General features: G+C 39.1%; 2 protein-coding genes across 4 annotated transcripts; one reads left to right on the forward strand and one right to left on the reverse strand.

The window, feature by feature from the left end:
- The first annotated feature begins 20937 nt into the window (after positions 1 to 20937).
- LOC145778538 (uncharacterized protein C1orf198 homolog) lies at positions 20938 to 29288 on the forward strand. 3 transcript variants are annotated; one of them, XM_082590039.1, is made up of 12 exons: positions 20938 to 21579; positions 22733 to 22811; positions 23407 to 23524; positions 23717 to 23807; positions 24121 to 24274; positions 24628 to 24691; positions 25084 to 25213; positions 25480 to 25509; positions 26332 to 26429; positions 26834 to 26926; positions 27007 to 27127; positions 28475 to 29288. In XM_082590039.1, exons 1-11 carry the CDS (start codon positions 21456 to 21458, stop codon positions 27064 to 27066), a joined length of 1041 nt encoding a protein of 346 aa, XP_082446165.1. In that variant the 5' UTR covers positions 20938 to 21455; the 3' UTR covers positions 27067 to 27127; positions 28475 to 29288. The 3 variants fall into 3 exon arrangements, with proteins under 3 accessions (XP_082446165.1, XP_082446164.1, XP_082446166.1); XM_082590038.1 differs by having other exon boundaries at positions 20941 to 21579; positions 25477 to 25509; XM_082590040.1 differs by lacking the exon at positions 25480 to 25509 and having other exon boundaries at positions 21016 to 21579.
- Positions 29289 to 30140: 852 nt separating this feature from the next.
- On the reverse strand, positions 30141 to 54441 carry LOC145778090 (low-density lipoprotein receptor-like). Its single transcript, XM_082589500.1, has 18 exons — positions 54357 to 54441; positions 53469 to 53601; positions 53222 to 53336; positions 51554 to 51675; positions 50102 to 50236; positions 48862 to 48987; positions 48476 to 48598; positions 47356 to 47557; positions 47043 to 47168; positions 44837 to 45067; positions 41925 to 42046; positions 41371 to 41517; positions 40888 to 41022; positions 40439 to 40579; positions 38339 to 38440; positions 38087 to 38194; positions 36923 to 37206; positions 30141 to 36492 (listed from the first exon to the last, which is right to left on the reverse strand). The coding sequence occupies exons 1-18, from the start codon at positions 54384 to 54386 to the stop codon at positions 36421 to 36423; spliced, it is 2454 nt and encodes an 817-aa protein (XP_082445626.1). The 5' UTR covers positions 54387 to 54441; the 3' UTR covers positions 30141 to 36420.
- Between the last annotated feature and the right edge of the window lie 17648 nt (positions 54442 to 72089).

The raw sequence follows: 72089 nt of genomic DNA on the forward strand, positions 1-72089 counted from the left end.
ATAGGTTGTTAACACAACGTTGAACCAACGAAGAACCAACGTCACGTACGTCACCGTGGGCATTCGGTTGTCAGCCAACCTTTTGAGAATAAATCTCAATTTTGGTGTTTCTGGCAAACGAATTAAGAGATATGGCAAGTATGTATTATAATTCTGTGAAATGAAGAATTTTTAAAGTTCATTTCAACAAAAATTTGATATGACTAATATAGTTGTTGACGCGACGTTGTGCCAATGGTGGACCCCACAGCGCGTTCGTCGCCGTGGGCATTCGGTTGTGAACCAACCTTTCTACAACAAATATCATTTTTCGTATTCACAACAAAATAATTCGAAGCATTGGCCAGTATATGTTACAATTTGACGAAATTAAAGTGAACAAAGGTTTATTCTAACAAAAACGCTATATAAAAAATATTTTGTTGACGCGACGTTGAGCCAATGGTGGGCCCCACAGCGCGTTCGTCGCCGTGGGCATTCGGTTGTGAACCAACCTTTCTACAACAAATATCATTTTTCGTATTCACAACAAAATAATTCGAAGTATTGGCCAGTATATGCTACAATTTGACAAAATTAAAGTGAACAAAGGTTTATTCTAACAAAAACGCTATGTAAAAAATAGTTTGTTGACGCGACGTTGAGCCAATGGTGGGCCCCACAGCGCGTTCGTCGCCGTGGGCATTCGGTTGTGAATCAACCTTTCTACAACAAATATCATTTTTCGTATTCACAACAAAATAATTTGAAGTATTGGCCAGTATATGCTACAATTTGACAAAATTAAAGTGAACAAAGGTTTATTCTAACAAAAACGCTATATAAAAAATAGTTTGTTGACGCGGCGTTGAGCCAATGGTGGGCCCCACAGCGCGTTCGTCGCCGTGGGCATTCGGTTGTGAATCAACCTTTCTACAACAAATATCATTTTTCGTATTCACAACAAAATAATTCGAAGCATTGGCCAGTATATGCTACAATTTGACAAAATTAAAGTGAACAAAGGTTTATTCTAACAAAAACGCTATGTAAAAAATAGTTTGTTGACGCGACGTTGAGCCAATGGTGGGCCCCACAGCGCGTTCGTCGCCGTGGGCATTCGGTTGTGAATCAACCTTTCTACAACAAATATCATTTTTCGTATTCACAACAAAATAATTCGAAGTATTGGCCAGTATATGCTACAATTTGACAAAATTAAAGTGAACAAAGGTTTATTCTAACAAAAACGCTATGTAAAAAATAGTTTGTTGACGCGACGTTGAGCCAATGGTGGGCCCCACAGCGCGTTCGTCGCCGTGGGCATTCGGTTGTGAATCAACCTTTCTACAACAAATATCATTTTTCGTATTCACAACAAAATAATTCGAAGTATTGGCCCAGTATATGTTACAATTTGACGAAATTAAAGTGAACAAAGGTTTATTCTAACAAAAACGCTATGTAAAAAATAGTTTGTTGACGCGACGTTGAGCCAATGGTGGCCCCACGGCGCGTTCGTCGCCGTGGGCATTCGGTTGTGAACCAACCTTTCTACAACAAATATCATTTTTCGTATTCATAACAAAATAATTCGAAATATTGGCCAGTATATGTTACAATTTGACGAAGTTAAAGTGAACAAAGGTTTATTCTAACAAAAACGCTATATAAAAAATATTTTGTTGAAGTGACGTTGAGCCAATGGTGGGCCCCACAGCGCGTTCGTCGCCGTGGGCATTCGGTTGTGAATCAACCTTTCTACGACAAATATCATTTTTCGTATTCACAACAAAATAGTTCGAAGCATTGGCCCAGTATATGCTACAATTTGACGAAATTAAAATGAACAAAGGTTTATTCTAACAAAAACGCTATATAAAAATAGTTTGTTGACGCGGCGTTGAGCCAATGGTGGGCCCCACAGCGCGTTCGTCGCCGTGGGCATTCGGTTGTGAGCAAACCTTTTGCCAAAAAGTCTTAATTTTATTTTATTTATTTATTTGCAATCAGACTCAAAGTCCATAGAATTCAAAATGCTTAGCCTACGCAATTGAATCAAATAGTTTTCAATTAGAGAAAACACAAGTCTCACGAAACAAAGTGTTACAATCACTTATACAAATAGCCTATATTAAAATGTTGCATGACCAAATGCTGCATAAATTTGATTAAAGAAATTCATCTTTTGATAAACGTTTTTACAGCTTTTCAATAGTTTATAAGTCAGTAAATCGGTTGGATATCGGAAATTTTTGAAAATGAAATATAAGCCGTCGCCAAAAATTCATATAAAAATAATATTTTGTTGAAAATGCAACCAAGAAAACTCAAAATGCAAAAATTTTGTCTTGTTTGAGGATAAGGATTTTCGTTAGCCTACATCTGCCGTATTTAACGTTTGACTAGAATTAACTACATCAAAATAAAATAATTTAATTTGGACCAAAAAAATGATTTCATCATGTTTTTACAGTAACCGCAAATATCCCCCATAAAGTAGCCTACAAATGATCATATGAATGTTTGTGGTGGGCAAAACTATTTCTCAACCATTCAGACTTTCGAGTGTTCAATACAAATTACTTCCTTTAGCCACAAAACTTGTTGTTCTCATCTCGTTTGCTTCGAATTTTCGAAGTATTTCGTTTCGACCTAAAAGTTTCTATTGAAAAGCAAAGTCCAATTTTTTCACATTCATCCAATGTTTGAAGATGTTGAATCAATGTAAAATGCCTGATTTTGTTCGCCAGTGATTTAACCCAAATAGAATTGTGGTTTAATTAAATCCAAAGTTTGATTGAATTGAATTAAGTTTAACTACTAGATTCACCCGGATAACAGAGCAGAAATTGATTTTCATTGATTCAACGTTCACAGATGTTGATACAAAAGCATGCTTTGCTGGCTGGCAATAAACAGCTCTTTGTTAATTAGGTCATGCATTGGTGTTAATTAGGTCATCCTCTTCTTTTTTCATTTTTTTCCCATGCTGCCCTGCTTTCAAATTTATTCACAGTAAGTTGTGACGGCTTGAGGGCTTGTACGAATTACAAAGATAATATTGCGGTGCTTTGGTATGTCAGCAAGGTCCAACCAATGAAATTGCGAAAGATTTTAAGCCTACAAGCTCCAGCCTCGAATACTATCATTATTCGCCTGGAAAAGCATTGGTGAGTGTATACTAGGTACTGCATATCGCTGTTTTTATTGTTGTTAGCATTTTTGATAAAGCATGAGATGGTTCAATTAGTTCAATGTAGTAGCCTACTATAATTAATTATAATGCAATACCGATACATAATTATTCATAAATTTAGATTTTAGGACACACCTGGGTGTGTGTGTACTGTGCAGTGCATTGATTTTTGTGTTAGTTTTGATAATACTAAATAGCTTATCTCCTGTTTTTTCGATGAAGTCAACTTTTTGTAGCAAGCTTGCGCGGTGCGTTTTTTGTAAGGATTCTGAAAGTAACGAAAAGGTTCCAGATGCTTGTTTAATAGATCAATGAAAAGTCAATTCAATACCATTACTTATTTTAAGTCAGTTTGTTTTAAATGGACACTGGTAAGCAAAATGTTTCCTCCTACATTGATAAAAAAAAGCTCACCCTCAATAATTTGTTTATTTTTATGTCGCCGGTTTTGTGGCTCCGACTACTGTCTTGTATCGCAATTGTGCAATTTTGGTACGATCTAATTGATTAAAGGCAATTAGTTTTAACATAAAATCTAAAAAAACACTAAATTATTGGGTCAAGTTTTTGTTAGGTCATTAAGGTCATTTTCACATTTTAAAGTAAATTGTTTTGAATATTCAGGTCGATGAAAACTTGCTCTATTTGTGAGGAATAGGCTGATGATGATGGATGATGGTGATGACGGATGATGATGAGGCTACATCAGATTTCGATAATCCTTTTTCACTACAAGCACAAGCATGGTCAGCTTAAGCATTTACCCCTTTACCTTATGTTTCTTTTTCAACAAACTCTCAGTTTTTAATGAATAATAACTACAGACAAAGCTTCTGTAGTTAATTTAATGCAAGGTTGCATGAAAAAGGTGTTTATTACAGTGACGAAAAATCATAATTTTGTATTTGTAATAGAAGTAATTCGCAAAATCTTTGAAGAAATGATTTCAAAGTTTATTTGTAGCAGGATAATTCTCATTTTCTTTTCCAGACTGTTGTAATCAATGTAATTCTGAGTTTATCCATGGGAGATACTTTCAGAACTTTTTCAGTGTGATTAGTTCATTGCTTTATGGGAAAAAGTTGCTTGTTAGAGTTAGTTACGTGGCTTCAGCAACCAACCTTTTCCACTAGACATATTGGTTTGGACCAGCTATTGGCAATTTATCCCAATGACATTATTATTTTTAGATGGAGTACGAAGAACCCATAACTTGTCCACAGCAACAAATTCAAATATCCATGCCGCTATTTCAGACTGGCTGAAATACGTAAGAGATGAGGACTGAGAAGTTTGAGAAGAGGAAGACAGGAAATTTGATTTAATTTGCCTCATGCCCTTTTCTAGACCGCTGTTATATTTAGCATGTTCTTTGTTTTTGCTGTGATGGTTAGAAATAAAAACAACCTTAACTGCCATCTGTCCTACTCTTTGCTTGTATGAGTGCCTTTTCTAGCAATGTTGTACCGAGTGGAATGCTAGTATGGTAAGTGATAAGGTTTACTGCGAATTGAGGCCTCAATCCCACGTCTTCGTGGTCATCATTTTCAGCACAGATTAACTCGAAAAAAGTGAGTTAACAACACGCCACCATGTGGTCAAAGTTAAAAAACGTTTTCGGTTTGGTGAGGTCGTAATGTCTAACCCTTGTCAGAGCAAAACGTGAGCGTTTGGTCGTAGATTAGCAAATGATGGCCAATGCTAGGCCCACGAGTAACCAAATCGTTTTCGCCAGAGGGGATGATAGTAAATTGCGTCTTCCATGTCGACCCAACGAAAGCGTTTGGTCGTAGGTTGGCCAACAGTGCACTAACGTTGGTTCTACGATTAAACAACTCTTTTTTGCCACAGTGAGGATAGTTGTAGGCTAAATTGCGTCGTGGATCCCACGTCGAACCAACAAAAGCGTTTGGTCGTCAGGTTGGCCAACAGTGCACCAAAGTTGGGTCTACGATTAGCCAAGCATTTTTTTTGCCACAGTGAGGATAGTTGTAAATTGCGTCATGGATTCCACGTCGAACCGACGAAAGCGTTTGATCGTAGGTGGCAAATGGTCGGGAAAGGGTTGGCCAACAGTGCATCAACGTTGGGTCTACGATTAGCCAAGCCTTTTTTCGCCACAGTGAGGACAGTTGTAAATTGCGTCGTGGATCCCACGTCGAACCAACGAAAGCGTTTGGTCGCAGGTTGGTCGCAGGTGGCAAATGGTAGGGAAAGGGTTGGCCAACAGTGTGCCACCGGGGGATCGACGTTTAACCAACCGATTTTTGTGACTGACGATTCGCCCAAGGTGGCCCGCTGGCCAAATTTGTTACGCGCCAACGTCGGAAACCAACGGAGGGCCCACGGGACGTTTCCGATGGTCTAACGTTGGACCAACGACACGTTGTTGTGCGGGGCGATACACCACTAAGCAAAACAGTTAAATATGCGACCAACCTTTAAGCAACCATTTTAAAAATGACGAGAATAATTTGCAATATCTCAAACGCACGTAAGCAGTTACTGTGACGTAATAATGATAGGCAACGATAAGTTATTCAAGCACCTGTTCAAGCCTGGCCCACACCTGCTCAAGTCTAGCTCACACCTGCTCAAGTTTGGCTTACACTTGTTCAAGTAATTAAAGATTTAACGATGATGTAATGTTATGCTGCAGCCGCAAATGTTTTACAGGTCTTGCAAACGATTCTGCAATCTGCTCATTTTTAGCAATAGTCCATTACGTCAGACGCCAAGATTCAGTAGACCTGAACGGTTTTATATGACGTTTGATATGAAAATTGTCCGTAACATAGCGGCCCCTAGTTATGACAGTCTAACATGGCATAACTAAAAAAGAATTTAAGGACAATTTTGAGCCAATGAATAAAAACACACGATACACAAATTGTTTGAATCACTCACGTTTAAGTTAAGACGCAAATACAAAGGGCATGCAAAGAATGAACAGCGATAAGAATAATACGTGACGATACATGAAATTGGTACCATAGGTACACACTAAAATGACGCTATATACAATTGTTGCGATAATAACCGACTGTTCTGGGCTCAGACGAGGGTCGGCCACCGCAGACAAAACCAGGCTCAAACCCTAACACTTAAGTGTTCTTTACCAGGGCGAGGCACGAAATATCCCTCAACACGTAGTCTACTTTCACTTTCCCCGTACTCTCATCATAGTTGCAAACGGCAACTTAGCTCTACAAACCACAGGCTTCCCTTTCCTAATTTGTGGAACTACCTCATGCACCCTCCCAAGCTGATACTTCCCACGTTTACCAATGTCTTGGAGAGAACCCACCACTACAAGTTGACCAGGCTCCAAATTCTCGGCCGTTTTTAACCATTTTTTCCGGCCCTGAAGCCCTGGCAAGCAAAAATCGATCCATTTAGCCTACTCCAAAACTGCTGAGAAAGTGACAAATTGAACCGATAATCCCTCCTTAATTGGTCACGATCATGTGATTGCCCAACAGCACAGTATGGGTCTAAGTATGGGGTCAAAAGTGAGGCAGGGGTGATGACAGTGAAATCCCTAGGGTCGTCACTCAAAGGTACCAAAGGGCGTTCGTTCACGATCCGAACGGCACTGCCTGTGTAGTGTGTACGTAAGCAGTTCAATAAAATTTGGCTTGCGTATTGAAGTGTCCAAAATGTGAAAAAAGTACTTGGTCATATCGGCCACGAAACCAAATCTACTCAGCTGAAATCTAGCCAAGAGATCTGCCAGAGGGTTTAACAAGTCAGGACCGGAAAACATTACATCATTAACACAAGTTCCTCGAAATTCAGACTTGCCATCGTAAACAATACGCTTTTTTAATTGTGACGTCACAAAGTATGGTAAATACCACTCAAATTTATTTACATTTTTTGCTTCACCAGCACGCTCAATATAGCCATTAGATTTAAGATCCTTCATGGTGTCAGTAAGGAAATCACAAAGTTCAGGTTGTTTTAAAGCCTTCTTCCTTAAAGCAGCAGATCTATCTGACGCCAACACAAAATTGTTAGGTAAATCAATATCTTCCTTCAACGGTACAGGTATCTCAAATCGACCATCTTTCAACTCAATATTCGGTTCAACAAGTTCTCTAGCCAAAATGTCATTGCGAGACAATCCACAGGTTTCATTTTGCAAGGTCAAATCCTGAATGACTTTGTTCAGGTCTGCTATATCCATATCACGAGACTCAATTTTACGTTGAAAGCCAGAGATGACATCCGATTCTGAAGACGTCTGCACTCTGCACACGTTAGCAACGCTTTCATCTAAGGGTGACTTACCACCACAAGCCAACCAACCGAGAGGAGTGAGTAAAGCATGTGGTTCACTACGATTTTCACCAACACGCTCTTCTTTAGCACACATCAAATAAGCGTTGTCGTTGCCAATCAGTACATCTACAGCACTACAATCATTCAAATGAAACATATTCATGTCATGAAAATGACGAAAACCACTTAAATCCTGCTTATGCGGTAAAGTTTTAACATCGTCAGCCCAAGCTGGGTTAACCACCGAAGTTATGTCACAAAACAGTTCATTCGTCTCTAACGACTGGATGTTGAGCTTAACAAGGTTAGCACAAGTAGGTTTCTGACCAGCCAGAGTATCCATTTTAAACGACGCTTTGTCATACTGTTTAACGCCAAGTTCGCACACCAAATCACTCGAGACAAAAGTCAACTGCGAACCAGGATCATGCTGACAATACACCAACTTCGATTTGCCAGTCATTGGATTCAAAACACGAGCAGCAGTAATGCGGTTAAAAGCTGCTTTAACATTTCCAATCTTAACATTACGCACAGGAACTCTGGCACCAGCATCATCTTTGCCGACCGAATCCAGAGAATCACGTGACGTCACATAAAAATCATGCAGAAGAAAATAGTGTTTCCTATCGTTGTTAGGCCCACATTGACGACAGTTATTTTCATGATTACAGTCCCTAACCATATGCTGGCGCAAACAATTCAAGCATTTGCCACCTTTCACAATAACATCTCTCCGATCCTTAGGTGTCAAGCGCAGAAAAGCTTTAAAGTTAGACAAAAAATGATATTCAACTTGACCACGTGACGAACAATAAATACATGCCGGTATGTCTCTACATCTGGCCACACCACCGCGCGGTGCGCCAACAGCAGTCGATACTGCAAACTCTCTGAAATCACATTATCATGAGGTTTTACCGACGTCTGCCTAACCGGACATGAAGCCAATTTTCCTCTGCCAAACTTTTTAAAATGCTGCGACTCACCAGAATCGCCCATTAGCATAATGCTAAAATCAGTCGACTTGCGCGTTTTCCTCTCGTACAACAAAATCGAAAAAAATCTGAAAAGTAGGCTCATTAGTGCCACCATACTGATCACCCAAAAGGTCAAGATAACGCTGCTTAGCGTCAAACGGGAGTCGCTTAGCCAAATCCAAAACAAAACGTCCTTCCAATTTATCACGCTGACCATAATCTTGCGCGTAAAGCAGACATTGCGACATTTCATCTTTAAACTCTTTCAAATCACTAGAAGAGATCGAAGTCAATTTGCTACCTATAGCGATACTTTCTAATTTCTGGTTCGGCTAACCTCCACGAACTCCAAAACGTTGGGACAGCGAGCTAACGAGATTTCTATCCTGTCTTCCTCTGACAAGCCAGGAGTGTCAGAAACCAAATTAGCAATCGTTTGCCCAGCTGTTCTAACACAAGCTGCTTGTAACAAAGTCAAACGAGTTCCTTTAAAGGGCGAAGCTGCCATCAAGGCCGTAATACGATTTTTAAAGAAGATAAATGGCATATTATTACCATCGTAACCAATCAAGGCCGCCTTATCGAAAAACGTCCTACTATTTTGGTATTCAAAAAAGCAATCCTGTTGTTGAGAACTCGATTTAGCGGGAGAAGACAAGCTATATATCCCTTAAGGGGCTGAGGGAGCTCAGTCACATGCACAGCCCGATCACGGTCCTCACAAACGTTAAAATCAGTAGACGCGACACGCCTCTCACAACCACTCAAATTACGTGTAGGCTAGCTGGGCGATCAAAACCTAGCGGCGCAGAATACTGTAAAGGGGGCAAAACATTACTTCTGATGGCGGCCCCGTGACCTGTACGCTTTGGGGCAGGAGTTCGGCTAAAATTCGCTTGCCTTGGCTTTGGATCCTTCGGAAGATCCTTATCTGCGGCTCCGAGACCTCCTGAAACAGCTGGAAAACATGTGGATTGTAGACTACAGGTCCACTTACGGATTGAACAGGTGTCTGGAAAAGGTTATCTAAATTTAACCGAGATTGATGTACACTTCTGGAATGGCTTGAAGAGCCCTTCTTAGAACTACGCCGCGAGCCCAAGTCTGATCGATATTCAGCCAAAACTACCTCTTTACGTTGTTCAGCCCTCAACTGAGCGTCTTTGAGTGCAAACTCAGCAGCTCTCGCTTCGGCTCTCGCGGCGGCCTCAGCAGCTCTCGCTTCGGCCTCAGCTCTCGCGGCGGCCTCTGCTCGTACGGCCTCAGCAGCTTTCGCTTCGGCCTCAGCTCTTGCGGCGGCCTCTGCTCGTACAGCCTCAGCTCGTATGGCCTCAGCTCTCGCGATGGCCTCAGCAGCTCTTGCTTCGGCCTCAGCTTCAGCTTGTATCTGGAGCTTCTCTCGTCTTAGCTGCAGGTTAATTTGTGCAACTATCCGTGACGAGCTTACAGACATCCTAGTGCTTACATTTGAGGCGCTATCCTCAGGATGTATGTCAGCATCCAACCTATCTGAGTAGCCTACTCACTTTCTTTTTGTTCAAAGTTATTTTTTAACGAGTTAAATTCGGGATCTACCCTATCACGAAGTTCTGCCAAAATTGCAGAGTTAAAAATTTTACTCAAAAGAGCATGGAAATGCCGTAATTCCTCTTCTAAAGTAGATAAGTTAGATCGAAAAATTAACAGTTCCTGCTTATCACTCAAAGAACCTATAGGGCTACAGAAAGTTCCCCAATTTGAGTCAAAATATCCCTTCTAAAATGCCGGGCCTCTCGAACTGACTTAGCCTCATCGTTACTGGATCCCTCCCCAGAATGGCCTGCCCGACCGAAAAGAACATCATCAGGCTTAAACTCAGTTGAATTGATGGCGGCCGAGTCCCTGTCGCCACCTAGTGTATACATATTAAATGTTGGGGCTAAATTTAACAATTAAAAAATTAAGTTACACAATCACACAAAATATTAAGTTATAAAAAACTTAACTGCAAAGACCGTAAAAATACAAAAAGAATTTAAATGCACAATACCGTAGTTCTAGGGGTATATATATGAAGTCCCAAAGTTCCACAAACTTGCTTGGATTCGTCCACTTGAATCTTCAAGCACAGATCGATTGTCTTTAATCTTTTATCTTGCCAATGAATGCCAATGTTGTTTTTTCTTCAGAACCAACCAACAAAGAAACGCCTTTAATTTTTAGCTTGAAGTTCTTCAGTACCAACTGAGAAGAAAAGTCTTTATTTTTTTGCTTCTGTAGACTACCAACCAACAACTTCGTCTTTTATTATTTTGCTTCTGTACCAAACACTAGACAGAGTAACGTCTTTTATTATTTCTGTGCTTTAAGTGCTTCTTGGCCTACCAACTAACAAGCCACGTCTTTTGTTATTTATGGTCACAGCGGTAAACCATAATCTCTTCGTGGGAAAATTGTAACATAAGATTCTCGGATCCGTTCGTCTGTATGCAATGACCGAAAGAAACACTCTTCTGAAACGTCTGTTCAAGAATTGTATTTCTGTAAAAATAGCCTCAAAGCTGTCGAAAATGGGGTGCAACGCGATACACCACTAAAAACTTGTCACTACAATACAAACTACTTAGATAAAAGACGGAAATTTCGTCCAGCTGCCAGCACTAAGCAAAACAGTTAAATATGCGACCAACCTTTAAGCAACCATTTTAAAAATGACGAGAATAATTTGCAATATCTCAAACGCACGTAAGCAGTTACTGTGACGTAATAATGATAGGCAATGATAAGTTATTCAAGCACCTGTTCAAGCCTGGCCCACACCTGCTCAAGTCTAGCTCACACCTGCTCAAGTTTGGCTTACACTTGTTCAAGTAATTAAAAATTTAACGATAATGTAATGTTATGCTGCAGCCGCAAATGTTTTAGGCTACAGGTCTTGCAAACGATTCTGCAATCTGCTCATTTTTAGCAATAGTCCATTACGTCAGACGCCAAGATTCAGTAGACCTGAACGGTTTTATATGACGTTTGATATGAAAATTGTCCATAACAGTGTCTGATCAGTAATATTTCCACGAATGGTTGTCTGCATGGCCCAGTGAGTGGTAAAAACGTCTGCGCGACGTTCGAAAGAAGGTGGATTGGACACCGCTTCAGAACACGCGGCTTAATGGCATAGCTTTTCATTCAGTCAGTGGCACTAAATGGATGTAATAATTCCCCGCCAATAATCGAAAAACTTCACTCTGTCAACTTCAGCAACAGGCCCTGCGCCAAAAGCTTTCACAAGTATGCAAAATAACCAAGGCTTTGTCAGTCCGACATAGGGTTGCCAGATTGGGCGCTTTTACGCCCAATTGGGCTACTTTTCATTTCTCCAGGCGCCAAAAATTCGCGTTGGGAGCGCTTTTTTGACTGGCGCCCAATTGGGCTACTTTTTTTTTAAAATATAATATAACTTTTTATGTAAAAATTGTATCATGTTTAAGATTTTTACTTAATTCGTAATTATTTCATTAAGGAGCAGCGTTTTTGGAGGCCTCGGTCAGGCAGGGTTACCAATTTGGTATAAAGAATAGATGCCAATTTTCAAAAATGTACATGTTTAGGCTTTAATATCTGGCAATTCTGGCAACTTAAGTGATCCAGATTTTTATGAAAATGCAGTCGACATCAGTTCAGTTTGTTTTTATTTCGGCAGTGGCTATTTGACCGGCTCCGGTCTTTGAATCTGAAACACTATTTGACCGGTCATGACGTCACTTCATAAGCACTTTTTCTTTTTCTCTTTCAAAGCAAAAGACGATAAGCGCCTTAAGTTTTAAATTCAACACGTGTTTTTCAACTGAATCCGTGGCGCATACGTAACGTCTCGGGGTGCCATTCTAGAGGGAATGAGTTCGATTCTATTCGGAAGCGTTTTTTTTTTTTTTTAACTAAATTTTTAAAAGTGTGTCGCCTTTCCGCTTATGGATGGGTTGGGGTCACCAGCTTAGCCCTTTGCTAAGCGCCACACGGTCTACGAAGCAACTGTGATGGAAGTCGCTTCGGCGACGCGACCGTGTAACTGTATAACAATAACTGTGTAGCCTACTTATTACCGTATTCACTGTTCACTGCGTCCAGTAGTTTATTCCACGTTACTGTACATCCAAAGGTTGAGGGTTGTATCTCCAATATATAATCATTACTTTGATACCAGATCCGAAATAAATCGATTATGCATTTAAACATATATCCAGTGCTTGACTGTAATAAGCGACCGTTAAGCAGACGTCCAAAACGAACTAACTTTCTTTTTCAAGTTTCAGAAATAAAAATGGCTTCTTACAAGAGAGGAGCGCATCTCTCATAACGAAGAAACAAACACTGCGCTCTCACTAAATCTAACGTCACATTCCAGAACTGTGGAAGAGAGGACCAATCACGTGCTACTACGAGTTTGTCTCCCCAGTGATGCACAAAACACATTATTATTTGGGTTCCATGGAGGGGAGTACCGCGACATAGCTCCCCCTCTAAGTGGGTACGAAGTTATGCGAACACACGACAAGAATACAAAACGAAATGACAAAATTATTGGTAGTTCTGGGTGAATCGGCTGATGGTTGTTGTTACGGCATGAAGCAGGCGGAGAAGAATGATCGTTGTTCTGCTAGCATGACGGTCATTCCGAGTAGCAATCCGGATGTGATAAAAATCCCGCGGAACGGCCGCAGTATCGCGTGAGCGATCGACATGCAGAGTATCCCTGCTCGCGATGACATAATGTCCGTAATTGTCCAATCAGTCCTTAGATTTCTTCTGATCTTTCAAAGTTGTGTCACCCAGTCTACAGCAGTGTTGGAGGTGAATATCTACAAAGTATATACAAGGCAGTAAGAGTCCTTCATAAGGAAGGTGTCTAAAGTAAGTCAAAAATTTTGAATCACACTCATACTCAAAGATGTTCAAGACTCACCAGAGAAACGAAGGGACACGAACACAGAATCCCTAGACTCAAGGTAAGGTAAAAAAAAAGGAACTGTGTACAGCAGAAAGGTACGGTAAAGGCAAGGGTTCATCACTTCCGGAAACGAGTAGGTAACCTGACTTCTCTGCCGGTACGTGTCACGTAGTGCGAAGCGGTCGATGAGACTGGGAGCTCATCGGAAACCCTAGGATCATCCTGGGAACGAACGTACTGCATAGAAGAAGTCGAAGAAGTTAAGAACGTATCGTCTCGAAACGGCAGTGACGTTTCGGCATGACTTGAAAAATCCTCATCAGGGGAAGTGTCCATATAAGCAGGTTTTAATCTGTCAATGGTAACTGTATCAGTGCGACCAGCGATGTCAACGGTAAAGTACTTCTCACAACGATCGATTACACGGTAAGGCCCGTCGTAAGGTGGACGTAACGGTCCCTTCACTGCATCATGTCGTATAAAAACGTGTGAGCATGTGTCAAGGTCAGCGTCCATATAAACAGAGCGTTTGCCATGACGCGGCGTATGTAAGGAAAATTGTTGACAAAATCACGTAACTGACGCACGTAGTGAGAATTGACAGGACCTACAACGGGGTCTGCAAAAAAATCACCTGGTAAACGAAGGGTGGTGCCAAGTGTGGCTTCAGCAGAAGAAAAACCAAGATCTTTCTTTATCACTGCACGAGTGCCCAGGAGTGCCAATCCGAGGTGGGAGAACCAGTTGTTTGGGTTGGATTGAGCTCTGATGGCAGTTTTGAGTGTGCGATGCACCCTTTCAACTAATCCGTTGCAAGCAGGGTGGTAAGCAGTAGTTGTACGATGATCACACCCAAGGTATTGGCATAGCTCTTTCCACAGGAGAGAGGTGAATTGTCGACCACGGTCAGTGACCATGGTGACAGGGGCGCCAAAGCGTGATACCCAACCCCAGAGAAAGGCATCAGCACATGCACGTGCAGTAATGCTGGTCAACGGTAGGGCTTCGACCCAACGCGTGTGGCGGTCAATAACGGTGAGGAGATACGAATATCCGCTGGACTCAGGTAGTTCTCCAACGATATCAACATGGACATTCGCAAAACGTTTGTCAGGAGTAGGAAAATGAGTTAGAGGCGCCGAGACGTGCCGTTGAATTTTGGCGCGTTGACAAGAGACACATGTCTTAACCCAAGCTTTAATGTCAGCCTTCATGTCAGGCCAAACGTAGCGTTGAGCAATAAGGCGTTGTGTTGATTTGATTCCTCCGTGGTTGAGGTTGTGCAGTTTGTCAAAAACTGTTTGGCGATACGTCGTCGGCAACAGGACTCTAAAGCGTCCAGTTGAGGTATCCCCCTCGATGGAGATGCCGTGTTCAGGTAGGAGTCGTTTTTCCAACGTAAGAGAGGTAGGACTCATACGAAAGTCAGCTAAGGAGGTGTCATCGTGTTGAGCAATGGCCAGGTCACAAAAGTCGAAGTTGATACCATCTTCATAAATGGCATTGACTGCAGCGCGACTGAGACAGTCTGCGACCAAGTTTTCACTACCCTTTAAGTAGCGAACATCAGTGGAGAACTCACTGACGTAGGCCAAGTAACGTAACTGTCGTGCTGTGGCTTTCGCCATCGTTGCGCTGAAAGCTGCAGCTAGCGGACGGTGATCTGTAAAGATTGTGAAATCACGTGACTCAAGGAAGTAGGAGAAATGTCGGACGGCGAGGTACATGGCTGTAAGCTCCCTGTCAAAGACACTATACTTCTGTTGAGCTGTATTAAAGAAACGAGAAAAAACCATGAGCGGCTTGGCTTCGCCATCGATGAGTTGTTGAACAACAGCGCCAGCGGCAGTATCTGACGCGTCTGTGACTAGTTGGATGGGAGCACCATGAACGGGGTGAGAGAGTAACGTGACTTTCGCGAGGCTCTGTTTCGCAGTCTCAAAAGCATGCTTGATGATGTCAGTCCAGATCAGAGGTTTCTTTGACGACTTACCAGGCGGTAAGGAAGTGTACAGAGGTTGAAGGATTTCCGCACAGTGTGGTATGAACATGCGGTAGAAGTTGAGCATACCCAGGAAACATCGTAATTGTCTTACGGTGGTGGGTAGAGGAAAATTCAGGATAGCTGAGACTTTGCCAGGAAGCGGCCGTATGCCGCTCGAGTCGAGCTGGTGTCCTAGGAACTTCAGTTCGGGTACCGCAAAGGAACATTTTTCCTTGTTGAGGATGAGACCGTAGTGGTCAAGACGTTTGAACACCTGAGATAGGTGGCGTTTGTGCTCCTCTAAGTCTCGAGAATGGACGAGGACGTCGTCAATGTAACAATAGACATAGGGAAGACCCCGCAGCACTTCATCCATGAAGCGCTGAAACGTCTGTGCGGCACCCGAGAGACCCATAGCTGTACGTTTGAAGTTGTAACTCCCCATTGGAGTCACAAGGGTCGTCTTGTGACGATCCTGTTTTGCTATGGGTATCTGGTGGTAGCTCTTCACGAGATCCAGGCTGGAGAAGATAGTGGATCCAGAGAGGTGGTCTACAAAGTCGTGAAGATAGGGTATGCGGTAGGAGTCTTTCGTGGTTTGTTTGTTGAGCAAGCGAAAATCACCCGTGATTCTGTACCGCCCATTTGGCTTGGGTACAAGGTGTACTGGTGTACCGTATGGAGAGTTCGCCGGTTCTATAATGTCCAAGTCAAGGAGCGTCTGCAGTTCCTTGCGGAGACCCTCCAGCTTTTCTGGAGATAGTCGTCGTGCCCGTTGGCACACAGGTGGACCATTGGTAGGAATATAGTGTTCCGTTGTGTGGCGAACTGGACGGTTGAAGTTCTCCAGCTCAAAAACAGAAGGAAACTCTTCCTCTAGGAAAGCTAGTTCAGCAGGAATCTGTGCCGTGCTCGCAGAAGGTGAACAGGCATCAGAATAGAGTTGAACTTCAGAAGCATCAGTAGGTGAAGTAGACAAATCCGTATCAGGAGCAAAGTCAGTACTCGATACACAGGGATCGGCTGGGGTCGTCTGTAGGAGACGGCCGTTAACAACGTCAGGTGTTAAACAAAAATGGCGTAAGAAATCCAGTCCAAGAATGGGAAAATCTACGTCTGCAACGCGGAACGTCCACTCAAATGTGCGGTCAAAACCAAGCGACAAAGTCAATGGTCTTTCGCCAAAAATGTTAACCGCAGTGTGATTAGCTGCGCGTAGACTGGATTGCGGTTCGGAAACGTCGGTATAACGACGCGGCAACAACGAAAAGGTCGATCCTGTATCAACACAAAAGTTAATGTCAGTAAGAGTGTCAAGAATCATGAAAAGAGCGGAATGTGTCGTAGGTCCTGCGGAGCCGAGGCTGCCCACTCGTCCATCCCTCGGCGTTATTCGTTTTTTGGCTTGCCTCTTGGGACCCAAGAGCAAGGTTTTTCACAGCGATGTGCCTTATTACCATATGTGAGGTGGTAATAGCATAAAACACGCCTTGAGTCATTGGACCTCGGTTTGGGTTTGAAGTCGGTGAAGTCCGTAATTTTCGGAGTAGAGGTACTCGGCTCCGAGCGCCTAAAATTCGCAGGCGAGCTCAGTGTAGACATCGAGGTTGTACATGAACGAGAGTCAGAAGAAGCAGTAATGGAGGTTTGGAGCTCCTCCAGGCGGTCCGCGAGTGAAGAAATGCGGTTCTCCAAGTGGAAGTTAATTTCTGGCTGTTTATTGGTATCTTGCGTGGGAGCAGAATTAGATGGCTCTCCCGCAGCAATGATGTCATCTGCTCGTTCGGCGAGCGTTTGAAGATCGTCACCCTTACAGATGGTTAAAAGTTGTCGCACTCCAGGAGGAAGACGGTCAAGAAAAACTATGCGAAGGAGAGGAAAAAAATTCTCAGGAACACGACCGTTTATAGCAACTAACTGACGTAAACGCTTTAAGAGCTCGGTCGGCTTAAGGCCTCGATCTTTGTTACCATGTAAGAACTCGTGAAGTCTCTCCGTAAAAGACTTCATATTCTCGGCAGTGATCAAAGTTTTAAAATTTTCATACGGTAAATCACAATGTACACAATTATCCAAAATTTCTGTCATATCAGCTAATTGCTTAGGATCAAATTTTTGTACGATGCAATCGAACTTATCACGTGAGCTCATGTCAGGGTGCTGCATGAACGCAGATTCACACAATGATAACCATAATTGCACATTGCTATGAGTAAACACAGGTAATTTAAGTTTTTTTGATACTGGTACGTTTGCCGACAAGTTCATAATATTTTGTGCAGCAGTGTGAAAAGCCTCTGTGGCGTTATTATTTGCCTTAGTATTAATGCTACGCACTACGAAATACAGTAAGGTAGTTAAAAATGACGTCACAATAGCCAAAAGTGACACTACAATAACAATAAACTCCATGTTGGTTGAATTAGGCCAAGTTTAGTTACATAAAAAATTGTTGCAACGTTCCAAATCCAATCACGTCGGGGTCACCAATGTCGCCTTTCCGCTTATGGATGGGTTGGGGTCACCAGCTTAGCCCTTTGCTAAGCGCCACACGGTCTACGAAGCAACTGTGATGGAAGTCGCTTCGGCGACGCGACCGTGTAACTGTATAACAATAACTGTGTAGCCTACTTATTACCGTATTCACTGTTCACTGCGTCCAGTAGTTTATTCCACGTTACTGTACATCCAAAGGTTGAGGGTTGTATCTCCAATATATAATCATTACTTTGATACCAGATCCGAAATAAATCGATTATGCATTTAAACATATATCCAGTGCTTGACTGTAATAAGCGACCGTTAAGCAGACGTCCAAAACGAACTAACTTTCTTTTTCAAGTTTCAGAAATAAAAATGGCTTCTTACAAGAGAGGAGCGCATCTCTCATAACGAAGAAACAAACACTGCGCTCTCACTAAATCTAACGTCACATTCCAGAACTGTGGAAGAGAGGACCAATCACGTGCTACTACGAGTTTGTCTCCCCAGTGATGCACAAAACACATTATTATTTGGGTTCCATGGAGGGGAGTACCGCGACAAGTGGAAAGTTGTCTTGAAGGGTTGGTTGAGATGATGATTTGAAACTTGACTGATTGTTGTGCGACAATGAGACTGGATTTAATTTTTAACTTCGGACTTCAGCGAAACGTAATCTTACAGCCTATTAGAAGGTGTGATTTTTTCAGAGAATTTGTGCTAAGAAATGAAAGGAATTTGTTAAAAATAAAAACTAGAAAAAACTTTTTTAATTCGTTTTGAAGCTTTTTTATTCACTTGTTGATTCATTCATATCAGTTTGTATCCTTTTGTAGTTAAAAAAAAAGAAAAAAAAAGAACGCTTCCGGGTAGTATCGAACTCATTCCCTCTAAAATGGCAGCCCGAGACGTCACGTGTGCGCCACGGATTCAGTTGAAGAAAGCGTGTTGAATTTAAAACTTAAAGCTCTTATCGTCTTTTGCTTTGAAAGAAAAAAAGTGCTTATGTAGTGACGTCATGACCGGTCAAATAGTGTTTCAGATTCAAAGACCGGAGCCGGTCAAATAACCACTGCCTTTTATTTCTGACCATCACAACGAAAAACAATATGTCAAACATAGCGGGGGTATAGAAAAAGGTAGAAACGACAAAACACGGACGCTATGCTATAACGTGCATGATGCCAAAGCAGGACAATCAGTTATGGCATGGTCGCAACACCTTACTAAAGTTTTTACAAATGTAGAAAGATGAGGAAAAATAAGCTACGGTAGTGAATTTTTTTTTGAACGATTTGGAGCTGGTATACAAGTCCCCCCCCCCTTGGCAACTCATGACAAAGAGGAATTGACCAATACATGTGGATTGAAGTGTGTGAACAGTAAAGCAAGGGTAAAGTAGTTTCACCCTATAAGCAAAGGTACTGTAAAGTAGTTTCACCCTATATGTTTGGTTGAGTCCTGTCTTTGTCATGAGTTACCAAGGGGGGGGGGGGGGGGGGGGACTTGTATACCAGCTCCAACAATTTATATGAGTAAAAAAAACAAGACATAAAGATAGTTTCTACGTTGATCGACCTTGGTAGGTTATCTAAACTGTTGATGGTCTTGAAGGGAACACTCTCGATGCGTTAGTTCATCACGAAAAGCCATTTAACCATTTTTTGTGTTTAGGTACCGGTATACTTGTTTGTAGTTATTTTAACTAACAGTTGAGTGAATGCATGGTTACCAATCTGTCTGAAAGATGTGAAGAACTGGAAAAACTCTTATATTTTGGGACTGATGATCAAGCGCTCTGGAAGAATTTTGTATAATAGCCTATCTCTTTGCTTGGGCTCCATTTTGGGCTCTATTTTAGAACCCCCAAAAAAATTGGGCTACTTTTGGGCTACTTTTTGCATAAGCTTGGGCTCTTTTTTATATTAACCTCTGGCAACCCTAGTCCAACTCCGACGTCCGAGGATAAAGATTTATAACCAAACCTAGGTGCTTCTGAAATAAAATTGATTTTGGGAAACTTAGGATGGTTGGAAAATTTATTTGGCAGCGCATTAACTCACTGCTTTTTTTTTCACTTTCAAAATAAATTGTCAGTCTAGTTGGAAAAGGATTAGATTAGAATATTTTTCAACTCAAGACAAAAGAGAGATTTGGCATATATTTTAAATTTTGAATTGGCCTTGTTACTTTTTTTTAATGCTAATTATCCCTGTTTCTAGCCATGCCAGTAGTAATTAAAGCCGTTCGAAACAAATATATTTTGTTTCGAAGCGAATTTCTTTGTCTTAATTTCGTTTTGAAACAATATCATTTCTTAGTCGTTGTATAATCAAATCAATGCTGTGTTGTAGACGAGTGGTGAGAACCAGGGATGCTAGCGACAAATTTCCAATAAACTTAGATTGTGTGCTAAAAAAAACCCAGATGAGGCAAAAAAAACCCAGGTCCAGAAAATATGTAGTAAAGCGGTTAAAAAAACCTGCGTGTGCTTTCAGCACTATTTTAAATACTTACACAGAAGCCTCAGAAAGCTACAAATAGTAACACGTATATATAATTATACAAAATGATATCCATGCTTATGTTGGTATGGTAGTTAATATATAATGTAATATAACTACGGTATATATATACAAAAACAAGAGCTTGGTAAGCCTATATGGGCTCACAGCAAAGGTTTTGGTTCAAAATTACTTTTAAGGTAAAGCGTCTAGCTAGCAAGGTTCAGTGTGTGTTTAACCAAAATTTCTAAAACTAACTAGATGTATGAGTGTATAGGCTAGCCATTAAAGTTAGTTTCGACTTTTGAACTAAAATTTTTGCAGTGTGAGTTGTAGACTGTGGCTGAGGAGAATCATCATGCCTGCATACTGCTTACAGTTTGTTGTACAACTACGATAACTTGGTTCTTAGCAATAAACCCTGCTTAGCCTTTTTCATTTCAACTTAATGTTGAAAAGAATAACTCAAATTCACAATAAATAAATGTTCAGTAACACAAATAGTTGTACTACTCCAATTTTTAGTCATCCACATTTTCATAAAGTTGGATCATTTCTTGAGCATCTTGTACCTCACTGACTGCAGTAGCTGATGCAAAAAACATTACCGGTGGCGGTGCCTTATCATTTTTGTGTTGCAGTGTGGACCATTTATCGAAAATCCCAGTGCCTTAATACCATGCAAGCTCTGTACAAAGTTAAAAAACAAAAAAACCTAGATTTACCTAAATTTGAAATAAAAAAACTTAAAACCCAGATGTGGTCAAAAAAACCCAGATCTAGGTAGAAAAACCAAGCTCTGGCATCCTTGGTGAGAACGTCTGGTGACACGTTGTAGACGAGTGGTGAGAACGACGAGTGGTGAGATGTTGGAAAGGATGTGAGTTCGACACCGCTCCAGAGCACGCGACTGTGTCTCGGCAAAGACACTTAATGGCAAGCCAAACTAAAGGGAGCAGCTGACTCGAAGACTAGGCCTATATCTCACTTCACTGCTTCCTGTCGTCTGTTGTATCGCATCTCTGATCGCAGTGTACTGTATGTTATCGCAATGGGCGCAAATAAAAGCATTATTATTATTATTGTAAAGGATATAAGCTACCTCATTGAATAAAGTGCAATGGCACTGTGGACCAGTGACCCTTCCAAGGCAAAACATGTCCGGGAGTACTTTTCAAGCATCAATTCAATGGCTGCAAGAATTGTTGAAGTTCAATCAAACCTCATCAAATCAATGCCTAAAGGTGACTCATTGAACTGTTATAGTCTTTTTATAGCCTACTAAGCTACAACCAACCTTAGTAAGTACTGGTGGTGGTACAGTAATTAATTTTAGTTTCAATTGAAAACTTTAACTTGTAGCCTACAGGATGCTGTACTTTTTTAACAGGTTGCCATAAGAAAATTAACATTATCATAATCAATTCGAAAGTAAAGCTTTAAGGAAGCAGAACTATGATCCAGTTTTGAAACACCAATGTGGCTAGAAGAAAAAAATAGACAGAGGTGGGCACCCGCTACTTTTAAAGTAGCGCGCTACCCGCTACCGCTACTTGGACCAAAATAGCGCGTGCTACCCGCTATCAATTTACAAAAGTTGCGCTCTACCCGCTACTCGGACCAAAGTAGCATGCGCTACCGCTACTTTTGTCTAAAATGACACTAGGAAGCACTCTTCAAGTCCCCAGTGACGCAAAAATGACCTTAAAAACGAATGTTATCATTTGTTTACACTGTCATTTTAACGTCGTTATAGAAAACACATACTAAGGGAAATTTATTGTTCAGCACTGGAAGGAATGGAGGTGTTGTATTTAATGAACAGATGTTTTAACTCGGTATTCTAAAAGCTCAAGGACTTGCTCCTGTCCAAAAAAAAGGCGTCCACAATTGCTGTTTCCTTCTGCACCGACGTTTCACGGAATGGCGCCAACACACCGAAAAATTCATCCTCAGAGTCGTGACTGGTGTTGGTGTCACTCTTCTCGGTATCAACCTGTTATTCATACCTTGATCGCAGCTCCACACCAGAAATCGAGATTCCCAAAAGACCGAAACTTTGCAACCAAACCGATTATATAGCTGCTTGACCGCGCCAATGTTGCCAAAAAACGAGTATTTTTTTCACTTTAATTTAAATAGTAGCGGGAGTGCGACTAAAAAAAAGTAGCGCTTCTCCCGCTACCGCTAGTTTGGAGAAAAAATAGCGCCGCTACTCCAACTAAAAATTAGCGCCGCTACCGCTACTTTTACCAAAAAAGTAACATGCTACTGCCCACCTCTGAAAATAAATTACTAATTATTTTGACCAAAATAAGTTATATTAAGCTATTATCTTTAATGTGTTGCATTGTGTATGTTGCTACAGTACAAGTTTTGAAGATTGTTTAATTTCAGAGAAATGGATGAATATGTCAGCTACTGAGCAGGAGAAGGCTTTGGATCAATGCATCATCACACCTGAAGCAGCTTTTAGGTTTGTTTTCATTGCTGTCATTTCTGAGTACAGTAATATAAATAATTAAATATGCACTCCTTTTTTTGTGCAATTGAGTGATCTATGAATGAGTAAGTACTGTACTTAGCAGTCAATATGCAGTAGATACAATAGTCATTTTTATATTGTAATCTGACAAAAATTCAAATAGATATTTTTTGGAGTTAACAATCATACTAAATTGTAAAGATGAAGTAATCTTTAAATGTTATGAAGCGATTTTTCTTTTTACGTGTAGTTATTTACTGTAGGACTCACAATTTTATTAAATTAAATAAATTGCAAATATATTATACGTAGCAACATTTTCTTTATTTGTTATATTAGGCTACTGGAACTATTTATGTTTTGCTATGGTATTGTAATGTCAAATGTTTTACTCACACTTCACATTAAAAAACTCTCGCTAGTAATTCAATGTAGCACATCACTAATCTACCCTAGGTCTAAGCATGCTATCTTCATGAAATAAATTACTAGAATACTAACACAGTTTTAAAACTACTTTTTTTGTACCAGTATTTTTTTAATCAGTTGGTCTTTTTACAAATCTGCTTGTTTAATATTTTTGTAGGTATCGGTCCAATAAATCCACTTCTCGACTTCCGAAATTCTATCAATCAGTATTCCCAAAACTAATTGTTGAAACTGGTCAAGAGTATGCAACACGCTTGGATGATTCAAAAGAAAAGGTTAAACTTCTGGAGTGAAATCTGCTGATATGTTTGTGTGATATTAGTGTGTTACATTAAAATGTTGAAATAGTACATTACTGTTGGAATATAATCACGACTGTGACCAGTGTGACCTTGCCCTGAAAGCACACTTGCTGCCTGTTGCTGATCAATTAACCAACTGCATACAACATAAGTTATTATTTGTAGGAAACTTGGAAAGACGAACATTCTGATCCGTTTTCTTGGGAAACTCGCAGCCAAATGAACATGCCTTTACCCTCACCTTCAAAAGAGAAAAGTAATAGTTTCTGCAATTTTACTTGCAAGTTAACTTTTCTTAGATTGCAATATCTTTGTGTTCATTGATATAAAAAAGGAATCATTACGGTATATAGAAAAAGATTCAAGAGGAATTTTTGTACTATGTGGTATTCTTCTTAGCTGTAAGCATGAACCATATATCTTGAATCTTCACAATTAATGTCGTATACTGCTGAAATATTAATTATTTATGTTCAATGGACAGAAAAAGTTACTGTCTATATCTTCATTATTTCTACCGTTGAATGCCAATAGGCAAACAATGTTAGTTTATTTTCTTTTGTTGACAGTAAAAAAGAAGCCTGCTGCAAAGGTTGTGCCTGGAAACAATGTAGCAAAGACTCAACAGAACGGCAAAGTGCATCATGCAGGTTTTGAAACGACAAAGGCTCCCTCTGTGGAAATGCATCACAAACCGCGAAGTAAAATTTCCGCAAGGCAGAAGTAAGTATCTACACAAGGATTTTGTTACTTTAAATTGCAATAGGTTTTGGTGTCCGACGTTTTTTCGTAAACAGTTGTTCGTAAAACAATTCTTCATAAAGCATTTCTTCGTGCATGCAATTGAGAATTGATGTATAATATACCAAGAAATGCTTTACGATGAATTGTTTTCGGGATTTAATTTTACGAACAATTTTTTTACGAACAACTGTTTACGAACAATTGTTTTACGAACAATTGTTTACGAACAATTTACCTATAACCATAGGTTTTAACACAACGTTAGTAAAGCAGATAAGTTCATCGTGTCTTTTGAATCTTTAAAGTGATAAGGTTTTGTGAAATCATTTTAGAAATGGAGCTGACCTGGAGCCCAGAAGTATTCAAGTTGAGTTGTTCCAGTCCAACTATGTCAAGGTATTTGTGTCTAACTTTATTTTTTATTGTTTTTGTTACTTAACCAGTTTTAAGTATTTTAATTGCATTTTATTCGTGCCACATACAGAACCGATGTTTGTTGCTGTTTAGGCAAGTCATTCTTTTCGTTCTTTCAATCTAGCTTACTTGTGAAGATTCAGTGGTAGTTTGCAATAGTCAAACGTAATTACTAATGATAACATGTCTTAAGTTGAATATTGTATCGCTTTAACAAAAGAATGTGAAATTTGGCTGCACGTTTAACCAACCGTGATGACACAAAGAAGACACATTTACCGGACTGAGTGTTTCTTAGCAGTTTTTAAGCAACTATAACATCATAGCTGGTTCTCGCCCACGTACTTGACATATCTGTCCCAATATTTCTTCAGCCGATACTAACAGATGGTCCAAATACGAACTTGGCTGTCAAACAAGAAACATCGACCGATGGTCCGAAACAATACACCGAAACTAAATCGTCTGGCCGGACATATCTAAGAAGCTCCGTTACAGAAAATGGTTTGTTCATATTTCACTTCAGAAAAAAAAAAATCACTGCACAGACAGAAAATCTCCCTTTTTTTAGTTTGATTCAACGTCTGCAAACGTTGATTTAATGTAAAAAACGGTTGAATTGTTGTCTGGATTGTAGTTATATGTCTCATCAAACTGTTTAGAGTTGAGTTAATGTTTTAACAAGCTTAATGAAACTGATTAATTGTTTGTTAGAAAAAAGTTTTTAGTTACCGTAGTTTTTTCCTTTAACTATATTAAATTGCCAGAAGACGAACCACTTTCGTTTGAAGATACTTCAGGTAAAAAGTGCTGCTTTCAATAGACTTTATAGGATGTTCCAACAACCAGTAATTTCTGGCTGCTGCAGGTTTTGGTTTGCATGGCAAAAGCATGTCGTTCAATGGTTCTGTCTCTTTTTTAAATATATTAAGAGCATTTTTATGCTTGTGTTGATATGTGGCTTTCAATTGCTTTTTTGCTTTCTGACGCTATGCTAATCTTTATACATGTTGGCTCATTTGGCTGGGTAGCGAAAGCATGCTATAAGCTTTCATCGTTTTTGAATATGAATGCAGAGATCGAAAGTAGAAAAGGTTTTTGCATCTGCTTTAAGAAACTATCATAAACGTTGTCTTTATAGCAACTGTTGGCGTATCCAGCATCTTGCTAGATAAAGTGTTTATTGCATAAATGTAGATTCTGCTTAATTTCGGCGCATTTATGAACACAGCCTATGCAGTTGATACACTATTTCTTTCAAGCCTCGTGGAGTATTGCTTGCTACTTCTGCTGTTTTGCTGCTATGATTTTTCCACTATCTTTACTATAACGATATATTTTATTTTTCAAATTGTTTGTTACACTGTAGCGTCCGTTTGATTTGATTATTGAAAATTTTACTTTTTTTACAAGAACATGTCATATTGTAGGCTAATCAGACGGCAGGAATTATATTAATCTTCAAACAGAAACCTGAAATTACTGACAGAAGCTATGACAATTCTCTAGTTCATTCTCATCAGTTTGAACCTAACTAGTTAAGTTATCACTCTACATCGTTTCCGCATTCGGTTACGCTGTGAATAGGAAAACTTTTGCAAGCTGGATTTATTTCATCAAAGGTGCAATTCGACATTTGAAACCAGCGATGAAAGAAGAGCAAAAAGTTGAAGAGCGAGTCATTGAGTCTGCTCCAGCATCTTCCATCTCTGTAAAACCAGTAAGTTAAAAATGGTGCCATTACTTAACAGATGTTAACTAATAACCGTAGTATTCAGTTTGAAAAGTGAGAACTTTTGCATACCAGCACAATGGGTGTTGATATGACATCACGCCAAGCAAGTATTGCATTGTAGCACTAGCTAGCGTCAATCAATGCTTTCCTGGTAACGTGTTTCTGTTAATTGATATTCCTTTAGATTTTTAAGAATTGCTATGACCGCAACATACATGGGAGAACTCTTCAAATGTTTATTTATACGTCACTTAAAAAAACAACAACTTGCAATTGTCTCGCGGCTTCATACCCGAAGGTGTATGAAGGAATATCAAACTTATCGTAAACCGAATCTTTGGCAATTTAATTGATGTGAAATGCCCATAAGCTCCATATTTTTCACACAGCCTATTGAAGAGGATACCTCCAAATTTGAGCTCATAGAAGAATCGCCTCTACTGGAGCTGGACAGTTCTCCATCCATTCCGTTCGATCTTGAGGTATGCTGTTCCGACTTTTTTACATCATTGGCTTTTTGTTCTTCGATTTCTGTTTCATTTTTTTTGTTTTAAATTTTTAGGCAACCGCTCAACGCAATTCTCTTCAGAAATCTGGTTTCGACTTTCTAGACAATTGGTGAACATCACATACCTGTCATGACACGTGGAAGTGTCAACAAGACAACTTGTTATCTTCAGCAGGTATGGCGACTGCTATTGTCTGCTCGCCTGATTGTAATGCACCATTATACAGTAAAAGAGTAGCGGTTTCTAGGGCTATACACTTCAAGAGAAAAAGCTGACGGTAACACACTAAATTGATGAAAACAGCTTTCGCCACGCAAGTGGACTCGTCAGTACAAATAAAAAATCAAGTTTATATTGTGCACTTAACTTGCATAGATAAAACTAGAGGTTCATGTGTAGTTTTGGTCTACAATGTCTTGTACCGAGGTTTGAATGTTTTGAAGCGAAGCTAAGCTTGAGATTTCACTGTGTGACCCGCAAAGGCGTGATTCACGATGGTCTGCACTAAAATATATCGATCAAATGCAATGCAAAGAATGATAGTTTCATTTGGTTGTGGAAGATTCTTAATATTTTTTTTTGAAATCGTTGAAGCTTCGAACAACTTGTTTATTTTTGGCTTGGATGGTAAGTACAAACAATTTATTACAAAACAATTTATTGTTTAATTGTGACTGGCCACATAATGAAAAGAATGATGCACATTTATGTTCTTTTTTGCTAAGAACATGTGCAAGCAAAGGGATTGTTTTGCTTGGTGTTGTTAACAATTTTTAATTTTTATTTAAGCCCCCGAATTAAAAGTCATATATTTTTACCATTCCAAGTTGTTGAAATTTACCAGGGTCGCATTTACACTGTTTGTAGTTGCCGGATCTTTTTAGCGGTCGATTAAGCTAATAATATTTTCAGTTAATCTAGTGCTAGTTTACGCGAAATTCATCGGCTGATTAACGGTCGCCGATTCTAATCAGCAGATTTCCGGGCGTGCATAAATCTTCCCTTGTAGCTCGGTTGGTTGAGCGCCCGACTTTGCACACTAAGAAACCACACGTTCGAGAAGCGCTGGTTCGGCTTTCTGGGTGTGCGCTTGAGCAACGCATTTCAAGGACTGCTCTCCATACAGTGGATGGAGTAATTCACAAATAACAACACTTCAACAAGCGGAAATTTTATTCTGTCAAAACTCGGCGACCAAGCCTGCGTCAGTGTTTCAAAGCCTCTCCACAATGCGAAACTTCCAGGATTAAGCTCTCAAAGAAGCTTTCCCGGATCCGAGGATAAAGATTGAAACCAATCAAGCAGAAGGAAAAATATGGTCCGAGGAATAAGCTGCTTAATCGCTGAATTATCAATTGTGGGTTCATCCAGCTCCTAGAGATTACTAATCTCAATGGATACAGGATAGTGCGTTATTAAATATTTACATTACAAAAATTTGTGTTACTACCGTCAGTCCATCATGTGTATGAGTCGCAACCATGCGATAAATTAGTTTCCATAAAATAAAATGTTTTTCAGACACACTCTGTGATGTCACCTCATGTGAAGTCTACTAAATCGAAGACCAATGTATGAAGCAATCTCTGTGCAGTTGGAATGCTTTCACATTCTTTTGTTAGACAACGTGCACTCGTACACATCGTTCAACAACACTTTTGTAGCTACATCTATTCTATACCTTCTGCACTCTACATGTTATACTCATAGTTTGAATTCTTTGTTGCTCTCATCGAACAGATAGGTGTAGGCCATGGTGCAAAGCATATACTCTTCTTTGCTTGATGTTTTTTTATATGCTTTTTTTTGCATGCAGTTGATACATTTTTACGCTTTTTATCTGTCAGTGGTGCTGCTGCCGTGTACTATCCCAGCAAAATTCGTCATTTTTACATTGATTCAACGTCTGCAGACGTTGAATCAATGTAAAAATGACGGATTTTGTTTGGGACTGAAATGTGTCTCGTATTTTAATGTTGTGCTTTTGCGATGACATTGTGTTTTCTCACTTACCTAGTTATTGTGAACTTCCAGCGGCTTCGAGGTTGTGCTTGAACATACAGTAATGCGATGAGAATGGCATTTTTTTACTTCGTTTTTATCGATCTCTACTTATGCAGTGGATTGATATAGCTTGCTAAGCATGCACTAACAACTGTCAACACGCTTAAAATGCTTCAATAAATATTAAATAAGCACCAACAGTCAACACACCTTGATCGTTGGCGAGTGGTGTCTGGTTTATCCGATGGTGTTGCAGCGAAGGGTTTTTGGGTCTCGTTTAACTCAACCGAAAAAATAAATCACGATTGAAATCGTTTTCGAAAATTCTAAGCTATGCCGTTCTACGTCAATTTCTTAGTAAATATTGATTTCAAATGTTTGTTGCATCAAAGGAAGTCACGAAACAAGATTTCATAAATAGCCACAACGCGTTAGTGACAAATTGAAGTGTCAGGGAGAAAACATTTCACGCCGCAGAAAGCTGGTAGTCTTTAATTATTGTTTGACTAAGATCTGATGTGATTGCAATAGTACACGCGTAACTTTTCTATCTCATTTCGTGAAAAGAAAACTGCCGATACATGGTTTGGTTTGAATCTTTACCCTCGGACTGACAAATCCTTGCATAGGTTATTTCTGGTAGTTTCGCATACTTCTAATCTAGAGGCTCTTGACGCAGGGCCGGTTACCGAGATTGACAGAGTGGGAGTTTCCGATTATTGATATGTTGTTGCCGGGAAATTATTCCATTCATTAGGTGCCACTGAATCGAGAGCTGTCCTTAGAATGCCTTGCTCAAGCGCACACTCCGCGAGTCGAACCAGCGCCGCTTGATCTTGAAGCTTCTTTGTTCACGAAGTCACGCGCTAACCAACAGCTATGACGACATGACCGAACAAAAATGGAGAAATAGTTTTAAACCTGCAGAGTTCACCGCAAGTGGAAACGACGAGTAGTTTTGGAGTTATCAAAGGGCTGTTGATATCACATCTTTGGGAGCTTAAGAAAAACGTTATATTACGTTACATAGGCTGGGGTATGGAGAAGTCGAAAAAAGTCAAGAAAATGGCGTCATCCCCAAGTACTGGGGATGACGGCTGTCGACTAGGAAATCCGCTGTCGACTAGGAGAGGACATAACAGGCTGGTTCCTAAGCTGCACATCAACAATGAAGAGTTTTTAATTCACTACACATTTTATTAAGCAAATGATCATGCACAAAACGCATTGTAAAGAAGCATGAAGAGTTGAAACAGCCTATAACAAAACATGATTGCAGTCATTTCGCCATGCGTACCTTCGACTCCACGTAAGCTGATGGCCACATCTGTGGTGAACGCTCGAATGTAGCAACTGTTAACTGCAGCATCTAAAACACACACGCGGGAGCACAATTTGAAGCTCCGGCTGTGCTTTATAAAAGGTACCATTAAAAAATCCCCTTTGAGCAATAAAGGAAAAAGGCAAATAATAGCTAAATTAACTCATCGGTTTGCCACTGGCTGACTTGGCGCAGAGGGTTAGGGCGGTGGTAGTCATTGCATTGACCTGGGTTTGATTACCACCGCTGCTATACTCATTTTTCTTCCGTAATTACTAAACACAGTTCGAAGGGGATTTTTTAATGGTACCTTCTCAAAACTTGCGCTCCGGCTGTGCTTGACAAGAGCTCGTGTTACCGCAAAGAAACCAAAGCTGAATCTGTGTGTGTATCAGCGTGGTAAGTTTGCGAGAACACAAAGCTCACGGAACCGTTAGTCGCATTTTAACCAAATGCAAGCGCCATGGAATAACAAAGCACGGAAAACAACATTATGTTACGAAACAGTATCAGATGGAGAACAGCGTCGTGGCCCAGATCGCAAAAGTTGTTTTTTTCAACGTCGTCAGGTGACTTTTGAAACGACGTAAAAAGGGAAACTTATGCTTGCTGGAGATATCATGGCATTACTGCAATACAAACAAATATTAGTATTTTAAATAGTTCATTCAATCACAAAGGTAAGAGTCGCATGTAAAAATAAAAAGCATTTTGTCAACTGAAACTTTTCGAAAGTCTTGTTTGCAGTAAAATTTCAACGTTTCACAAATGTTTTGGCAAAAGCTGACCTTACAATGCGACAGAAATATAATTAATTGGACTTAGCAAAAGGAAAAGCACGTTCAGACCGGATCGAGAAGAGTTCGCTGTCAATACAGAGCGTCATCAGCACAAATAAACGTTCAAGTACATTTGAAATCGGGTTATTTGTCATAGTTTGATGGGTCAAACCTAATAAATATCCCAATTACGTTTTTATATGAAACTGCTAATGGGGTTGCAATTAAAACCTAACTATCAAAATCCGTTCTCTTTTTCGTAGACGTTGAATCGATGCAAAAGACGGTTTTGGAAAGCACAAACGAACGGCAACTGGGGTTTTATTCAGATAAATAAACTGGAAGAAGCTACTTGCTCTGGTAACAAAAGGCGAGCGTTTATATATGGATGGGTGGCCTAAAAAAATAATTATTTTGGAGACTGCATTTGTACACACCGTTTTGTTAAAAGACCATTGTAATCGAGTTGAAGTATTGTGATATACCTGAGTTTCAGTTCACCAGGCAACGAATAAAGAATGCAGTTAAAGATAGATGGTGCTATTTGAAATTTTTCACATTCTGCTTTGAGGTAAAGATTTGGTGGTTTTTGTACGTCCACGTTAAAATGCCAAATAAAAGAAAATTTTCACAGTGTTCCGTCTTTTCGGGCTTGCATTTAAACATCTAATGTCAATTTGATTCTTTCCAGCAAACAAATCAATCGGATTTTACATTATTAACTTCTGTAGTCGGGACTAATTTGCAACCAAGAGTATTTGCTGGCCAGGTATTGGTAGCACAAAAGAGTAAGACTCTACCCTGTGTCAGTGAAGCTTGTCTGGCTGATTCTACTTGGGTCATGTTTAAATTTTAACATATGAACGCGAAACTCCAACACTGCCAAAGCATTTGGAAGCAGGAACTAGAAGATTACTCTTGAAAAGAAACTATAGAAAAAAAGTTGATTAGTTTTGGTTCATGAAAAAACTGATAGGCTACCGGTACGCGAAATTTTTTTCCCACGAGATTTCTGTCTCATTTACATATGTTGGTAAAAGTTTGTATTAAAACCGTGTGAATGCAGCATTTTCTCGTTGGCACGCTTGGTTCAGTGGTTTCATCCTCCGCCCAGTAATCGTGAGAACGAGGGTTCGACTCCCGTCGAAGTCAAACTTTTTTTTCTTTAAATTAATTTTGCGGTGCACAAGAGCTTTTCAAAAAAAAGTAGGGTTAGGGAAAGCTTATATTTTATTATTATTGCTGAATTTCATTGGCAAATAGTTATTTCGCTATTTGAATCAACCAATCTCTCAAAACACTTTCGGAAAATCTTACTTTTAGAGTGACTAGAATCAATGAGACAGAAATCTCGTGGGAAAAAAAATTTCGCTACCGGTACAAACAGTTAAGAATAAAATTTCTTTTTAGCATTAATTCAGTCGGAACACACGCATATAGACATTGCAAATTGCATATAAAAGCAAAACTTTGGAAACGGTCATTCTTAGTAAGAAAATAGTATGTTATATACAGGTAGATCTACAATACAATTACTTGCGTTTTACAAATTCAATTTTAGCACGAGTCACATTCACAATCATTAGTCATCAAGAGGACTAGTTACGGCGTCATCAGCAAATCGGTCAACGCACTTACAGCTTAGTCATCAGCAGACCACGGCAAGGCCTGATTAAGGCTCACGGGGGCCCGAGGCACAGCTAAGTTTAGGGGCCCCTATTGGCAATCGCTTTCGATGCAGAGCAGGAGTGCTCAACTGTTACTGCAAAATCGTTACACAATTTGAAATTGTTACTCAAAAATAACAAGTGTGCACATACTGGCACAATAACTTTTACTACCTACGCCTATGGTAGAGGAAAGTGCTATGAAGTGGACCGGCTGATAATTTGGACCACTGCTGTTTTTTCAATGACTGAAGTAAATAATTTCATGGTTTGTGAACAGCTTGAATTAACCTTTCTTACTGACCTACTGACCTAGTTTTTACTACTGTATTTCAGAATTCAGATTCAAAGGATTGAGGCTTGAGCTAGTTCTTTGTTGTTGCTAGAGGTTTTGGGGGTCTGCCATGTTATTTTGCTGGTCCAAACTATTGAGAATTTTTCAAATATTGCTACAGTTACAAAAGATTATACAAAAGTAATCTGCAGGAGAGGCATTGCTAATGACTATCTGCCAAAATCTTGAAGAAATGTCCACTGTTTAAGTTTATTAATTCTAAATGATACCAAGCAACATAAGATTATGCTAACTGTAATATGGACCACCTAACTGTTTGGTGATATGGACCAGTGGTCCAGGTTATGGTCAATTGGTAGAAATTTGTTTCTCAGTAATGAAGACAGGCATAGAAATGAAGTTCCATGAGATTTATGCATTTTTTTTTAAACTTTTTAGAGTGCATCATAAAATATATTTGTAACTTGCTTTCTTATAGTGATAAAAGCTACTACCAGTAATTTGCATAATCACTAATGATATAAACAATTTGATTAAATTCTGATGACATGTCTAAGCATGGAAATTGGATTTAAATGCAGGAAATGGATTTAAAAAAGCAGGAATTTACCCCATTAATCCTCTTGTATTTGATGAAAGTGATTTTCACTCAGCTGAAGTTACTGACAACTGACAAGCCTCATGAAGTAGACACCTCTCCAAACAATGTATCACCGCTGATAATTGATGATCAAGATATGTCTACTCAAGATGCAATTTCTCGAAACATTTTACCTTTGTTACAAGATGTGGTAAACATTGAGAAAGTGGCAAAAAATTCTATCATGTCAACAGAATTAAATGCTGGAACTTTAGCTGATGCACCGTATGAAGCAATCTCACAAGCACCAGGACCATCGTCATTGAGTGTTAAGAACTTACAATCTTGTTCAGTTAGCATTTCATGCAGGGTATCTGTCGAGGACATTATGAGCCCACTTCTAAAATAAGTTACAAAGGGAAGAAAACGTAGAAAAACTACAAAGGCTACTGTGCTGACAGGTATGTCACACAAACATAAAATCAAGTTCACAGAAAAAGCTAAACCAGCAAAACAAGTGAGAAAAGGCTTAACCTTTAAGTTTTCAAAAAAGAAAAGTATTCCAAGCAATGCTGCTTCTGCATGCACTTGTCTTGTGTGTGACGAGTCCACTGATGAGGATTGGATTCAGTGTTGTCAGTGCAAGAAATTGGCCTATGAAAGTTGTGCTGATATATCAAATGCTCATTTTTACTATTGTGACAACTGTGCCAACGATCAATGATTTGAAACTTGTTTGAGATGGCTATCATGAACGTTTCAGACTATTTTTATTTATTGAGTGTTTGTGTTCTATTTCATGCCTTTGAACTTTGACTTCCTTGATATATTTACTTTCACATGACAATGGTCCATATTACAGTATGGTGGTCCATATTATGAAACAGGGTGGTCCATTTTAGAAACTGAGTTGATAATATGGATCACTATATAAAAAAAATAATAATGTAGTTCTCTTTTGTGTTATGTTTTTTTGATTGGAATTGTTTTTGCAAACCAACTAGCCTGTAACTAATCAAATAAAGTTAGTTTCACCCCAATGTTGTGGATCTTTTTAAAAATATTAAGATATTTCATTAGGTGGTCCAAATTATAGTACTTTCCCTACTAATGTAAAAAAATGGGGGCCCCCAAAACCAAGGGGCCTGAGGCCTGTGCCTCGTGTGCCTCATGGTTAATCGGGCCCTGGACCACGGGCAAAGATGATGTGATGACAGAACACTTTCAAAAGGTGAAGTGAACAAAGCATATATTTTCACGTATAATATTCACTTTCGCTAAAATAAAAGAAATTTTGTCGATAAATAGGCGAGTACTTAGCCTTGTGCTGAAAGCTGGGAAGAGCATCATTGTAATATTCGCTCTATAGCTACAGAGGTTGATTATTTTCTGTCCATGAAAGAGAGAAGAAGTTAACTGCAACAAGCAGAGGTTCGCAATCGGATGGTGAGAATCAGAGTGATACCAGGTAGCAAAATTCGTCATCTTTACACTGAGTCAATGTCCGCACACGTAGAATCAATGTAAATATGACGGATTTTGCTTTCTGGGATACTGATGAACACGATATAGGCTGCAACAAGCTAGTCCAGCGTTTTATTTTTTCCACAGTTGACCGGCTATGTGTACAATGTTGAAATCACTTCAAGAGATACTAAACCAAACTAATAACACCGGCAAGTAAATAAATAGTTATAAATATACAATTTAGTAAAGACTTTTCGTTGATGAACTTTATGAGTGATGCAATATACCGAAGACAAGAGCGCAAAACTTCCAGACATTTTTTCAACTGACATATGTATTCCCAGCCGAGTAAGGTGAGGTCAAACTAGTAAGTTCAATCAGACTGGTACCTGAACATGCTTGGAATATAAATTAAATAACTCACTCACAACACACTGTTTTGCAATAAACAAAACGCACACAAGACTAATGAGTGTTTCGCCTTTACAGCCGATGTAGTTTTAGACAACGCATCTTGTAAATCAGTCCTTTTTTAGTCGTCTTCAGAAGTGGAATCAGTGTAAAAAGGCCTGATTTGCTAGCTGGTGACTGTCGAGATCTTGCCACCAACTTCTAGCCTGCAAATAAGTTATTTTTTACATTGCTGACGTCAGAATACGTTGATTCAATGTAAAATAGACTGATTTGCTGACTGGGCAAACATTGTACAAGACATGTTTCTCAAAGTGTGTGAACTGCAACACACAGCAAAAGGATCGATTCGGGGAGTGTACCGTTAATGAGTATGAAAGACACGTGACCGATATGATTTTAGAATGAAATAAATAATTGTGTGTATAAATGGAGACGGCTTTCAGTAATCGCCCATTCTTGATGACAGCGAGTCTCTGAGCTAATCGTTACCAGTCAAAACCCAGCATTGAGCGACAAGCCAATGCCTAAAGTGTGGCGACCTGATCCATAAAGCGAAAGTGCTGACAAATACAAAAAAAAGATTACAAAATTGCATCGTTTCCAAAGGTCCAGCATGTTGAACCTGCGGAAGGCAAACGGCACAAAATAATGAGAACACAAGTTGAAGGGAACACAGTGTGTCAGTTATATTGTTTCAATACTTTGTGTCAACAACACAAAAATGTATAGTGTTTTGGGGGCAGCAGCAGTTGTGATGAGAGAGAAAATTTTCTTGTTGCGTGGGAACTTCACTTTGAAACGTCATATCCCAATGACATTTCAACATCAGCAAAACGTTATATCAATGTGACGATAGACGGAGATTTTGGAGAGAAATAAACACCATAGGTAGCTGGAAAGCGCATTTGCAAATCGTTGCGAGCAACTGACTGATCATGGACTAAGAAACAAGATATTTTTTATCTGAGAAGTTGATTGTGACGTCATCCGGTTCTGTAGATATTCTTGATACCTGAAATACAAAATCTCACTTAGATTATAAAAATTGGCTTTTTTCGGTAAAAAGAGGACAAGTAGAAGAAATACTAGGCCTGGTGATCGTGAAAGCCCAAAACTCTATCAAGACTGGCAGAAAAGAATCCAAAAACGCAGATAGCGCAGTCAACATTTGCCCAACTCTGCAAATAAGAAAACTTGGCCTTCGGTTTTGTCGATTCGACTCTTAGCTTGTGTGGCTGGGCAACTTACTTCAAGTACAGAGCTCACAGGCAATAAGACTAAATCGTGTCAGTTCCTTCTACAAGCATGGAAAACCAAATTAATTAAGCTTGCACCATGCTTTCTCAGTCCGGCGATGAGTAGTTTCAAGCTGAAATCATAGTTACATCACACAAATCTTTGTCCGCTAATACGACAGCGCACATCACAAGCAACCAACCCACCGGTTCATAGACATGGCCGGATTCATCTGACTCTTGCGAATCGGTTCGATCCAGCGTGGCGCTTCCGTTGCCGAACTGCGACTCGTTGATCAAGTGTGAACGCGAGTTATTTCGCGGAAATTCCGTCTGATAGTCGCCGCCACCGTTACGGCCGTTTTGCGTCGGAGCTGTCGTCGTCGTCTTGCGGTAGACAGGATTGTCGAAGTTGCAGCTCTGCTCCATGGAAAGGCGACGATGGCGCCGGTACAGCACAACCCCGGTGATAATAATTATGAATAAGCATCCTGTCGTGCACAAAAAAAAACACAGAGTGAAGCCGTTATGAGGCAACTGCAAGTCAAAATACTACAACGGGATGGTATAAAACATACATGCACACGATTAACTAATAAAAAATTTGCAAAGTTAGCAAAATAACAGTCTAATTCCCATCAGTGATATTCACTCCTAAGTTATAATGTATTTTCACTGTTGTCTCACAAACGTGTTGTTGCTTATTGTTTTAAGCATAGGTTCTTTACCAGGATCCACGAGTGCATGTACCTCGTGGGAGTACGAAGCACCAAACTAGGCGTGCGAGAAACGGTGTCAGACTAAAGGGGATTTAGTAAGCGATCTAGAAGATAATAAGTAGGACAAGGGCTATATGCGCACCGGAAGATACAACCATGTAGCGAACTCCGCCAGCAAAGCAGTCGTTTGTTCATTAAATCAACGTCTGCGGACAATTGACTTCCTGGTTGGGATATACCCAAACTAGAAGGATTTCCGTTTCACAAGTTTCAGCCTGGCACCAAAATCATCGATTTGGACGAGATTGTTTCTCAAAACCGTAAAATTAATGTCAACTTAGATAAGACATCGAGTAAACCGGTGTCGAGTTAAGCGGATTCTACTGTGCTATCAACAAAAGTAAGTAACCCCAGCCTAGATGATTATTCAATCTTTGCTAAATACTTTGTCCCGATTTGAAGGGATCACTTAGTGCGGTAACGTTTTCAAAATAAAAAATTCCACTTTTATTGGAAGAAATTTCGATTATCAATTTCTAAATCGAATTCAATGTTTTGAGAAGGTTATGGAATTCGAAATAATATTTAATGCACTGCAACTATTTATGTTCAGTTTAAAATCAAAAGCAAATCTCGGAAAGAAATTAATTACCAATTATAGCAATGCCTATTGCGGCTTTGGTGCCAGTCTGCATGCCTTCCTGGTGCAATGCAGTGACTACATTGGCGGAGGATGTCGTCGTTGTGTCTTTTACTGTACCTGAAAACAAATGGTGGATGTGTTGGTATAATATTTGTAAATTTGCACTCAAACTACACAACTTGTGAAGTGGTCACAACTTCATACTGTTTACGAGAAATACCATTTTATTTAAGAAAATAGCAAAAGTGGGGTAATAGTTACCGATGGTCACATGAGCTTTTGTGCTAGTTTGCTGGCCTGGTTGAACAGGAGTGATGACATTTGCGGTAGATGTGATTGTTCTTGTTGTTGTTACCACTCCGTCTTGAAACAAATGGTTCAATTGCGTTCAAACATATTTGCAAGTAAAGAGCGCATGAAAAATAACGAATAAAAAACTTCACACCTACAAACACGATGCCACCACTTAGCTACCAAGCGCGTGTCATCACCCCGATGACTGAAATACAGGTGCAATGCTTTATCAAAGGAGCTACGGGTGAGGCCTGAGGAAAACGCAATGCAGAAAAGACACATTTAATATTAGTACAACTCTTCGTATGGTGAAATCTTGAGGATGGAGTGATCAGGTGCAGAGCAACGGTAAGAGAAAACTTGAAACTCATTGACAGAATGTCTGCATTGCTTGTTAGCAAGAGCAAGGTTTAACTTTTAGCAACAACATTAAAGTACCAGGCCTTTTGTGAGCAGGAATCATAACTATCTCATGATGATACGTGAGGATGATCGATTATGATCATGAATCACACCATATTCTTTCATTAACCAACCCAGAGCAAGCTGCTAAAATTTCTCTCTAAGCAAGTAGAAAAACACCAAAATATTCTGTACTTTCTAACGCATGTGTGCTCAGGAAAAGTTTAACACAGACTATACATCCGCAGCCGCCTCAAGCAAGCGAATATCCAATAGATGACTGCTTTAACAGTTAGCAGCCTGATAAAGCAGATGGAAATTCTCATAAAAGTTTGTCAGAATAATTAGTCAAGAATAGATGTAAGCGGCTTGAGAAAGATTGGTCGCAGTTTGGTACCGAAAAGAAGTTATATATATAAGTACTGCTTGCCAAAATTAAAAGAATAAACTAAAAATGGTATTCCGAACAATGACCTCACATCGATTCTTTCTACTTGCCAAACAAATAGGGTCAAAAACATGAAGATGCCATATAACTTAATGTAAAAAAAAGAAACATAAGTATTTCTTTAAACATTTCCACTCAATGTTTCACAATGTCATGTTTTGCACACCAGAGGTCTTGATTATTTGAAAAATGAACACATTATATCAATTAGGTTTTTAACAAACACAACGTAGAATCTCACCATTTACCAACCACCCAAAATGCCAAACCAAAGTGCAAACTACCATCAAAAGAAAAAAATTGTAACTGAAACAAAAATAAGACTAAAGTGGATGCATGCAACACGCGCCTTAACCAAACCATCACCAAAAGCATGCCACCATGTGAGCTCACGTAAAAACCACAGTTCATATAAGTTGGAGTAAACATGGGTCATTGAAACGTCTTGTTTTGTTGATATTCAATTTCAAATCGTGAAAAAACTACCGTTATTTGTTGCCATTTTCAAATCAAAATTTGAAACATAAGTTGAAATTCTGGCATACTTCGTCGTGTGGTCAAATGTTAGCAACAAAACAAAAGTCCAAAACAAACAAATAACCACCTATGGTCGTTGATGGGTGAGGCTGAACTTGTTTCGTGGTCACAATTGCATCAGCTGAAACTATTTAGTTTTGTTTAATTACAAAAGTTGTCGATTAATCAACTGAAAGAAATTATGAAAATTCCATCGAATTTCTCACATAAGAACATCAGCATGACAAGCAAGTGAAATTAAGCACCAACTTATCAGCTTGCAAACAAAAATCACGTCAAGATGACTATTTCAGGTAATCAAAGAACGTTAACGATATCTCGCATGCCAACAAGTCCCATGAAACATTGAGTGCATGGAAGTATGAGTTGCATGGCGTTGGTGGATTACAAACAGATCAACAATTCAGTTTCATATAAGCCTAAAACTCAAGAAACGCTGGACTAAGTCAAAAGTTTGTAATGAAAACAACGATTTCCGATGTTGGTAAGACTACAATTCCAAGTTACGTTGGAAAATAAAAGAATTCTATTCAAAACCTTGATGCCGCAACAAAAAGATGAAAAAGAAAGATAACCAAATGTATCGCTTTTATCTGAATTCATTGCCGACTGGATGCGAATTTACTAAAATAATGCGGCAAAACCAGGAACAACAACAGCAATCCCATTCATCTTCCTACCTTTCGTGCAGCGACTGCTATCAGGGTTCGTTCTGACGTAGCCATTGGGACAAGCGCACGTGTACTGACGAGATTGTGCGTCGTTGGACGGAGCAGGGAGGCACAGGTACTGGCAAACGTGCTGGGCGCAGTGAGATACATCTGAACGCATAGTTAAACAAGTAAATAAGCTACTTCTATAGAAAGATAAGTTTTGACAATTAAGTCGTTATGGCGCTAAATTTCTCTGCATACCAACCCTTGTGCAATGTGCATACTGAACGAGATGAGTCAAATGGGAACGCAAACGCGCACACCGATAATAATTTAAATTTGAGATTCCACGAGCAAAGATTTACGAATGAAACGATTGCGACAACACTCGATACAATAGCACATAAAGCATTCTCTCCGTGGAAAAAGTTTCAAAACTTAAAAAACAAAACATGCCCTGATGGAGAGTCACTTACAATCAGGCTGGGTGCTAGGGTGGTCAACTTGTAGATCCATTGGCGAATGAAGTTCTGCATCGATGGTCACGATGTTGTTTCCTGTCAGTTTCTTGCAACTCTGCAATTTGCGAGAGCCTCTGTCCGTCCAATAAACTGGTGATTGTAAAACGAAGACGATCGGTTATATATTAGTCGGCACTCAACACAAGATTGGGCACTCGCACAAACTACGAAGCAAGCATCGGCAAATGTAATTGATTTTGTGGCTGCAATTATTGTTTAGTTGGTTGAACAGTTTCGTTTCCACAATGGAAAGACTCGACCACTGAGCAAATTCTTTGACAAACCAATTGATAATTTGCACTTTCAACATCATATCGACATTGAAATGCTGTATAAAAGGAATCACTTTAGATAGCTCAAAAAAGGTGAACTTTTAAGCAAAAGAATCTTTTAAATAAAATTCAATATGAGAAAACAATGTTTATTACTCCTGCTTACCTTTGTCGTAGAAGAGAGCAATGCCAAACGGCTCACGAAGGTATTGCTTCATACTCAATACGTTCTTTCGACTTGAACCGTCCAAGTTGGACGATGCTAGCAAATGCAGCTTCGCATCCACCCAATATATCTTGCCATCTGTGTAATCTGTAGACGCAAGGTGGTTCAATCACAGCCTCGGCATGTTTCAACATGGCAACCTTTATGTTTTTAACTAAACGCTGAGCAGGTTAACTGCGTGCTCAAAACAGGGACGGCTTTGCGATTAATTTTAAGGTAAATTCCATTTTAGACAAAAACACCTGAAGAATGTGATTTGAATACGTTAAACGTGAGAAGTCCTGTGAACCCAACACCAGCAATCAGCAAGATAATTGAAAAAGTCGCCTCGCTGCGAACTTAGCCAACAAACTAGTTTTGGTTAAGTACGTAGGTCATGGGGGGTGCACACTGCACAGGTCTCATCACAAGCAAAATGTTTAAAGAAAACGAAGTAGTATTATCGCTAAATAAAGCAGTAACGTTATCGCATATATTTTGAAGACAATAGTTACCAATTGCCAATCCAGTAGGTAGAGCTATATTTTCCGTAACCACAGCAGCCCGGTTCTGACCATCCAGTGAGTATCTTACGATGCTAGAGGCAGCTGGTGCAAAGGCACAGACAAACAGGAAGCTGAAATGACAAATAATGTGCTGGTATTCAATAATAACGCAGCAATATCATAGTTGCGGTACCCAGTCAGACAAATCGGTTCTTTTTTACATCGATTCAATGTCTATGCTTATTGTCTGATTTGCTTGCTGGGTATTTTCAGCGAAAGATCAATAGTAATCTCTAGGGCCATTTTTACTTTGACCTAAAAACAAAAAAATTTTGACTTTGTTTTTATCAAATTTTGACTTTATTTTGACCTAACGAAATTGCTTATTTGTAGAGGGCACAGTTATGCCTTGAATTGATACCAGTTACCCAAACATAATATTTTGTCGATTTCAGACCCAAACGTGTTCAATAAAAGGGGCTTGTACAATAAAAGTTTGCCTTGATTGCGATGCTTGTTGTCGCTCCAATCCAGCTTAAAGCCTGGTCTACACTACAAAATATTTTGAGCTGAGCGTGGCTCATTCTTTGTTTATTAAACACAACGCTTCTCTCGGCAACAGCGCCGCCGTCGGCTTGAAAATGTCTGGTCATCGCGAGCTTTTTTACGCTCTGGAGAGATTCGCTTGACCAAGATTCTGGCGCAAAATTTAGTTTGAGCTCAGGTCTTGGCATTTTGTGGAACTTTGGTGGAAAGGCAGTTTTAGTTTTCTGGAAGGATGGTACTCTGTTTCAGTTAATAGGTTAGTTGGTGTGTGTAGATAAAAATTAAAAGGTTAGGTTTAAAAAAGTCTTACATAGGCCTACTTAGCTGTTAGTTTGGTTAAGGTGGCACTTCGCTAGGCTTTTGGTATGATTAAAGTTGGCCTTCCTGCTAGTATGGTAGTCCTACCTCTTAGACTGATTCAAACCATCTTTAGTTGTTGGTCAGGTTCAAGTAGCACTTCACCAGGCTTTTGGTCAAACTTGGGTTGGCCTACCTGCTAGCCTTGCATTGATTGCAGGGTTCAACTCTACAAGTTATTCTGGATTATTTTCAGTTGACCTATTGCACTGTGTCAGTACAATGATGGATGCGTTTGATTGATAAGTTTGAATCAATTGAAGGTGAATTTCCAGTCAGATGACGTCACCAAGCAGAAACTGACGTTGTTAACGTTGTTGTTGACGTTGTTGTTTCTCTCTTAGCGCTTGAATGCACACGGTCGCAAGATCAAATTTGCCAGTGTAGACAGCTTTTAGTCAATCGAGGCTGGACAATGCAGGCGTTTGCGCTTTTCGGGCTTGTCGTGTAGACCAGGCTTTATGGAGTTTACTTTTCCTGTGGCTTTCAACAAAATACTTTATATCGCACTTCATTATAAACTCGCAAAAACTGCACCTCATATCACCCCCGGGAGTTGCATTAAATTCACCAGGAAAATCTCGACAAATCTGTCTAACCTTTGCTGAAGACGATTTAGCTTGCTTAGGCATTTTTGTATTACAGAATGTCAGTAAGCTGTTCCTAAAATCCAAACTGTTGATCTTCGAAAAAACCACGGACGTTAGTGAAGAGGAAGTGTTTTGTAAGAATGATTTAAAATAAACAAATGAAACCAAGCAACCACACGGCATTTAACATAATATATTAAACTGAACATAAACTATCTACGAACGTTTTCTGCCATACACATGTTAGCCCTTTTCAATTGATACCAGTTTCAATTGTATTTAATTTTCAATTGTACACGACATTTGCTTGTGTTCAAATGTCGTGTACAAGTTCACTTGTTCGCACGACGCGAACCGTACATACATTGGTATGTCCACGTGGCATTTGGCCACGAGAGTGAGGGAGCACTTAGATTTAACTAATTTGAACAGAAGAAGTGCCATTAAAGACCATATTCGATTGCCAATCATGTTTAAACAACAAACCATCCTTGAAATCTTTTAAAGTTTTGCGTAAATGTTTGACCGAATTTGACATTAAAATCCACGAGGCTTTGCTAATAAAATCATGCAATCCTAGCCTCAATACGCAGTTGTTTGCCGCAGGTGCTTCTTATTTGCTTAACGTCTTTTCTTAATTCATCATATTCATATGATGCGTGTTTGCCTCGCGGAATTAACCGCCATGTAATGTTCCTTTCTCCTCTGCTTTGCCGTTTCATTCTTATGCATTTCGTTTTCAATCTAGTGTGAAGATCAGTTATTTATTTCAATGTAGATGTAAAATCAGTTATTTTTTCGTTACTTGAAAAGGGCTAACATGTGTATGGCCGAAAACGTTCGTAGATAGTTTATGTTCAGTTTAATATATTATGTTAAATGCCGTGTGGTTGCTTGGTTTCATCTGTTTATGGTAGAAGAAAGTCAACTCTTTACCAAAATTGTATTATTTAAAATACGTAACAATGAATAAACAAAGGACAATTTGCAATAAAAGTTACTGCTGATCCAATTGGGCATTGTGACATATTTCCTGCTTTTGTGGGTTAATATGGTTTAATTGTGTCGCAGTTACTGATTTACAATGCTTCTACAAGGATTTTGACATAAATTACTCTCAAGAAACACAAAAAGTTTGTCAAAAGCCATAATTTGACAAATTTTGACTTTACTTTGACCTATAAACTTCTTAGAAACAGTCCCCTAGGTGCTGAAAACAACTTTACTCTTTGATTCGTAGACAGACGAAGTCCTTAAAAAATTTTGACGTTATTGACTTTTGCGGGTCCTAGACTAATCTCTTTCGATCGGTGAAAGTTGATACTTTTTCCTGATGGCAACACTGAGTTTTAGGGGCAACAAAACACAGCAAAGTTATCACAGCTTGAAACAAAACAAAAACAAGCAGATTTTATGATTCCAACTCACCCCTTTCCTGGGTGGACAGCGATGGAACGCGGAGCTACGTCGTGCATGTAGACGATCGCGGTCGGCCACGATCCGTTTGTAAACGAAACGGATATTCTATGTTGCGAATAGTCGGTCCAGTAGAGGTGGTCGTTTATCCAGTCCACAGCGAGGCCGACAGGGCTTCGAAGGTGATTCCCCGAAACTAGAGACGTGATCTTACTAGATCCCGAATCTTTGTCCATGGACATGCTAAGTAGAAAATATTTGAAGGTCATTATGACAAGTAAGTTGCAGAACTAGCTTCATCACAACTGATAAACGATCTACTTTGTAAAAATTGAACTTCGGGGATGAAGCTCCCAAAAAACGGGCTTGATCTTCAACATCATAAACTTTTGAAAATTCACCAGTTTCTAATAATACAAATTACGGAAGATTCGTATTTCGAGCACACCCAGAATAACATGCATATTATCTCGACTTAATCACCAGGTGCTAACAAATGCATGTAATTACATGTTTCCCAAATTTACTGAGCTATTAACAATTTCTTCACATTTAACATTTGATTCAGGCAAGTATATCACTTACAGAGTAAAATAAGAAAAGAGGTCGAGGAAATACAATAAATACTAAAATGAATACACCTAAGTCGTGCAATAACTAACTTTCAGTATTCAACTAGAAAGGCTGTCCTTCAAGCACCGGTACACAATCTTTTTAAACTAATAAAAAACAATTGAAAATATAGCTGAGATTACGTTATTTGCCAAACCAGAGGACACCAATTATCGCCTCAGAATGAAAAAAAACTTTAAAAACATAACTTTGACACCATGAAATTAGCACATACAGCATTAAACATGTATCACAATACGCAAGTACAATATTATTAATAACGATCTTCACGAAACCACCCATACAACCAAACAAACACCGCAAGACAGAGAAAGAAAGGCGATACAAATTAACCTAACCGCAAGATCCTCAAGACAAGTGCTGAGATACAAAGATAACACGAAATACAAGAGCGCCTACTTCAAAACTAACGAATCGACACCGTCTGTTCTAATTGGCTGACAGCATCTTTAGCTGAAAAGTCATGCGCTCACCTACCAATCATATTTTTTACATTGATTCAACGTCTGCAGGCGTTGAATTAATGTAAAAATGGAATGCTAGGACGAGACCCGGTGAAACGAGGTCAACGCATATCAGATTACCGGCACATACTACGGATTTTCCAACGATTCAACACGGCAGTGCGTGTCGTAGCGTGACACTGAGAGCCAGGCTAAAAGCAGCAGGAAGCTGAAAACGTGCCAAACTATTCGAAATGCGTGGCCGCCACAGTAAGTATTTCTACCGGCAACAAATCAGTTGTTTTTTTACATTTATTCAATGTCTACAAACGTTGCATAAATGTAAAAAAACGACTAATTTACTGTCTGGATAGGTAAAGAAAACGTAGGCCTGATTGTCCGCAAAACGAATGACAGTGAAGATGGATCTCCACATTGGTCGATTAGAATGCACTTTCGAAATCGAATAATATAAACTGAAATTGTCTGTACAATTTGGCCATGTTGGATAGGATTTACATGGCTCCACAGAATCGCTGCAAGACTGATAGCATAAAAAACACATTCAACCAAGCGGCTGTCATTTCCAGTAAAATCGCCGGTTTTCAGAAAAGTCATTTCAAGTTCATGTTAGACATTTGTTTTCTATTTACTTGCAGCAATGAATTACAGCACCCACAAACATACGCACAGCTGATTAGTCCATACACAAACCATGCGTAAAAGCTGATTTGGCAAAAAAATTAAAGGAATTGATTTCCGATTTAGTACACACATGTTGTGAAAAGAATTAATCGCAGCAAGTGAAAATGTTTTGTTACTGGCTCAGCTTGAACTGGTGCAAAAGGTATACCTGCATATATTAGACGGTAACGAGGAATGCCTAAAGCTGTGGTCCTTCAATGCTAGATCTGTTTTCTTTAAATGCGGTCTTTAAATTAAAACAATTAATTAAGCGAACGGTTAGGAAGTTAGCCTGAAAAAGGCGAATTAAAGAGTTGTATGAAGAGTCACAAAGATAGCACTGGCGCCCAGTAAGGTAAAATAAAATGAAAAGCAAAAATCATTGATATTTAATTTTCATCAATTGTCTGACAGAAAAGGAAGTGGCAACATTCCTTTTAGCATCATGCGATACATACCTGTTGATAGTTTCTTCGCGAATATCCGTCCAAAATACGATGCGTTTGCTCACGCTTAACGCCAAGCCAGCCGCGTGGTTGAGTTGGGCTGCTATGACGGACATAAAGTGTTTGTCCTTTTGACTGCTGAAAAATTATTTGACGGGTCAACATAGCAAGACATAAGTGAGTCAAAACTTGTTATAATACTGAGTCAGAGCGATTAAGAAAGGATAAACATTAAACAATCACCTATAAACGTTGAGATTGAGAATCAAGCTTCAAAAGTTACTAAAAAAACTTGGGACTGAAAATTAATCTACATCATTAATACCTGTCCAGGTTAATTCTCCTGATATCAATTTTGTCTGAAAAGACGATGGATAGAGCATTTTTTCCCACCACGCCGGCGTTTGCTAGCTTACACTTTTTGTTGTGCATCACGTAACCTTCGTAACAAGCACATCTGTAGGTTCCCTTCTTGTTGATGCATCTTTGTTCGCAACCGTGCTGGTCCGTTTGGCATTCATCAATGTCTGCAACGTACAGGGATGGTTACCGAGCATCAAATCAGTCGGTTTTTTTTACATTGATTCAAAGTCTGCAGAAGTTGAATCAATGCAAAAAACGACTGATTTGCTGTCTAAGTAGGATGATACTGAGCAGTTGGATTGTTCTTATTTTCAAGTGAGATGCTTATTTCATAGCCTTGATGTCATGGCAGCACCGCAATGCGTCAGAAATTTGATAAAACTAAACTTGAATTTAAATGAAGACATTTTTATTTAACCAGCCTACAAAACGCTGGCGACGTTGAAATAACGTATGAAAAAGGCAGCTAATGCTGGCTGGATAAAAGCGACGATTTTTGAAATGACGATCTTTCCACTATCACTGTGATTCCCAGCTAGCAAACCATAACTTTTTATACTGTTTAGACTTTAGAGTATAGACGTCGAGTCAAAAAAAGGACTGTTTTGGTGACTGGAATACGATTCGGCTTGAGGAATGTACCACTCCTAGTTATATAAGAAAGCCTTGTCATGCGAAACAAATCGATTTCACGCACTCAAGCACGAAATTCTAGGATTGTGGTGATCAGGCGTAAAGCTGAAGGTTGTGCGCCCGCAGTAGCTGAAGCAAGCCAACCAATAAGATACGTCATAACAGTGACGATTAAGTTTCACTCAAGCAACAGCGTTGAAAAAAAACTAACAGAAGTACGCATGAAATACATCACAACAGATGGGAGGTTACTGATTGGTGAAAGCGAGCTACAATTTAGTTATATTACCAATGACAAAAATGCAATAATAAAACAACAATGAGGCTGCAACCGAATGGATAAGTTATAGTGACGTGTAAAAATGACTTTGATACGAAAACGCGAATACAAAAATCAAAGCAGTTGAAGTACAAGAAATAGCAAAAAATGAATAGCAAATGCGACCTACCATCACACATTTTCCCATCTGAGTTCAGGGTATAGCCTGGCGAGCACATACAAGAATAGCTGTAGTGGCTGTTGACGCATATGTCCGAGCAATTCCCATTGTTTTCCGCACATTCATCAAAAACTAAACAACATAAAATGTTGTTTTATATTATTGGAACTCTTCCTTACGTTCGTTTGCATTATAGGGTTAACAACCAAGCACAATGAGCTTTATTTGAATCGTTTTGAGACATAAAAAGATGCGCCGTTTGTAGGATCACGATCTCCCGCAACGGACGTAGATCTGATAAAGGGCGACTACCCAACAATAATGATATTAAACGCTGATTCATCAACTGAAATATTGACCATAGTAAAAAAAACTACACATTGCATAACACTCACAGCATTTGTTGGGACCTTGTGTTTCGTCATCACCATGGGGACAATTGTGATGGTGATTGCATAACTGAGATTTGTGGATGCATACACTGCTGTTTGAGCACTGATAGCTCGACGTTGGATCGCAATCTACATCAATATCCAAGTGTTAAGCAAACTAAAAATCCGAACCTGGCTTGAATTGAAAATTTACAAAAGGAACGATGACTTCAAAGTTCAATCTTGTTGAAAAGAAGCAATCTTCCTGGCGTCAGCACTATCTGACTACTCACTATAGAGAAGCAAGCATTGTGTTTCGCTAACCATACCGGTGTAGCCTCCACACTAGTCATTAAGACTTTTCCAAAAACATGTGTTTCTCGGCAGTCGAGTGTAGCAAGAACTGACAGCGATAGACACGTGTTTCGCTGGGCTCATCAGTATGCCACTAATTCGTGCCACATAGTTCTCAACCCCTGCCTTTGTCAGTCAATTGAATCCTTACCTTTTGTGATTCAATTGACTGACAAAGGCAGGGGTTGAGAACTATGTGGCATGAATTAGTGGTGCGATACTGATGAGACCAGCCATGGCCAACTGGAGATGCGGCCTGATTTGTAACATTTTGCAAATTTTGATTACAGCTACTGCTGGTGCTTGACTGACATTTTTTGAGATGTTTTTACTTTTTGCGGTTTCCTAATGACATAAAACTTTTTTGTTGCCTTGGGGAAGCTTGGTCCTTAGCAAGCAGTAGCAAATGAGAAAAAGTAAGTTGAAAAACGCAAAATCAAACTGTTATTGAAAAATTAACAGTCTGACTAAAATCTTCGAAATCAAATTTTCTTTGTTTTTCAACATGTGAGGATGTTAAAACCTGTTGTGTCATCTGGGGAAAAGAGTAAAGAAAGCGTAAAAATCTAATTTTTAGAAAAATTTATTTAAACGTTTGCCCAAAGTTAGAAAAATCTGGAAATTTCCGCAAAATGTGACAAATCAGGCCGTATCTTTAGGTGGCCATGGACCAGCCTAATGGGCGAAACACGTGTCTATCGCTGTCAATTCTTGCTACACTCGACTGCTGAGAGACTTCAAACTTAGTAAAATAATTTTTGAAATACTCAGTTAATACTTAAATATATTTTTATATTTGAAGGATGAAGCTTTCCTCCTTAGCGAGTTGATCGCCTCATAAAAAAAAATTAAGACAGCATCAAAGCACTTTGTCACTTAAAATAAAACGTTGAGACATTTCAATTATCACCTCCAGGAAAATGACAATGTGATTCATCCAAACCATTGGTGCAATCCTTCTGTTTATCACAAACACTATCCAAGGCTACACATTGGCCGTATCCGCAATCAAACTGGTTTCTTTCACAATGCGCTTTTGATGTGGCTGCACAAAAATTCGAGATAAATTACCGCCAGTATAATTAACGTAGTTTGTTTCCAAGAAAACCGAGTCTTTTACAGAAATTGGTCACGCGTTTAAAGCAGAGCTTCTCGCACGGAGATAACCCCCTCGGGGTTAGTAATCAAAAACACACATTCAATGAAACAGAAAAATCAGACTGTATAGTCCAGGGATGGCCAAATAATTTTGGCCATGATCCACTACCGCTAAATTTGACAACTTAGAGATCCACAATGAGCTGAAGATGTGCATTTTTCCATTTGTACCATACAAAAAACATGCAATTATTTGTGTACATCTAAAACAAGGCGTGTGCTGTAATAAACAGGCCTGGTATTAGTGAGAAAAATGATGAGTGGGCTTTGATTTTACAATACTATCGAAACGTGGTTTCCTGCTACTTACAGCGATTCTTACAAGTTCATGAAGATGAGTATTAGTAAGTCGTGTTCTATGGTTGTTTTTCACAAAATTCATTGCTGAAACAACGATTCACACAGGTAAGTGGAGCCAAAGCAAGTAAGTAGTCTTCTAGCTAGCCTAGCAGTAATTGGGTACCTTTCCAAGCTTACAAGTGATGACCAAAACACATTTGAGTCTAAAATAGAAATCTCATTTCCTTTGAGACTGCACAGCTCTATCTGTATTTGAGGCACCAGTAATGCATACTCAGCTGTAAGGTAGGTTTTCCAACTGCCATTAACATCAGTGGACAGTGGATGTGACACAAGGTCTATGACTGAACTGATTGCATAAAATTGTTGGCGATTCCTATACTATGAATCCCTGATAAAAGCCTTAAAAATATATATTATGTAGCGATCTGTTTCCGACGGCCCTCCCTAATATATATAATACATAAAAATATATATAGGCCTTATAGACTAAAACAAAAACAAAAATTTAAGCAAATTTTAAAATAAATACTTTGAAATTTTTTTCAAAGCTAACTTGAAAGATCCACAAAAAAAGTTGAAAAGATCCGGAACCGGATCGCGATCCGCCATTTGGCCATGCCTGGTATAGTCCATGGACAAGAGAGAGAGAGAAAAAGAGAAACACGCTGAACAAAGATCACTATTATAAGTTATGATTGCAAAGAACAATGTGGGCAAAAAAGAACACGTGAAAAATGAGGCAGACAAGGTCGAATGATGAAAGATGCGATGGACAGAATGAGATAGAGAATAGGAGTGAGGACAATCGTTAAAAGAAAATAATCGGCTACCCTCCCGTCCCTTACAATTGGGATAAAAACCGGATATGAAAGATGATGTTAAAGTCGTTCAAGATCCTTACTGCAATTAAATTCATCGGAGCCATCCGTGCAATCATCGTCACCGTCGCAGATCCACGAAAGAAGAAGGCAATCCTTCGGCCCGAAGTGGTGTGTTCTGCACTTGAAAAGACCAGGAGGGCATCTGTGAGAAAAAAGGACTGTTGGTTATATAAGTCTTGCTGACCTCATTATGAAACAAAGACGACGTCACACTGCAATGTACATTGAATGTGTGCAATGTATTATTGAATGTTATTTACTACCCAATGCATAACTGTGCACTTGTGCAGGCACAGCTTGCGTTGTTTGAAAGTGGGCTAAAATTTGTTCTTGTTTCAGTATTTACCGCTCAAGAATTTAGGTGAAATTTTCATAATACTTTCAAAATATGAATGACCTTCTCAAGTTTTCATAATCTTAGCGGAGCTTGACATAACATCACGCGCACGCACATTTCCTTTCACGACAGATACACACGATTTTTTCGAAAATTGTTAAAAATTACATAATACGCAAATGCCAACACGTTCGAGCGAATCAATGAAACCAAAACAAAATCAGTTCACGTGATTGCAGAATGATCACCCATGAAGCAGATCAACACTCCAACTTTGAATTTGACAGCGCTATTTCTGTGGTGAGTCATTGTTTGAAGAAACACAACTTTGTTCATTGCAACTCACTTAAACTTATTCTCGCCGCAAGATAAGCTAGCTGAGGTTGACGGCAACAAACAAGTTAAATTTCGGCATTTGTACGTTAAACTAGGTCTACAAATACGTCGCCATGACGTTTCGAAGAAATTTTGTCAGCGAAAGATTAGATCGTTCACATTTTTTTACTTAAACTACGTTCTGGCGGGAACTCGTTTACACAAGGCTATAAAAGAAAGGAGAAACTATGGCCACATCAAGGATGGGTGAAAATCATTAGCCACGTGTATAAGTCATCTTTCACTGAATGTCATCAGTTATCACTGTCCACACACCAAAATTTGAAATTTTACATTAATGCAAAGTCTGCAGACATTGCATCAATTTAAAAATGACGGATTTTGCTGTCTGGGTACAACTCGAATGATCTTCGTCTATAGATTGTTTCCTATGTATGTTTTCAGATGACATTGAGATAAGATATACAGTAAGCCAACTACGAATCACCCAACCAGCCATGTTACTCGCCAATTTAATTAAATGCCAGAAAAAACGTTCGGGTTTCGCATATTTTGCAACCATCTTTTTGGAGTGTTACTGTATGTGCGCAAAGACTAAAATTTGGGTGAGCTACTGGTTCGGAAAACTGGCGATTGCTTTTGCACGCTTATGTACCACACTTGTTCCAGGCCCTTGTGCGTACTTGCTTCCATCACAGAATGAACAGTAACATTTTAAGATACATGAAATCTTAAGTTAATCGATAAAATGACGACGTGAAACACGATAAGAAATCAAACTAAAAATGACAGTTGGGAATCTGCATATACAAAAGGTGGTGGGACGACAATTATCACCTACGCTGCTGAACTGTCGTTTTCCTATTGACAACCTAGTAACTTCTTTGAGCTAATATTGAATCACTTGAAATCAAAAAGGAAAAAAAGCAAGTCAAGAAACTGAAGCAAGTTTAGACTCGACAAATCTCGTTTTCGAAGCAAGTCAATATATGCCAAGCAAGTTAAGTCAACATACGCAGAAGGTCCGATGCATTCGTCTTCGTCAGAGTTGTCGGCACAGTCGGGCTCGTCATCACAAACATATGACTGCGGGATACAGCGGTTCTCCTTCTTGCACTTGAACGTTCCAGCTACACAGAATGTCCGTTCAAAAAATAAACTTACAAATAATAGTCGAGTCTGGGACAGTTGTTAAAGGTTTCATCACAAAACTATTAAACGCTCGACCCAAGAACGGAGTAGGTGTTCGTAAAAAAGCTCGCCTTGACACAATTTGGGTGGACAGCTCCTTTCATCTGATCCATCTGCGCAGTCATCTTCACCATCACATTTCCACTCCCTTGCAATGCAATCTTTATCATCGCATTGAAAGTCGTCCCCCTCACAAGATTGGGCCTGAAACAGTTATTTGAAAAGATGAATGTTGTAACCATGGTTGCAACCCTTAAGCAAATGATGTGCTGGTTGTCTGACCAAGTGAAAATGATGATGGTATCTCTGCGGCCTCGGAGAGTGATTAGGCAGCTACACACAGCAAAATTTGCCACTTATGTTTCACTTCAATGTCGCTACACCCTGAAGCGATGTAAAATGGGCAAAGTTTGTTAGCTGGGATATAAGCTATGTGAAAGGGTACAAGCATACTAAACGTTGTGGCATAACATTTATCAGTTTATATTTTGCTGCCATTTTCAAACGGAATGGCCCGTTTCGGTGAGTCCGATTTGGTGAGTCCGATTTGGTGAGTCCGATCCCTATTCAGTGATTTTTTGAATTTTTTTTTAAATAATTGGGTACCGTAGCCTAATTAATTATCATTGCCGTTTTAGGGTTAGGGGTTAGAGGTTAGGAGCTCACCGAATCGGACTCACCGAATAGTAGCAGACCCATTTTCAAAAAAGGGTGTGGTGCTCAGCCGATGAAAAGTAAAAGCAGAAACGTTTGAATTGTATTAACGTTTCGCCAATGCTTTGCACACTATGGAAATTATACAAATCCTCAGGGCAAATGACGTTCAACACAAAATTTAAAAAATGTAAACGGGAAGTGACGTTCTTATGTCAGTTTTAAAGCAAATAAAATTTAATTCAGTAATAAATTTATAAATTAACTGCTGAATAGTTATTTCACTGATAAAATCTCTTTCTTACCGGGCAACCCTTTTCATCGCTCTTGTCCATGCAGTCTTGGCTTTTATCGCATCTCCAAGTTTTGGGTATACAGCTGCTATTGTCAGCACATTGGAACTCGTCGACTGTGCACGTAGGCGAGGCTACCATTTACATTTGATTCATGAATTACTCGACAGCACTAACGAGTAAGTGAGAACAACTATCGTCAAGTCACAGACTCAAAAATGCAGAAAAGTGTCCAAATTAATCACCATGACGTTTTGTTAATTTGTACCATCAACACTTCGACAAACAATTACGAATACAGAAGTAAATGTAGTTTATGTTGTTGTTTTTTTTCTGTTTACATCACGCGATAAGTGCAAACTACTCAGAATGAACGTTTTTTAGGACAAACGCTGTTGTAAATAAATATACAGTACAGTGCTAAAAGTTATGGAACAAAGCAGGGCAAATGAATCACAGTCGCAAGAAAAAAACCCAATGAAGTAAATTATCACACACCAGAAAGACAATGAAACGAACCCAGCAACGAAAGTGTCAACAAGACATAATTGAATCAAGTTTCGAAACTTGACTAATATCATTGTTGCTTTTGCTTGGTGACTCAGTGACTGGAAAATAAAAAAGACAGTGACTGGAAAATAAAAAAGGGGACTCACTGCAGTTGAGTTCGTCGGAATTGTCGCCACAGTCGTCATCGCCATCGCACACCCACTCCCTTACTAGGCACGCGTCGTTGCTGCACTGGAAGTGCGTAGTGAGGTTGCACGATTTATCTGAAGAGAAAGCAAACGTGTCAACAAAAGATCAATCGTAAAAATTATAGACAGATTTTATATGTTATTTTTCACTCTTTCTGGTTGCCCAACTTGAACAACAGGCTAAACGAATTTGTCAACAAAACAAGGTGGAATCGACAACACAGAACCGCGTGCTATTTATCAACTACGTAAGGAAACACGAGATGAAATAAAAGCACTTTCACAAATAGACACAAATAATTGCAAGGTGACTGTGAATCCTGCTTGAAAAGAATCTGCACTTTAGACTTGAAATGATAAACGAGAATAAGGTATAAGTACCACAATCGAAATATAGCAGTCCAGGACACAACAAGTGCAAATTGAAAACTTGTCTCAAAAGAATAAATAAAAACTTTGCATGTTGAATATGCTATATAGGGATTTACATTTTATTAAATTATGATCATTATCAAAGGATATGCTTTGTTACAACTTTTCTTTTGTCTACATTTTATGAGATATACTTCATAGGTAAACTGGCAATCTCTTTCTGTGCATAATGAACGCACGTTTTCCAAGCCGCGAAAGGTACAACTCATGCCGGTGTAACGGTCCAGGAGTTACTGCGGTCTGAAAGTTACCGTAACTTCTGGACCGCGTATACGCAGTCTGAAAGTTACTGCCAGTCCAGAAGTTACTAAAACAAAGTTTTCAGATTTGACGCTTGCAGCAGATTTGTATAAATGATTTCAACATTGGAAACATGTTGAACTTAAAGACTTATCCACCGTCGCATCTTAACAACATGATTTACAGCAGAAACGTAATTGGGAATGAAGCGAAAATAAGATGAAAGTTAAAAGATGAGTTTTGTACCAGAAGTTGTTGCTGTTTTGGAATGAAATTTGAATTTGTAACCTAACAATTTACGTAGGCTATCATTTTAACCTGATTTGTTTGTATTATACCATTTGAAGTTGTGTCCGTGCCTTACGTGAGTTGGCAAATAGGCTAAATTTGCATGGGGAGGTGATTGACTAGATGACCACTTAGCCTATAGTCTTTTGCTGTCATCCTGATTTTGCTATAATGCAACCTACGATTCACAATGTAGTATTATGAGTGTTTTATTGACTCGTTGTAGGCTATGGCTCTGTTGAAACAAATAATTTAATTGATCATCGCTGCAAACATTTCAAAGTTTAAATCGTGGCTATACGTGAATCGGTGGCATTTAATAAGCTATACAGGCCTTAATATATCGTGCAAAGTTTGCATTTGAAGGCTGACTTGTTAGCCGCTGGTCTTGAGTTGTAGTTGACGAACATAGTCTTTGACTATATTTTATGTAGGCCTATTTCATGAAAGTTAAAACCAAAGTTTTCCAGTGAATGAAGCACTGAGTCTATTTTTGGTCTGGTTTTTCATAACTACCGTTTTGAAGAAATATAAAGTAACTTAGGCTAAATGTAGGCCAACCGGTAGTCAAAACGCCATCAACCTTCAGTGATTAGGCTTTTACGAAAGTGTTGAACACTTTGAGATTCCAATGAATTTCCGTTGGACTCCCATCGAAAACACGTGGTACGAAACTTAAAGTCTAGAATTATGGTTTCGTGGTAAGAATATTTATCCTTGGGATTCATCTTTCGCATACTTGCAGAGGGTTTAATCTACTGACCAAGTGAAGTTTCAGACCATTTACAAGTTTTCCCAAAAGAATTTCGAAAAAGCACACCCACTTACAATAGCAGTAACTTTTGGACTGCTTCTGCGGCGTTGCAGTCTGGAAGTTACTGTCAGTCCAAAAGTTACCAGCGGTGCCCGGCGTTTTCACAATCGATAGAAAAGCGAAAATTGTTTCAACTAAGTGTAATGAATTCATTGCTCTCAAACTAATGCAAGCTTTTCAGTTAACATTACAAAATACTTATAATTATTAATCTGACCTTTTGAGAGGTTAAAAATTCAATTATCTTTCAAAACAAAATTAAATAAAATTTAAATGAAATATTTGGCAACTCTTGTAACTTTTGGCATGCAGTAACTCTTGGACCGCTACACCGGTGCGATTTCAAAGGTTTCGTTTCTATTGCATAAATATGCCTTGGTTAATAAGTAACCAACAGGAAGTCAAACATCTTAACCGAAAGAGAAGTTAACAACATTGTAAATAAGTTAAGTAAACACTCTTAGCAAAGTCAATTGCATGTAAACAAGCAGTGATTTAGTCCGTAAGCTTAGTGAGCAGAAACTGAGAAAAATACCATAAACATAAACAAACTGTTGACGTTTGTCATGAGAAGACAACTGGTGTCAGTCGCACATATTCAAAAATTACATTGGACAGCATTGGACCATGTTTGGTTGCAGAACATGATTTAATCTTGTCTCACGTCGGGTTCACGGAAATACAGAGACGGTTGAAGAATTTGAAATTAGGCTGATCCGTGGTCACATTCGAGGTTTGGTGTGAATAGAAATGCTTTCCAACTTCCGTTGACACGTATCCACGCCAGTCAGGCAACATTACTAAGCGGATAACGTTTTTAATCTTTTTAACGTTGGTTGATGTAATATTCATAGCAGAATTTATGTATGAAATTAGCAAATAAAAACAAATTAAGCAACACCAGAGACACAACGAAACACCGTTACAAAGCAGATCACGAATGTGACGTAACTAAAGATCATACCACTTCTAGCCAACCAATCAGAAGTCGTAGTTTCATGGCAGACAACGCTGCGGACGAAAAACGATGAGGCCATTGAAAAACGACGTAAAATTACGCAACAATGATGGTCGCCAGTAATAAATAGACACTTTCTTCTTTGAGCCGTTTGTACAGGTAATTCCGTCGGGAAAGGGTGAAAAAAGGTTGTTCACGCCCTTTCGCATGGTCTATTGATCAAACAAAATTTCCACTCAAAACAAAACTAAAATCGGACAGGATACATGGCCAACACATTCCTTCTCAACATTGAAGTTTAACTTTAAAAAAATAAATAAACTTAAGCATGCATTTCCAGATGTCAGCATTTGTAAGGAAAAATTTGAAATCAACCGTTTGGCATTTAGAGATCCACAGATCAATAATCTAAGTTTTCAGGGGCGACTGAAAAAGACAACTAACAAAAAAAAACTATTTCATATAACCCAAAAATCGCCACTGATGAAAGCAATTCAAATCAAAACAAAATTTAATAATTGATCACTAAACGATCATAATTCATAAACAGTTAGGTCATATATATGTTAGTGACAAGGCCATCCCACACAATTTTTTCGACCCCCACAAACATTTTAACAAAGTTGTTTAAATCTAAACTAAGTTAAAATAAAAAAACTTTGGACGAAAATGTAACGTTTTTTTGACAAACATTCATAAGCCTGAACAATATTTGCCACAATTCGTTTCGAGTTGAATTCGAGTTTCTGGGAAATTTACTTACAAAATACAAAAAAATTGCCCTGAATACAGAAACACCAACCAACGGCTTCTCCAAACCATGCGGCAAATGTGCACAATGCGGTAACCATGGAGCGCATAAGCCTATGATAAAAAAATGTACCTCTATTAAATGTTACCCCAACAAAAATTTCAGTCTTAAACAAAAATTAACTTGCCAAAATTACGGAATATACATTGCAACGTGCACCATATGTCACGAACACTATGTAGGCCAAACCATCACAAAGTTTTCCACACGTTGGGCAACACACAGATCTATTTGGAACAGTTTTAATTACTCTGATGTATCCGGTGACAAAGCAGCATTATTGAAACATTATGCAAAATTCCACAACAGTGAACTAAAAAAGAAACCAGCTCTGGCAGACTGCTTTGTTGTTACTTTCGCTGAACAACCCAGCAAACAATTTTTAGACATCGCTGAAGATAAATGGCTACATAAAATCAAATCCTCCATTAACATACAAAAATTGATTCGACCAACCACTTAGTCTGTTTTGATTAATCCTATGTCATCAGCAACCTCCGACCCATGTAGTGTAGCTTATTCAACCATGCCCATTCACACTTTATTCTTTTTGGCGTTATATCAACGTAAACTTATGGCAGTGGACTGTAAACTAAACTGCGCTTTTCTTTGTATTCGTCTTGTTGAACGATTGTAATTTACTTGATAAATGATAATGCTCTTGTATTTCTTGATTTTTGTACCAGTATATTGTTGAAAATCGTGGAAGAACACCAGTTTCAGATTTAGGCTTGCAGGTTTTGATTTTAATTTCATGTAACCATTTATTTAAAATAGAATTTGCATGCGTGTTGATAATATCGGAGTTTGCTTTATTTGTTCGTTTTACGTATTTTTCAAATTTTCTTTTTTTCATGTGTAGCTTCTTCTTCGTCGTATGAGCTGTTCTTCTGGACTATATGTTTGGGCATGATGTCATCAGCCACCCGACAGTCTCGTCATCCAGGGCCTTCAGTCCAAGCGCTCCATGTGGTGGTTGATGGATTGGGCAGTCATGGACGACATGATCTACTGTCTGGTCTGTGACGCCACACTCGCATCCCGGTGAGGGAGCCAGGCCCCATTTGCACATGTCTGAACGAAAGCGACCGACGCCGGTTCGTAGGCGGTTAAGCCGGACCCACGCAAGTCTTGCGAGGGACATCCCCGGAGGGTGGGGATTGACGTCGGGTAGGAAATCACAGAGTCGGGAGGTGTTGTTTTGCCACTCCATGTTCCATGTGTAGTTCGTCCAGTGTGCCGCACTTATTCCAAGATCTTCAACGTTGTTCAGAAGCTGTCGTGCGGCGGGCACAAATGGGCGTCTTGATTTCAGTCGCTGCTGTCCTCCAGGTAGGCGCTGGAATGTACTGTGGAGGAGGTGGTCGGGGTCCAGTGCGCGACGAGCAAGGGAAATCATGGCTCCTTTACGGCGAAGTTCAGCAGGTTGGATGCCTGCAAGGATGGGAAGGCAGTCCGTTGGAGTGGGACGCAGGCATCCAGTCACAGTGCGTAGTGCGTCATTGATGGCGGTGTCAATGTGGCGGGTGTGAGAGCTGCGGCACCACACTGGTGCGCAGTACTCAGCGGTAGAAGGGACGAGGGCCAAGGTAGCTGTGCGAAGGGTTTTCGCATCAGCTCCCCAGCCGGAACCCGCCAGCCGCCTTAAAAGTGCAACGCGCGCAGATAGTTTTTTGCGCAGTGACTCCAGGTGTCGTCGGTACGTGAGTGACCTGTCCAGGGTTACGCCGAGCCGCCGAGGTAGGTGGGTTCGGCGCAGTAGGGGAGGTGTTCGTCATCGGTGGTAATGTTGATCTCACGTTTTGCTTCCTTGTTGTTTAGGTGGAAGGCCGCCGACACTGTCTTTGCCTTGCTGAGCTGTAGCTTCCATTTCTGGAGATATGTTGATATACAATTTGGGTAGAGAGGTAACTGTTTATATGTTGATATAGTTGACATGTCCTGGCTTAGGTTCCTCTCCATTGACTGCCAATCTCCGACTGGATGCAGGAGAGCCAGATCGTCTGCGTAAGCATACTTCCTGGAGATGGTGTCAGGCAGGTCATAGATGTAAGTGTTAAAGAGGAGGGGAGCCAGGACAGAGCCCTGTGGAACGCCGTTCCTGAGTCGACGTAGTCTACTTCGTCGGCCGCTACCGGTGGAAAGGGTAAAGCTGCGGTTTTGCACAAGTTCCATAATCATATGGACCATGTGCCTGTCAGGAAGGAGACGGAGTAGTTTGCAGGTAAGGCCGCTGTGCCATACAGTGTCGTAGGCAGCCGTGAGATCGACAAACACGGCGCCAGCCTTCTTTTTTGCCGAGAAGCTGTCCTCGATGTCTTGGGTCATCAGAGTGACCTGGTCTACAGTTGATCTTCCGTGGCGAAAGCCGGCTTGTTCCCGAGGGAGCTGAGGGTCTATTATCGGTTCGACACGGGCGTAGATAAGTCTTTCGAGTATCTTGAAGGGGATACAGAAGATGAAGATGCTATTACTATAGCGAAATCGATTCTTACTTAATAAATAACACTAAGAGGTTAGATTGTTGTGCAAATGCCAGCATTTGATGAACGCAAAATAGCAGTACCGAGTTGACAAAATAAAATTATCTTCCATTTCGAAACATGACCATTATGAGTTATGATCAAACCAAAAAATTTCTTCTCAATGCAATAGCCAATGATAAAAACTGAATACTTGTCCAACAAGCCAACAATTAAAACAAAAAGGAAGGTGAAAAAGTGTGATGGACAAAAGGAGGTAGAAAAAAAGGAAGCAGCAACCACCCCTACTAGCAGGGAAAAAACCGAATTCGGACGATGATGATAACAGGTCTGCAGGACTTATTACAAGTTCCAAGTGTTGATGACAATTGGCAATCACAACAAATAGACAAACGAGCTACCACACCTAGAGTATCTAAAGTTAATTCCTCACCTATAGATAAACTATTGCTAACTTTCAAAATTCACCTACCACAACCAATCTCATCAGAGCTGTCTTTGCAATCATCTTCACCATCACAGACCCAATTCTTCCAAATACAACGATAATTTTTACAAAGAAACTTGTTTTCTTCTTCCAAGCACCTTATTTTCTCAGATTCTGAATAAAACAACAAAATTAAATTCCTACTGTGTATATAATTACTACAAGTCATTGTATTTGTCACATCGTCATCAATTCATCATCCTCAAAAATATAAAACTCAACTTGATGTAACCTATAGCATACTAAGTCAGTTTCTTCCTCTAAACAATATATATCATAAACCTGGAATTGTCAACTAAACATCCTTGGAAAATGATTAAAGTTGCTCTTGCTCACACTTAGCAAATTTGAGATTAACCACACCATACTACTGCAAACATTAGCACCAGGTTCTGTAAGATTAACCAACAATAGATTCAGTTTTTGAAACAAACAGTATGTACAGTAGTATACTTCAAGCACACTTCTCTATTAACAAAACCACAAAGTGGATGGGAGACTTTGAAAGCAGCCATCTAACTACAAATGAAAACTGTAAATTTCAACACTGAAAGGTAAGCCTTTGTATTTACATCTACTGTATATATACAAAACTGCCAAGAGTAAGCTTCAGATTTGGTTTTACACTGTGTGGTGTGGATAAAGATTTTTGTTGATCAACAAAGCAAACTCTCTACCAAAGCTTAATCAATTAAAACTTACCAACAAAGATTTGCTGTAGCACAAGTGACAAAAATAAAACTACATACAGGCTCCATTGCAATTTACTACAACCACAAAGCAAATGCTTCAAGTAATAGTTGTTTTTTGTAAACATAATCAAATGTAACAGAAAGGTTTTAAAACTTTTAGAAACTTGGCTGTAAAAATATTGAAAAAGTTAGGCTGCCAAGTTGATTATATATAAGGGTCCATTATAAACCAAACAAAAAAATGAATATTTGACTTTATCTGTGTACCGTATTTTACGGACCATAAGGCGCACTTTAAATTCTTTTTTTTCCTCATAAATTGATCATGCGCCTTATGGTCCGATGCGCCTTATGTATGGATCAAGTGCGGTAGTGCTTTATTGCCTACACTCAAAACCAGTACCGATATACTATTATATATGGTCCGGTGCGCCTTATGGTCCGGTGCGCCTTATAGTCCGGTGCGCCTTATGTATGAACAAAAAACTAATCAAAGCAATTTATTGACAGTGCGCCTTATAGTCCGGTGCGCCTTATGGTCCGTAAAATACGGTAATCAACATACTTTAAGTATCATTAGTAATGCCATATAAATGCATAGGTGTAGTCCATGTGCGACGTGCGTATTTGCAACCATTTTTTTCAAGGATCTCTGAAATTCGTATTTGTTATACACTTACTTATGCAGTTACTTTTTTTATTAGAAAGGTAGTTTTATGCTCTTAAGCTTGAAACAATTTGGTAGTATTGTTGTGTGTATTAAAATTACAATAGCGCATATTGTGATTGCTGTTTTAATTCCAAAATAGTCCAAACACCAACTGTCATTCTGGCGAAACAATTCTGCGCAATCCGCTTAATAATCTAAAAATAAAACTCACAAAAATTGTGATAACATTATTCATAAATAAACTGTTACATATATAACTTTTTTTCGGTCAAATTACTTTCAATTGCAAAATGTTTATTTACAAATTTGTGAAGCAGCAATTCTCAAACGTGTTTTGTTGAGGGTGCCCTTTGAAAACTTATAAACATGTAGGGTTTTCTGTTACATAAACATGTTACAAACATTTGCAGCGCCACAACACATTCAAAATTTTGCAAATTTCAAGTTACATAAAATTTGGTTTTAGGATAGTTTGGCTAAATAGTCTTCTAATTAACTTCTAACTGACACTAGCCACACAAACATCTGCGGAACACCATCTACTGTTTCGCAAAAACTCATTTGCTTTACACAATGTGCCTAAAAAACGCATCTGATTTTATCTGAGAAAACTTACCATTGTGACATTGTTTTGAGGTTCTATTACTCAATAAAAAGAAAACAAAAAAATAAACATGTTTGTTGTTTAATTGAAACAAAAGAATCGTGTGTTAACAAATATATACAGTAGTAGAGTAGACTAGGCATTGGTCGCGTTGATCAGTTTCTGCCGGAATACTAAAGCTATGCTCCTCAAAATATGACACTTAAATCAAGATAAATTGTGATTGTTGTAATTATTAGGATACGTTGTCACATAACTTCACTTTTGTTACATTTTTTTGATCTTCCACAAATATTTATAATTACAGAAGACTTTTTTTAACTTGGGAGCACTTCTCAGTTTATTATACTTCTCAGAAGTGCTCCCAAGTTAAAAAAAAAGTTGAAAAATATTGCAATGGTGAAAACACAACACTTTATAAGCAAGAGAGGAGAACCGCGAAAAAACGCTACAACTTCCACGGCGTCCCTGACAAAGTCTCGAGGCACACCAGGGCACCCACTTTGGGAACTGCTGCTAAGGAAAATGAACAATTGCTAAGTGAAAAAGACTAGTGTCGGCAACATATAGCTTTAATCTTAGTCATGGGGCTTTGCATTACAAGCAAATTCGAAGCAAACAAGCTCATTACAGTGTTTCCTTGTATAAAAAACTTCATATTTAAAACGTGCAGAAATAAGATGAGACTAAATCAGTTGAAACTTGAAACCATCACCTTATGCAATAATAGTGTGAATAGTTTACTGCTCATTAGTCAATGAAAAATGGTGTATCAGATACCAGGGGTCGATCTTAACTTTTTTTTTTTCACTAGCCCACTGGACTAATTGCTCCCCGTTTTCACTAGCCCACACGATTTTTCACTAGTCCGACCAGTTTACTGACTTTTCACTTGTCTGATGACGTATTAAGATAAGTGTTTTGGCTTAGACTGAAACTAACTAAAGTAAAGGCTTTCAGATTTCAGTACGCACAAGAGAGCAACAATACGCACAAAAACACCTTCTCGAACTACAGACGCAAACAATGCAATTTTAAAACATAAAAAATAAATGTGGCATGCGATGTGCGCTTAATATTTATTTATGTTTTAATATTACATTGTGTGCAACTGTGCATCTGTAGTACGAGATGACACACCACTCGCCAGGGTGGTACAACACATAATATTCGTTCACTGTCAAATAAAGTGGACTATTGGATGGATTGCGTTTGGTTAGGCCTCTACCGTCAGATCTGTCTGGCTTGTTGGGTCAGCATAACTCTTTAGGTCACGGAAGCACACGCGTTAGACAACTACGCCTTAAAGCAGCCGGCGGCCATCGCGGCCATGGCCGCTAAGTAGTGCTTGAATGACCGCCTGTGCTACCTCCTCTGTCGGCCAAGTTTGGCCGCCGGTTTCTTCTAGCCAATTATTTAATTTCGCAATAGAATGATCGTGGATTAAATGTCGAAAATATGTAGTATCAAAGAGTGACGCAGAATTAGGTCAGCGCATCATAGTCACTACTTTTGTATTGAATATATCCAGCTGCGATCACCAGCGCTGTAAGTCTTGTTTGCAATTCCCGATGTTTATTTTAACGAAGTGCTAATCCGAAGTGCTAATTTACATCGGCTGGCAATATTGTCGTTTTTATATCGATTCAATGTTGTCGGACATTGAATCGTTGTTAAAAAGGAGAACTAGGTTAGTTGACATCCGTGTGTGAAACACGTGTGTTCATAGTTGAGAACGCTGTAGGTTAGTGACTTCACACCTTCAATGGTGACATCATAACGGAATAAATGGTCAGGTTTTATAAAAGGCGGTATGCAGTTGAAACAATTTGCTGAGCTGCGAGCAGTTAAAACAATTTAGGGTCGTTAGATGGTCCCGCAATACCAGATTACAATCCCGATAAAGCATTTAATGCGTGGTACAATGATTCTATTGCAGGACGTCGCCCAGACTTCAACAACGCTAAGTGATCATTTTAACATAGTTGCAAGTTTAATGCTATTTACTTGTGCTATCGTTAATGTATTTTGGCCTCCAAGCACGCAGATTTGGCCGCCGAGAAGGAGCTCTCGGTAGGCCACGATGGCTGCCGGAAAAAAAACACGAGTTTTAGAGCCTGAGTAACATTGAATCAGGATTTGATCACGATATATCAACAACAAAAATGTTAATTTGTTTCGCTAACTGCTGCTTGCTGGGATGCTAGCGTGCTCACTACTACCACGTGTCGTGTCTAGCAAAGTTGCAAGAAAAAAATAGTTACGTGCTTAGTTGAACGACTTTGCAGCCTTCTTTGTTTGCAGTATTTCAGAGTGACGTCGCCAATTTGTAAACCAAAACTTTTCACCGGCGAATATTTTCACTAGCCAATCGGACTAGTACTGCAACATTTCTACTAGTTTGTGCAAATTTTCACTAGCCATTGGCTAGCGGACTAGCGTTAAGATCAAACCCTAGATGCTCAAAAGCTTGTGTCTAATTGGCTAGTTGTGCTGCATCGCATAGGCTACGTTTTAAAATGTAACTATATATATATTACATATGTTACATACATATTACATATGTGTACAGAGATTTACAAGGTTTGGATTTTTTCTATCTTAACACTTAAACATACAGTCTTCGAAATTAGCATATTTTTACTTCGGCAAAAACGTTGCCGAGGCCAAACGGCAAAAGTTGAAATTGCCTTGGCAATTGCTGTGAACGTTTATTACAAAAAAATTGTACCAAAACATGCAAAACAAGAAGCGAAAAATATACTAGAGTAGTCTATCATGACCGCACTGTTTGATTTGTTGTGATGTAATAATACCAAAAGTAGCGATAGAGCGACCAATGCGATTACGCACGCTGTTACGGTGATTCGCGTTAAATAACTCACCGGGGGGGAAAGAAAGTTAGTTTTGGGTTGATTTAACGCTCGAGTCAGCACAAATCGATTTAATTGTTCCAGCGGGATATATTGTGTAACAACAATGCCCAATAAGAAATTTACATTTGTTTTACATTAATTCAACATCTAGAGACATTGAATTATCATAAAATAACGTTAATTGCTCAACCAGGTACCGGTAACAAATTAATAGCTCCCTGCGAGAAGATTGCCTTGATTTACATATACTGTACACTAACATAATTTCGGCAGAATCGAAATCATCAGATGCTGTATCGGAGGATGAGGTTGTCGCATCATCACTGAAATCAGAAACATCAAGAGGCCTATCGCTTAGCTGTAAATCTACACTGTCTTTGTCGTTCGCAATGAAGCGTCCACGTTTTGCGGCTTTCGTGCTTTGATACCCATCCACACGCCTCTTTCGCAGAGCTCCATCAGAGTGTTGACTAAGAATCAAATCTATGGCTTTGGCATAACGACTGGGAGGAATGTGTAACCCCAATCCTAACCTTACAACCGCTCGTGTGGCCTCGGCATTTTTATTGCCGACGCTTATGAGCCATTCATGCATATGCGTCGGCAAATGCCGATTGCCGAAGCTAATTTCGAAGACTGAACATATGTTAATATCATAATCTTGTTAGAACTATGCGTTCCTAACATCAATGGCTATTATGCTTTGATATCCTTTATGCAAGATGTAATGTAATATGGTAACTGTAGTTTCACAGCTATTGCTCCAAGCCACTGGAATTGTAACAGAAAATATAAATGAACCAAACAATCGCTTGAAAATAATCTATTTAAAGTCAGTCTCGCACCGTCGCCATGTTACAATGCCTGGGTGCTGTATAGTTTTCATTATGAATATAGTGCTATAAAAAGCATTCATCTTATTAGCCTATTACAATTGTGGAACTGAGCTTTTTTATTTCATAAGTAATAAACATGGAAGTGGCTATGTTTCCACACTTAATGCCATGGTTACAATCAGGTGTTGCCAGAATTAGGATTAAAGTTAGGAAGGGTTAAGGTAAGGGTTAGAGTTAGGAATAAGATTAGGGTTTTGATCTTTGCCCAGGACTAAACAAAATTTCCAAAATACAAATTTTCATTTTTAACAGCTTTAAATTTTTCTCAAATTAGGGCAGAATTCCTTATCTGGCAACGCTATTGAGGCTATTATTACCAGTGCTTCCACTTTGAAGGATTTTATCCCGAAATCGGGATTTTTCAACGCTTCGAAGGATAAAAAAGGGATTTGAAGAAAAAAAGGATTTTTTAGGGATTTTTAACAATTTTACAAGGAATTTTTGCCTTAAAAAGGGATTTGTTCTTTTTAGCAATTTTAAAGAAAATTTTATTCATATTCCCTTTCAAAAGTTCTAAAAACGACTGGAATAGCGATGATCAGCTGGTTTCCATCGTCACTCGCCATCCGGAACCCCTCTTACTCCCTGTCCCATCCTCGCCTTTCTATCGCTTGATTTCTTTTATCGCCACTTTGGGAATTGGATGTGATTGCAGACTGTAGTGAGAGAGTTAGTTTTCAATTCTTTGAGTTAAAATTAGGTAATCCGTTAATTTACAGTTGAAGTTGAGTAGCAATGACAAAGTTCACTGAGGTTCGACCCGGTTCGACGTACAGTTAGGTATGATAAGCTTTTAAAAAAGTTAAAAGGTTTAGAAAAGTTAGTTTTTGCCTATGCTAACTGATGGTGTCATAATAATAGAGGCTATGTAGTATGTATACAACATGTGTAGTGTACACAGTCAGACTGAGTCAGTATCATGAATAGGCCTATAAGTAGGCTATCCTGGAGTTTTTCGTCAGTCTCAAATGATTGTGAAGGCATTACTGACAAGGGGAAAAAAGAGATAGCCAATAATGTTAAGTTAGCGGCTTAGCGCATCAAGGAAAATTAAACTAAACACAAAAATAAATTTGTTAATGGATGGATAATTCGTTGAAACTGGACATTTACCACCTGTACATTTTTGCTGTTGGGGATAGCCGGATAGGTTAGGAACTCCGGGTAGGAAAGATGAGAGTGGTAATTGGTAAATGATGTCCAGGACTCCAGGTGGTAAATGTCCCAGAACCTACTAACTGACAAGCAGTTTTTTGGCTGGACAGTGAACAAAGGAAGTAAACCATGTTATTGTAAAATATGGGCTGCTTTTGTGCAGCCTACTGTTCTAATAAAACAACGTTGCTTCGACATACCGATGCTACTGAATAAAATCGAGATTAAAATAGCTTTAACTGAGATTATAATAACTTTAAAGTTGTATTAGCACTTTTTTTAACCTAAATAACGTTAAAAATAACCTCGCCTATGAAGGAAATTTTGAAAGATTTCCAACTGAGGAAAAAGGGATTTTTCAGGACAAAAAAGGAAATTGAAGAGGATTTATCAATTGTCAGAAGTGGAAGCACTGATTATTACACTATATAGTGTAAATATAGCCACAGCCAATAAACATTGTTGGTTTAACAATTTTGATCCAGGAATAGTTTGCTACTTTTCTACCGTATGTTGTGTTTTTGACAGAAGTGTTATAGTTGCAATTAATTTAGAGGAATTTCTCACTGACTACTGTAGCCTACTTCAAAAAGCAGTTTATAGGTATGTTGAAAACAAAAATATTTACAATAAATGATAATTTTTTACATATCGTAGCCTATATGGGTATGTATATATACAACAGATCCACATTTTTAACATACAGTAGTTCTTACTAGGTCTCACCAACAGTCATGCTTAAAAAAGTGCAAAAAAATGATCAATGTTAGCCTACTTTTAATGTTGGTTTGTTAAAGTAAGCCATATATAAAGAGAAAATATTTTAGTTTTGAAAATGGCACATGAGTGCTTTGAAACTTTCACTAAAATGTTTCACAGAATAGCACTGGTAGGGTACTGGCGTAGCTGCTGCTATGAGGTACCGTACAGTAGCCTACAACACTGCTGCTACGTACCTACTGTAGTAAATTGCAATTTGTTGAAAAAAGCTAGGTTTCTACGGTACCGTACCAAAACAGTAGTGGAGTCAATTTGATATACAACAAATAGGCTCCTGCTATTACGGACCAACTCTCGCTTCATAGACAATCTGCTTTCAAAGTTTAAACTTGACCCTCATTCCCACCCACTCAAAAACTTCACCTACCCAGCAACAACAACAACAAGCCACATGGCAACAGCCAGCAGCGCTTTTTTCGCTGACACTTTTTTCTCTTTTATTTTTACCGCGATTGCAAATCACGCCACCATCTGACGTTTTCATGCTCACATCGTAGATTTTAGTTTCCCTTGCATCCAGTGTTGGGCGCGATAACTAATTTTTCAGTTAAGCGATAACGATAATCGATAAACGAAAAATGCCTAAAGCGATAACGATAAATCAAAAAAAAGTTAAGCGATAAAATTATCGCCGATAACAATTTTTTTTTTCCTGATTAGCGCTGCCCTATCCCATGCAGAACGAACTGTTTTCATCAACATGACGAACATAATATAGGCTACTGTAAAGGGACAAAACTTTTTGTAAGTTATGCATGAATAGAATCGCAACAGCGGCAGTGGCTATCGAACCTTCAACCTCTTGATCCAGAATCAAACCACTGAAGTAACCGCCGTGCTTATAATTATACCGTCAGATACCAGTTGGATGCTTTTATCAATTGAGTTACACTGCCGCTTACGTGCAGTAGGCAAAATAATTAAATCAAATGAACATACCATAAAAAATTCCAAACTTTGTATTTTGCTTTCTGCTTTAAGGGCTGCTTCTAGCAAAGTCAGCAATAATTGAAAAACTTCCAAAAAACGCAAAATCAAACGAAATTTATTTGTTAACTTTGATTTGCAAAATTACCATTCCGCATTCATAATATTGTTGGTCCACGAAAACTTATGGCGTTTATTATGTGACCGGCTTTTTTATGACTTGTTCATTAGGTTAACATTTTGGTGCTCTCTCACTTTGGGCAGGTGCCCCCCCTCCCTACTTTTTTCGCTCTGGCGAGAGCACTGCACTATAGGCCTAACTGTATTGTTCTTGCATCTTTTCTCGACGGTCATACATAGCCTATCTACTCCATGCTTACTGCATGGCTAATTTTCTTTAACTTTAAACAGGAACAACTTTTAACTTGCCAAGCCCCTAATTTAAGCCTATGCAATAAAATCCCACTCTCCAGAGTCTTGATCTTGAAAAGTGCGGTAAAATGCACGATGCTGCAATCAGAGTTGCGCTTACATTTTAATTGTACATTTCACTCACGATTGCCGATTGCAGCAAAACAACAAGAGAATTGTTGCATGCGTTTCATTGCATTGCAAGTTGCAACTCTAAAAATTATTGTGTTGTCAAGGCCGTCGCTGCAGGGGGGCGTGCCCCCTCCCCTGACAACGACCTGTGCACACACACTTCAGACACTGAAGAAAACTGGTTTCAATTTTAGTTTCATTAACTAGGTGGTTAGTAAAAATATTACTTTTCATGGTTTTTCCACTTGTGTGTTGATCCGAAATAAAATTTATCGGCGATAATCAAATATTGCCTTTGGCGATAACGGTAAACGATAACTGAAAAAATAATTGAGCGATGACGATAAGCGATAAAAATTTATCGCCAATAATTAATTATCGCCGATAATGCCCATCACTGCTTGCATCAGCCCTTGCAGATATAATAATAGCCTACGGTAAGCCTGTATACTGTACAAGAGCGCGGATCCCAGGGGATCGAATGAAATTGAGCAATGAACATCCAATTAAAATTGGTTCACCCTTACACTTTCAGAACTTTTTTAATACTAGCCTATAGCTTTTGGACTGAATTCAAACAAAATTTTTAAACTTTAAACTGTAATATACTAATCTGATGATCTAGTATGATATTTCTTATGACAAGTTTAACAAGCACAGTTGTCAGCTCATGTCTATTATTAGGAATGCCAGTACAGTCACGGTTCAGCGCTTACGATATAAAGCAGTGTTTCCCACTTATAATGTAACAACACATTGTCACAATATCACATCCCCCTTTTTAAGAAAGAATTACCCATGAAATACACAGCACACATTTTTACATCACTCTGCGGGAAAGTCATCAATCTAAGCCAATGATGACTGATCACATGTAACAAAATTCTATCTTCCCGCAGGACACAAAATTATGACATTTCATAATCCTTGAATTTATCAGGGATTTTACGAGATCTGCTAGATCTTCTTAAGTGAGTATCAGGCATTTGTTCTCGGTCCTCAGGGGGACAGTACTCAGTTTCATCTATGTCATGTAAGTTAATAGTTTCAGAAATAGGTTTGGTTTGAACAGGTAGTGTTACATCAATAAACCTTTTTCGCAAATGCATTCTATTGCGCCTGATAATCAAGCCTGATTCAAGTTTGATTAGATACCTGCGAGCATCATAATAGCACTCTAAGATTATACCGTATCTGTCCCAACGTTTGGTGATATTATTCTGTATACATACAGGATCACCAACTTTTAGTGGTTTCAATTGTTTCACACTTTTGTTGTAATAGTCTTCTAGTCTCTCTTTTCTTTTGGCAGCCTCACGATCGACACGGAGCTTTTCATCGTGCCAACTTCTTTGTAACACACTTTTGTGGCAGGGAATCAAGTCTTGCAC

This window comes from Aplidium turbinatum, chromosome 10, assembly GCF_918807975.1.
Source record: "Aplidium turbinatum chromosome 10, kaAplTurb1.1, whole genome shotgun sequence".
NCBI classification, from domain to species: Eukaryota; Metazoa; Chordata; class Ascidiacea; order Aplousobranchia; family Polyclinidae; genus Aplidium; species Aplidium turbinatum.

Bases quoted from the DNA above. Each gene is read 5' to 3' on its own strand.
- LOC145778538 (XM_082590038.1), top strand. From the start codon at position 21,456: ATGGCACTGTGGACCAGTGACCCTTCCAAGGCAAAACATGTCCGGGAG. The intron at 22,812-23,406 runs GTTTGTTTTCAT...ATATTTTTGTAG, and splicing joins ACACCTGAAGCAGCTTTTAG to GTATCGGTCCAATAAATCCA. The intron at 26,430-26,833 runs GTAAGTTAAAAA...TTTTTCACACAG, and splicing joins CTTCCATCTCTGTAAAACCA to CCTATTGAAGAGGATACCTC.
- LOC145778090 (XM_082589500.1), bottom strand. From the start codon at position 54,386: ATGGACAAGAGCGATGAAAAGGGTTGCCCG. The intron at 45,068-47,042 runs GTATGTATCGCA...TTTTCTACTTAG, and splicing joins CGCGAAGAAACTATCAACAG to CATGTCCATGGACAAAGATT. The intron at 42,047-44,836 runs GTGAGTTGGAAT...TTGTCATTTCAG, and splicing joins GCTGTCCACCCAGGAAAGGG to CTTCCTGTTTGTCTGTGCCT.